At 39.5% G+C, this 72,089-nt stretch overlaps 1 non-coding gene and 3 pseudogenes across 1 annotated transcript; all 4 read right to left on the bottom strand.

The window, feature by feature from the left end:
• Positions 1-16,054: 16,054 nt before the first annotated feature.
• On the bottom strand, positions 16,055-20,822 carry LOC145655827 (voltage-dependent L-type calcium channel subunit alpha-1D-like; annotated as a pseudogene).
• Positions 20,823-21,569: 747 nt separating this feature from the next.
• Positions 21,570-29,211, bottom strand: LOC145655826 (voltage-dependent L-type calcium channel subunit alpha-1D-like; annotated as a pseudogene).
• A 49-nt stretch (positions 29,212-29,260) lies between these two features.
• LOC145655825 (polyadenylate-binding protein 1A pseudogene) lies at positions 29,261-29,898 on the bottom strand (annotated as a pseudogene).
• A 12,794-nt stretch (positions 29,899-42,692) lies between these two features.
• Positions 42,693-42,766, bottom strand: trnai-aau (transfer RNA isoleucine (anticodon AAU)). Its single transcript has one exon. It is a non-coding gene; the product is annotated as a tRNA-Ile (tRNA).
• Between the last annotated feature and the right edge of the window lie 29,323 nt (positions 42,767-72,089).

Genomic DNA, 72,089 nt, shown 5'->3' with positions numbered 1-72,089 from the left:
CCATACATTGCTGCTGAAGTTCCATACAAAGGCAAATGCCACACAGAAGTGAACTCTGTTTGAACCACTCTAAACTGACATGGAGCTTTAATCAGCTTCTATTTAGTAACAGAACTCTCAACACTGTCTTATACCCAAGTGTTTCTCCTACATGTCTTTCCTGTGTAGTTAAAAGTGCCCATGGCAGACAAGCCCACCAGCACTGTGGGTTTCCAAAAGCTGCTGCTGAACCGCTGTCAGAAGGAGTTTGAGAAGGACAAGGTCAACGATGATGTTTTGGGGAAGCTGCGGCACCAGCTGGAAGCGGCCACTTCAGTAAGCAGCACTCCTGTCTAGTTTACCCGACTCACCAACCCACAGATCAGGAGAAAAGGGACTGAAATCGGCAGCAGTGCTGGGAGGCGGCCAGGTCGTTATCGGGTCCAAACGCGCTGTTTCTTGCTTTTGTCTTTGTTCTGGTTACTCCTCGCAAGGCCAGCGAGCGGGAGAGGCTGGAGGAGGATCTGGAGGAGGCGAAGGACAAGGCCCACAGGAGGTCCATCGGTAACATCAAGTTCATCGGGGAGCTGTTCAAGCTGCACATGCTGTCAGAGGCCATCATGCACGACTGTGTGGTCAAGCTGTTCATGAACCACAGCGAGGAGAGCCTGGAGCGTCTGTGCCACCTCCTCACAGCCATCGGCAAAGACCTGGACTTGGAGAAGGCCAGGGTAAGCAGGCCGCGGGCCTGGTCTGGGTTGATTTAATATTCTCAGCAGATGCTCAGCACTTGCATCGGTTTATCTTTAATATGTCATGTAAAGGTTTACGGCGCATGTGTAGATGAGTGCTAGTGTGCAGTGCAGCGGCTGTGCGGATTTTGTCCAGATTTGGTCTGTGTTGCGTTTTTCACAACAAGTACTTTACACATCGAAACTGGATGAAGAAGTTTTGGATATTGTATATTGACTGTCAATTTTGTCTCTAGTAGGAATGGCAGTTGTGATGTTGACAGTTCAGTCACCAACTAGTGTGACAGTTATTTGTGTTCAAGTTTCCTGGTCTTTTTTATTGTATTTTTTTTTCTCCATGCACGTTTTTAACCAAAAAACAAGCATGTTGAAATGTTGTTTATAAAAGTTTATAAAAGCCTGCACTCTGACTACAGGGTAGCCAACTAATTAGGATCATCATCTATAGTGCGACTAGCATGCTGTGCTGATATCAGTGTATTATTAGGCCTTGGCAATGATTTTAAAAGTGTCCAAGTTCATGTTGTTTAGTGAAGTTGTTAGTGTGGTTGTTAGCTCTGCTCCTACTGCAGCTGACAAAATGAAAGGCTTTTATTCAGGACTGGTCAGCTGTTAGAAGGTTTTGCTCTCACAGCCTCCTCCACGTTTGCCACCTCCTGCTGCTGCACCCTGGATTCCCCAAAGCCAAGTGCAGCTGATGACAGCACAGCTACACCCACAGTGGCAGTGAACTGCTTTACAGCACTGACCAACGTGCAAGGCAGCAGGGTTTACATAAGAGTCATAAACGTCTTGTGACATGAGTTCAGCTGAGAGCACACCTGATCGAATCGAAAGGTGAAGAATATCTGAAATTTGTCGACGTTTCTCTTACACTCTCTCTCTCTCTCTCTCTCTCTCAGCCAAAAATGGATCATTACTTTAAATATATAGAAAAGACAGTGAAGGAGAGGAGGGGTTCCTCACGCATTCGGTTCCTGCTCCAGGACGTCATCGACCTGCGACTGGTTAGAGACTCTGCCTGTGTTTGTGTGTTTGTGTTTGCCATTCCAGCGCATGGTGATGCAAAAGTATGCATCTGCTGATTTTGCTTTTCTAGAATAACTGGGTGTCGCGGCGAGCTGACCACGGGCCCAAGACCATCGAGCAGATTCATAAGGAGGCCAAACTTGAGGAGCAGGAGGAGCAGAGGAAGGTGCACCAGCAGCTGCTGTCCAAGCACAACAAGAGGCAAAGGTGTGGCCCTCAATTCCGTGACAGCCTTTTTCACCTGGCTGTGTGAGGCCGAGGACAAGTCCAAGGACAATCGACAGGAGGATGGACACATTTGCCAATGTGTGCTAAAAGACAATACAAGAATTCAAAAAAATAATAAAACTGTGTGACAAAGAAACAAAAGTTCTGACTCTAATGTATTTTTGCTTTTTCCTTTATGAACTGCAGACAAAATTATATTTAACATTTGCAGATGTTCAAAAGAAAAGACAGAGGTGAATATAGAAATAATATTATTTATTTTTTATTTTATTCTTCCTTGGCTTCTCCTGAATTCAGATAGGCTCTGCCCATTAGATTTCACTTTTTTGTTTGTTTGTTTTTTTATTTTTTTGCTAATTTCAAACCAGTCCTAGGATTTTCACACAATCTGAGTGAAATTGGTGTCAAAATATTTGCAAGAGTCTGAATCTCAATAATTATTTAAACAAAAACCTGACATAAAAAATACAGCTGTCCTCTTCCAGTCTAATATTAGTAGTACAAATTAGTAGTACAAAGGTCAGGCTTTAACTTTAACTTTAACTAGCTGTCACTCCTGAACGACATGTTCAGATTTCATGAAATTTAAAAGACTTATACCAGTATTGACTTTGAGGTAGCTTACCAAATGTAGCAGTTTTGTCAATATGGGGCATTATAATATGCAAATAACTTTCTCAATGACTGCTCTTCTGATCAAGATGAAATTTTGCATACTGCTTCTGTAAGCAAGCTGAAGGATTCCTAAGGATGACTCAAACATTGGCTAATGTTTTTCAGGTAATGGGCTAATCATAGAACTGGCTTCAGTGGACTTCTATAACGTTGATTCTTGTAGAAATAACTTTAAATTTAAATATCCTACTACTTTTTATGTTGCTGATGAACTGTAACACACTAGTCGTAGGACCTTTCTCCAATCTTCCCAAATTTGGTATCATAATGTTGATGAGACTAAAACATGTTGATATTTGTATGGTATATGGCACTTACATACCTATCAATCCTTCCAAGGTGTACTGATTCATTCAAAACAGCTGAAAAAAAATTAAGACTTCTTTGAGTAATTCTTATGAAACTTGACATGAGTATTGATTTATGGACTTTGAGCTAGCATGGGAATTATAGGACATTTTTGCCAACAGAGCCCCTCTGACATATGAAAAGGTATTAAAAAAAAAAAAAATGAGTCAATCCCATTGTGTACCAATTGTGCATGAGAAATGCAGTTTATACAGTGCAATACTTTGTGACTATTTCATAAAAAAAGTTCAATACGTTTCGTAAACCTTTTTTTAGCCTGATTTTTGATACCTAAATTAGTTGGGCAAATGCACCTTTCAAACAAGTCAGTGACCTTTTGATCTGGAGATACCTTTTAAATATAAAAAATGCAGATCTTCTTGTAAATAATGATCAAAAATATGTGTATTTAACTATCAATCCCCAAGAGCAGGATTTTTATTAATAGGCTAAAACTTAGCCATAGAGTGTTAGATTATCACCAAACTTCAATGGTGTATATGAACATACTGTGAATGCAAGTACATTTGGGGTGAACTGACCTTCTGGGGAAACTATATTTCTTAGTCATGTCGAATCAGAAAAATAATATTTATATAAAGCAATTCAGCAGAGAAAATTGAGAGATTGGTTTCAAAATACAACATTCCTGGAAACAAAACCTCAAAACCAACCACAAAGGCTGGTGAACTTTATATGGGATGTCATCAGCAACCAAGTTGTGCAGATGTGATAAAATGATTGGACCCCTTAATTGCCACCTGCAGCTATAATAAATGTAATTCTAATGTATGTCATGAATTCCCTAGATGAAGGAAGTTAGACATTTCAATAGCAACACACCTCCCTTGATGAAATGACTGGGTACAGAAATTAGTTGACCAGAAAGGCCAGAAAAATAGCACAACCACAGCCTTCAAACCTGACAACAAACCTGCTTAATGCTGACAGTTTTTTTTTTTTTCAAATACAAAATACAGACTCACTCTCAATAAATAACCATTTGATGAACTAATGCAGAATATAAATTAAGACAGTGACACAAGCTTTACTTTAGTTACTAAGCATTTAGGTTTGGGTGTTTTTAGTACTTGGTGGGATGGTTACGAGAAAATATTGGCATATTAGATAAGCAGAAAAATACTATGGATGGGTTCAACACATGATGTGCGTACTCGTTTGACTTTGGATCTATTGGATCCCGCCAATAACTGTTGAAAAGAAAAATGACCACCTGAATGCTAAAACATATAATGGAAATAAATGTCTTATGCAATACGAGAATTATGGAAATCGGGTCAGCTTTGGAATAGAGAGGAGCGTTAGGCACATACTAATAATATTAATACATTTTCAGAGACACACAATATCCATCCTGCCAAGGACAGGCAGTGATCAGTGAACCAGGCAGCCAGTAAGAGAAATAAAATCACCAAGAAAGTCAGGCTTTTTGCTGTTTGTTTTCAAAACAATGTCCTTGACAGAACACAAGATATGACTGAATGAGCAAAGTTACATTTACATAGAGCCTTTCAAAGAACATACAATGTTTGAACTAATAACAGACACCTGTTCATTTCAACACAATGGGAGAAATTACTCTGCTCACAGAGCTTAGTAACGCGTTAGATCAAAATTCGCTGCTGCTCTTTAAAACACTGAGCGTTTTTCTTAAAACACATAAAAGGTGCAAGATCACGCGTTGTCGTGTGAGCACCTCAGTCGTAAAAAGGGCTGAGTTGTCATGAATACGTTATGATCAGGAGTAGTCGGCCGTACTGCTGCGACATCCGGTCAAATCAACCGTCCTCTAAGAATCAGCGCAGTACTAGTTTTGGTAATAGCAGCATCTATGGACATAAACGGCGGCGAAACGGATGGTTTCTTTCTCGTCAACTTTATAGTCCATCACACCTGCTCCTATAGATCGGGATAAAATCTCCATACCAAAACCTCTGTGCATTGGCATGATGAAAATTTAGAGCACGCAAATCCTTCACTTCTGAAACAGCAGAAATTATGTAATTTTACGCAGATTTAAAAAAACCCTCAACGTTAAAGACTGCTGTTGACGGAGTTTTAATGTAAATATAGTAGGTTGGGGAAGTGTAACGATGAGCAGTGTGTGGAAAAGAGTGAGATTTATTAGGGGCAAATCCAAAGTCCAGGGTCAAATTATTAACATGGAAAGTCCGAGAATTCATGATAAACTAAAGTAAAGAAAAGTGCACGAAGACAAACCAGGGATGCAGGCTATAACATTGGGGCGAGGATAAACATTCAGGCTTATATTCACATGCACGGAAGCCTCGATTAACAAACAGCAGCTGGACTTACAATAAATAGCAGGGCTTAAAAACATGGTCAAATGAGCATTAAACCAGACACAAGTGCAAATTATGAGGGGTGCAGAAAACGAAACGAAGGAATGGAACCACAACAAGGGAGTAAATGAAAATAAAGACACTAGACAGGGAAACCGTGGAGACATGAACGCTAGGAGGGTGGTCAGTGGTGACAGGAAGCTTGTTTCAGTCATGGATGTCTTTGGCAAAATGAATGCAACTAAAATGCTTTCCTCATGTGTCCTAATAACCAAATAATAACCAAGTTCTTCTTTATTTCTAAATAATATGCCTTTCGGAAATTGTATAACTGCTTGTGTTATATTACTTTCTTTTATTCAGAAACACAGGAGACTCAGGTGAAAAGTGTGATGGAAATTATACACTTATTATTATATCCTAAAACTTGTCTCACCTAATCGTAGTCATCAGTTTATTAGATAAATGCATACCTATTTTTATGTTTGTGTTTCACATGTTCCATTCCTTTTCTCTTCTTTGAAAGAAAAATTCCTTAACTTAATCAAAGACTAGGATTAAAAAAATAAAATAAAATAAAATCATAGACAGGTCAGCTGAGCCCACTCCCTTGTCGTAATGTCCCCATATTGACAGTTAAATACCACATATTAAATACAATAGAGACTGGAGTGTCTTGTTTTTCTCTGAACATTCCACAGTGCATCTAGAATTTTAATAGTTGTTTATTTCTGCTCAGTTTTTCTGCTCTTATTTTAATTTGTTTTTGTCTTAAGGAGAAAAAAAAGGCGACAAACGAGACCTGTGACCCCAGGGGGAAATCGTGGATCAGATGCCTCACACCAAGTCACTGTGTAAACAACACCAGGTTCATGTTTTAGTGTGAGGAATGAGTGCAGGAGTGTTTTGAAAGAGCAAATACAAACACTAACAAGAAGAGAACAAAGAAAACAGGAAGGAGAAGCTCCTTTCCTTTTTGAGTTACTTACTGAGATCATTCTCATAGCAAGTTCATTACACCTTGTGTACTTGTTGTAGTGCAGTTTGCTGTTTCTATATTGGCTGAGAGAAGGAGCAGACCTGTTCCATTTACATTTAAACAACAGAATCTTGTCAGTGGAGGATGTACTTTCTCAAACCTTTTTAACTGGTATCTCGCCTCTGTGTCTCTCTGTGTTCGCAGGACAGGGACCACTGCACGCCTCGCACCAGAACACCTTTCCAGTGATGACTCCCCTTGTGTGGAATTAGTTCACAGCTGTTTAGTCTTATACTTATCCACAACTAGGATTAGTCCATTTACTATTTCTTAGAAGTGGGGATCAAGAACATTGGAAGACGTGAGTAGTTTTTTGGAGAAATACAGATCAATACATAAAAACAGGCAAATGACCTGGTTATACTCAAATACATCCATAAACATATCAAACAAAGTAATGCTTAGGTATGAATTTTCTTGACTTCGTGACCTATTATGAAGCTTAACTTGTTATGAACTGACACGTGATAATGTTCACACATTTAGCTGCAATTCTTTGTTTAACTTCAGAGGGTTAAATGGAGCTCACCCAGATGATGGTGTTGACTGCTTCAAGGATTTTCACTAGAAGTTATATAACTGCAAGTTATATTACCGATGTCTAAGTGTATGCAGCGCAGAATTCTTTATTCGTAATGTAATACATGTCCTATTTCATTCTACAAGATAAACAGGTTGGAAAATATTTGTGTAAAATAGATTATGATTATTTTTGGAACATAAAGCCATGCAAACATTGTAAGTGGACATCAAGGAAAAATATAAAATAAAAGAATAGTATAGCATACAGTTACAGGGTATGCCTGTTTTCATTGATTACTAGGGAAGCTCTTTGTCTCCCTCTTGTGGCCATTGTTGTCTGAGCCAACAACCATATCAGCATAAGTGACATGAAGTTACAGAAATTAATTAAAACTAAAACGTATTTTTATAAACACGATTTGACAGTGTGTTTTACATATTCTGGTTGAATATGACATTTATGTGTACAAGATTATAAAAAACACAATCATACATTTACCTGATACTTATATCCAAAGTGACTTACGAGTGAGTATAACTTGAGCAATTGAGGGTTAAGGGCCTTGCTCAGAGAACCAACAGTGGCAACTTGGCAGCAGTAGGGCTGGAACCAGTAAGCTTCTGACTACAAGTCAAGTATTTTAACCAATGGGCTACCACTGATCACTGCTGCTGCTGCTGACCATAAATGTTAGAATTTACAATGTTGGATACTAAACTATTTAAAAAACATTTTGAAACATTTATTTATTTCATTTCCCCTAACCTTTGACAGCACGGCTAGTCCAGACCTCTGTATATGCATCTTCTTACCCCTTCTCTCTGCACAAAGAAAATAAAAGACATTAAGAAGAGACTAATTGCCCAAAGGATAAAAAAATTAAATGACATTTATAATGATAAAAGGAAAAAGTAAATAGATAACAGTAGATGTGTTAATATAAAATCAAAAGTCATCTAAACAGAACTCAATGCAATAAGTGTGTTTTGAGATGTTTTTGTTTTGTTGTTTGTTTGGGGTTTTTTTCCTTTCAAGTGCTAATGCCATCATGGGTTGCTAGACCTTGAAGACATTTAAAGAATAATAAAATAATCTTCAAATGTTTTTATAGTTATGAAGTTATAAAGCCTATAAAGGCGTTTGACCCTGATTTTGCTGTAAAAAACAGATGTGTTCACACTGCACAACTGCACTGCTTTATGTGATCTCCTGCTCACATCTGGCAGACACGCTTATCTATAGCAACTTACAGTTTCAACTATATTACAGAGCTAGGTCCATATAGCGGTAGGAGTTTGATTCAGTTCAGTTCAGCTCACTCAGGCTTTCATTTCTATTGTCTTGTCTTCAAGTTTTGTTTCATTGTCCCTAATAAGTCCAAATTGTGCTTGTCTACTCATGTCTCACTGTCCTCCTTTGCTTGATGTCACAACTTCATTGATACCTAAAGTGAATGTTGGAAATATCACATGTTCTTTGAGTAGGAATCAAATATCATTGCACTAATACACTGGACTGATAGTGGACTCTGATGAGGTACACCTACCCCTGATGTCGTGATGTTACTGAGCCTCATCCTGTCTCAGATGCCTTGGCTACTCCCATCATCCCCTGATGTCCCCTGTTGTAGCCCACACCACCTCCACCCCAACCAACTACTCTCTGTTGCCCTTAATGGACGTTCTCTTGCGACTTGGGTCTCGGACACATGCACACTATCGGGACAAGACTAGAACCTCCAGAAAGTTGGTCTAAACATTAAATGCTTATTTCATTTTTTAATTTATGTCTCTCTTTAAACAGCCAGAGGAGGATGGGGCCCCCTTTGAGTCTTGGTACCTCTCAAGGTTTCTTCCTCATGCTCTAGGGAGCTTTTCCTTGCCACTGTCACCCTTGGCTTGCTTACTGGGGGCTTGGACTTGGACATTTGAAAGCTGCTTTGTAACAACACCTGTTGTAAATAAAATAAAATAAAATAAAATTTTAAAAAGCACTTTATAAATAAATTTTGAGTATTTGATTTTTATATGTAATCTTAAAATTTATAAGATAACTAAAATTTGTTTTTTAATCATTACATTTTTTCACTTAAAACAAAAATAGAATTTGGAGAGTCCCAATAATCTAGAAAAATCAAATCTCATCATTACAGTGCCAACAACACATCAACATCACCAGACTTCAAAGCACTTGTCTAAGAGGAAGATTTGTATGCCTGTAATTCTGTTGTTGAAGAGCCTATAAAATCAAAATAGACTTTTAAATTTGAAATTTTAAACTCAAATAAATACAGCCTTATTTTACATGCCTAAACACACACACACACACACACACACACACACACACACACACACACACACAGTTACCTCACAGTGTAAATATTGTTGTTGGTGGAGAAAGTATCATAGATCCTCTTTGCTGACACATCAGTGATGTCATTGTGACTGAGGTTGAAATTAGATGGATTATAATTACCACATTGTTCAGGATTCCCAAACACACCTCCCTCTACTAAATCACCGTGTAGTAGTACAAACACCTGTAGATTTATATATCAATGAATTAAATTAATGAACGAATGAATGAATAAACGAATGACTGAATTAGCAAATGAATGAATAAGCAAAGCAATAAATAGTATATTTGTGTCAGTGGACCTGAGTCATTAATGGCCAGATAATTATGCATTTTGACATTTTAAACAAATTATCATTTCTTTCAGTTCTTGTACACATGACTTGTTATCTATCAGGCATGAAACTGTAAATCATAAAGAGTCTGTTATGCCTTATTTCTCTTTTTAATGAGAACATGTGTTTCTACAAGCAGTCTGGATATTCTGTAGACCACAGAGGTCCATCCTGTCAAGTACAGGAAGTGATCAGTGAACCAGGCAGCCAATGAGAGAGGTCGTCATTTCCAAATAAAATCACCAAGAAAATCAAGCTTTTTGCTGTTTGCTTTTGAAAAAAAAAAAAGTCATTGAAGGAACACAGGATATGACTGAATGAGCAAAGTTACATTTATATAGAGCCTTTCAAGGAACATACAATGCTTTACAATGAACACACACAGCTTCTATGTTCAGTCACATGCCAGATTTTGTGTTAAATTGTGAGAAAAAGAGTAAAATGTGTTATATCTATGTTAGTGTTCACTGTGGACTCAACAATCAAGACTCTCTACACATCCCTCCTCCTGCTTGTCCACTCACTCCAGGATGTGGGCTTTGTGCTGGTGTGGGAACAGCAGCTGCAGGCAGTGGTCAGTGAGCTGACAGTGGCTAAGGTCCAGTTCTGACAGCCCTTCAGAATGTTCCAGAAACAGCGCCAGTGACGTTACGGCAAAGTAGACGAGCTTCGACCAGCTCATGGGAGCACTACACATCCCCAACATTAAGCAGCAAAACCCCAGAGACCTTCTGCCTGTACTGGCCAGACCTGATACAAGGATAGGAATTTCAATTTATTCATATTGGATATAAGAATGATTAATGGCTGCTGAGCGAAGCACTTTCATTGAAAATTCATCCACCAATTTAAATTCTTTTTTTTCTTTTTTTTTTTTTTTTGTAACCAGAAACAGGGCACACCAGCCAGGAATACATTCCAGGTCTGTTTTAGAACACTGGCTGTGATTCATTACATTTTGGCAATTGTGAAAAGAAACTGGATGATACTTCTAAAAGTAATTGTGTTTGCAGTTTATTTGCACAGTTACATGAACAACACTGGTAGCATAGTCAACAGGCTTGATGGTTTTCCAGTGCACGACACTGTGATACCAGGGCTGGCCCAAGCCTGTGTGGGGCCCCATGCAGAAATCTGAGCTGCCCCTTCATAACATAGATAAAAAACAAATAGAAATAAATACAAGGCCTTAGCACGCACTCATTTTGCTTATACGCCGGGACAATTGTTCTGCTGTTATCCTACCTATTGAGCAGTCCTACCTAGATTTAATGCACTTATGTACATCACCCTTAGTCCAGGTTTCTGGTGTTTATTTTAGATGCATTTTTAGTTGTATATATTATAATTAGGCTACTGTGGACAATTGTATACCGTATAGCTACAGCACCTGTACTTCACACACATGAAGTAATCGGATCTAGAAAGTTGCCAACCCTATTAAAATATTAGGTTTATAGTATAATATTTGAATCAAACAGACAAAGCATTAATCACAATCATTTGCATGATGATTAAATCTTGAACCAAAAATGTATCAGAGAGCTGTAGTGTTTTTCACAGACACACACCCAATTAAACTGTGCTTGACCATTTCTTGCTCTCTATATCATTCTCTGCAGTTTACTGAGAAAGACCTGACACTGGGTAATGCCATTGTCTATTCGAAGGCCAAAACAACAACAATCTTGGTTATCAAAGATTCACTCCACCCTGACCACAGCCTCTTCTTTTAGAAGCTATGAAAAAACCACCATCGCAGCTTGTGAGCACAAATCTAGCCTCTTAAAAATACTCGCCTGGAATTAAACCTAGTAGAGTTCCACAACGAGGTGCAATTTGTAAAAGGACGTCTTTTTCTCTCAGAGTTAGAAATCTGCAGAAATAAATACATCAGTTAAATTTTTAAATATGTAGGTTAGAAATCCAAGTATAAAGAGCAGATATATTATCTGTGCTAATTAATGAATGTATTTAAAGTATACATTTAGTAGGCCTAAAAATAGAACTTGTATGTAAATCATATCTAAAAATTTTTATTTAGAGTAAATTACATGTGACATATTGAAGATTTTGATTTTTTTGGCCTGCTACCACCACACCGCCTCATCGGGAACTGTTACACTTTATTTTTTATTTATTTTTATTTATAACTTAAAAATAATCACCTGGAATGTAAACTTAGCCGAGGTCCACAACGAGGTGCAATTTGTAAAAGGACGTTTTTTTTCTCTCAGAGTTAGACATCTGGAGAAATAAATATATGAATTTATTACCCCCCATCAGTGGACCTTTAGAGCTTTATTATTAAAAATAAGACAGACAGATGAACAGAGAAACCCAAAATGTATATATAATATTTTTAAGTATTCGCCATCTGCACCATTACAGGAATGATGTGTGTGTGTGTGTGTGTGTGTGTGTGTGTGTGTGTGTGTGTGTGTGTGTGTGTGTGTGTGTGTGTGTGTGTGTGTATGTATGTATGTATGTATCTATGTATATGGTTATGTGTGAGTACATGTATGTTGGATTGTATATGTACACGTATTAGAGTGTGATATTTAGCGTTTATGGATTGGCTCTGTATGGATTTTATCAAAGGTGTCCACTCTAGATTATTGGTTCTGTTATTGATTAATTCTGAGAATTATTCTATTGATATATATACTATCAATAGATTTTTCTATTGGGTGACACTAATATTATTTTTTGTTTTCCAGTTCATGAGTATGTTTTTTTGTTTGTTGTTTTTTTTGCAAGAATATTTTTATTATATCAATATAATAATGTTATACATAGTATCCTGTCATATTGGTTGATGATATGTCTCCTAGGAGACATAAAGATGGTGTTGGATGGATATGGTTATTTAAAGCATGGGATATGTTGGTGATGCACTATATTGGACTGTTTGCACTTGTGTAGCATGTTGTCTGTTGCACTGTTGTTTTTATGTTGCACCATGGCCCTGGAGGAACGTTGTCTCGTTTTTGTTGTGTACTTGTATATATAGCTGAAATGACAATAAAACCACTTGAACTTGAACTCGAACTTGATGACGACTTGCCAAAATTGCTTGATAGGTGTGCTCTGCCACGTGACGTGAATGTAATCGTCAACTGTGATTTGAATAAAGTATGTACAGATTGCTGAGCTTGTGAAACCAATTTTAAACATCCAATGTGTAGTATAATGTACTCTGTATTATTTTGTACTGAATGCATTGTAGGTTAGTGTTGCAGTCATGTGGTAATTATTATTACACATTTTAATCCAAACTGCAGCGTCGGGGGCTAGTAATAAATGTTCCTCCTATTGTCTCGATGGGAGAGTAACTGTGAGATTTGATTTCACTATTATTTTGTATATCTTAGATAATAGGTTTTTTGTATTAAGAATGCTTGTTTATAAATTCTGATATGGATGTAGGTATCGGAATTGATTTTTGAACACATAGGTGATCTTAGCTGATGGTATTGTAGGAACTGGGGGCTTTCTATAGCATATTTTGGGGCTAGTTGTGGGCGTGACATGAAACAAGTCTTAGGATAAATATGTTTAAGGTTTGTAATGCCTTTTTCTATCCAAGATGTAAAGTTTAATATTTTTGTTCATGGTAAAGCCTGGATTGTTCCAAATTGGAGAATGAATAGTTCGTGTGAGTGTGGAGTTTGATATCTTGTGGAATTTCCACCAGACTGTTAGTGTCATGGCCACCTTCAAACTGTTGAAACATGGATATTTTTGAATATGAGTCTGGGCACATTTGAAACACCTGCCGCAAACATTACTGACATTATATCTTGTTTATGTGATTGGCTGTGCAAACAAGCTGGCCTGAGAGGTGTGTAGCGGGATATGACTCAGTGCATCTCTGGTGCAGCTTTTGATGAGTACAGTGTCATGAGTGTGTCTGTCCAGCAGCACAAAAAGGGGATACAGCTTCTTCTACTGGAGGTTTCCGATAAATATGTAGATATGTTAGTATGTAATAGAAAGACAGCTGTCCATCCTCATAGTCTAGGTACATGCCCACATTCCTGGGCAATTGTGTCAGGGGCAGAGGGGTCTCAGGCATGGTGCAGGTGTACGACTTCTGGTTGCTCCTCCAGAGCACCCAGAAACCCTCACAGTGGGTTTCTCAACTTGCTCAGACTCAAATCTCAATATCGGCATCCGAACCGTCTTAGAGAGGAACAAAAAACACAACTCATTTGATTAAATTGTTCCAGTATAAATATGGTTATCAAACATGCTTTTAAAAATACACTTCCATGGAGATGGTGCCCTACAGGGTAGTGTTGGAACAGTGTGTACAGGCTTAGTGTCATGTTGTGGCCCCGCCCCCTCCTCAAACATCTTGGTATGTGTGTGTTCGTCTGTGTTGCCACACCCTCTCGTGCCGTTCACCTGTTCTCTGTTATGTGTAATCGGCTTGGGTGTATATATGTCTCGTGTGTCATAGTACGTGTGTTGGTGTTTGAGATGTGCATAGTATTTGAGCTTTGTTGTATGTTTTGCATGTTTGTAAAAATAAAAGTGCGTTTCATCTTGCCTCGTCCCCGCATCCTGCTTATCCTCGCAACGTCACAAGTAGACCACTTTAGATGTAACTTAGAACCTCCAGTGACCTCTGTATGTGTTTCTTTAGTTGTATGAGCTCCACTGGAGGACTCTGAATAGTTGACAATGGAAGAGGGGTATATCAGATTCACCCCTTCTGCCTCGGTGTGACAGATTAACACACTGCATTAACGTTTAGAAATAAAAACATATGGTAAACACAGTCTAGAAAATATTACCTTGTAACAATTCATTCAGTATATGAACTGTTTTCTGTGTCCTTATGTCTATAAATTAAAAGTAATAAAACATTTAAATGATAAATAAATTACAATGAATGTATAAATGTTCACAAATAAGAAACTACATTGGTCTGCACTTTTCTCCACAGATTCAAGGAACTCATGAAAGTTGGAAGCTATAGAAACACATAATACAGAATTATAGACTGACTGATGTGTGAGCAGAAAGATCACTGTGATGTTCTCATATCTAAAGCACTCAAAGCATTGATGTTATGTAAATGAACTGTGATCTGATTGGTTTAAGGAAATAGATTCACCTACTTTGAAGTTCAAGTTTTTATCAAAAGGTTAGAACTGGTTGACTATACTTTGTCTGTCCTCCAACAGGAAATTTAAACATTTATATCCAAAGTATTACGCGATAGAAATCAATTCAAGACTACCCGTTATTGACCGCTAGAAGGGGGAAGATACGAAGAAATAAATGAGTCCAGCTCCTCCTGCCCGACTTTACGGTGAGACTCTGCTTTTACGTCATTAAAACGCTAAAGATAAAAGGCCGCCATATTTGTAGTTCCACAACGTGAAAAGGCGTCATTTTGTATGCCAAAGAATGAATAAACACCATGCCATGCCTTGAAGACGACGAAATTGCAATCTATTTAGCTAGCCATAAGAATAAGAATAGCTGCTTGATTTATATAATCACAAATATATTGTGTTATGCCTCTTTTCCCAGTTAACACTCTTTTTATTACCTCAAACTTATGCTTATTTTGCATCTCTTCTAGGTATTTTAGCAGTATTCTAGTTCAGTGGTATCTTTGTCTCTAACCTACTGTACTTGCTAGGATACAATAGATGACAAAGTATTTTTGTAAGTCACTCTGGATAAAAGCATCTGCTAAATGCCAAAAATGTAAATGTAAATGTAAATGTAAATGGAGGGTTGTATTAATACAGAATCCTGTTGTTGTGAAGCATAGTGTCATAGCATTTAAATTGATACTGTATGTATATCAACTTGGCAGCTCAGCTCAGCCAATCAGATTTTAAGGCCAGATCTCTCTATGGCTTTTTATACTTCCAGCCAGCTGCTTCAGCAGTGCGCAGTGCTGTTGCACAAAGTCCAGGGAAGCGTCTCCGTTGCAGAGGATGTCTGCTCAGTCAGCTGTAGCAGGCAGTCTTCACGCAGGAGCACTCAGAGGCCTGGATCAGCTTCTTTGAGACCGACATCCCGAACCATGGAAAACTGTCCTATGAATACGGTTATCGATTTCAGCAAGAGTGCTGAACATGTGGAGACTCACTCAACCAGCCAAAGAAAGCACAGTGGACTAGCTAAAAAAGTGCAGAATCTGGTTACTGAAAATGAGCGTGATTCCTGGACAGCTATTTCCCAAACCCAGAGATTCCCGATATGGCAATCAAGAAATTCAGCAATGACTACACCAAGAAGCCTTATGATGACGCCTGTTGAGGAAATCTGTTTGAATCTGGACACCCTATTTGCCACTCCACGAAGTTCCAAGTGTTCATTTTCAACTAGAAACAGCCCTACTTCTTTACTGATGTGTTTTGACCTACCTGGTGTGCCCATTTATGAGCTGGACCACACTTTGACTGTCCGGGACAAAGCTAGAAGTTGCTCGCCTGATCTTAAAATGGACACAAATCCACAAAGCCGCAAGTGTGCATCTGCGCCTTCGGCTGGACGCGGAGCTGCTCTCTTGCCCTCTGCTTTGGACTTTCTGCCACACGATGTTCCTCCTTCTGAGCCAGCCCAATCTCGGACCTTCCTGGATGAAGCTAACAGTACAGTAACAGAACAGTAACAGATGAAGCTCTTACTTGACCTGGATGAACTGAGTGTGAGGACGCCTGAGCCGTTCGACCTGGAAGAGCAGGACAGCTGTCGTGGCAGTGTAGCCTCCTGGCCTGCACATCCGTGGTCTGAAGACAGCCCTTGTGCAATGCTGAAAACCAGCCTTAACCTTGACTGAACATTTCAGTTAGCCTGATATCGCAATAATATCCCAATATCTTATGGTATTTCAATAAAAAGCATGAATAAAAATCACAGCAAGCCGTATAGTTACTGTAGGACATATACATACACAGGGGCAGCTGTTATAAATGGGCTAGTGGGGCTAAATCCTAATCATAATCATCAATACCATATTCTTACCATTCAAACCTTCTTATATGTAGTTAAGAAATGCATTGAAGCAGATTATTTTGGACTTCTGTGGACCCAAGAACAATAGCATCACTTAAAGGTCATAATAAAAATACAAATTGGCTAAGATGGACTGATTTGATCTAGCCACAAGCTGCAGATTCACACAGCCTATCTAGCAAGCACATTCTGACATATTACATACACTGAAATCAGTGAAATACTCCACTAATTAGATCTTCTTGGGCTAATTTTTTTAGGCCCACAATGTCAAGCTCCACCTTCTTGATATCTACATTTCAGTACTGTTTGAAAAGGACTGGCTATAAAAAGCAAATCACTGACTATAAAAATGTAGAAATGTAAGAAAACACATGGAGGGCTCATTAAGAGTGAGTACATTCATAACACGTGGTCAGTGTTTGTAGTCGTTTTTGTTTATCTAAATGTATCCTAGTCTGTTTATGCCTGGGAACAACCGCAAAGCATTAGTTATCTAGCTTTCATTGCTTAAAGCCAGAATGTTTATATTTTTCTTTGGTTGCCTGTTTGTTTTGTTTAGTTGATGATGTTAAAAACATCTCTGCCACATATTTGCCATATAAAAGATAAGAGAAATATATGTTTCAAATATGATGTGAGCATTCTACGACATTAAAAGTCGCATCCGTTTTTCTTTGTTTCAATAGGCCTTTATTCTAACAGTCATATATGCTAGCATAAATAAATAAAATGCTGAATTGCATAGATCATTGAGTTAAGGCTGCTGTCCTTCCTCTGAGTGTTGTGGAGCCTTTTGGAAGTGCCTCATTATTGCTGAAGAAACCCTTATCTCTACAATATAGCACATTTCCAAGCAGGAAATAAAATGTAGGAATATCAAATGTGCAATCATGAGGTTTATAATTTTTGGTTCCTATATAGATGCAAATGATTCTGAAGCCAAGCAGACGAAACGGTGCTTGTCCAGTTTCTCTGTTCACTCTGATTTCCAGACCTAAGAGGTTCAGTGTGAGAAAGGTAGATGTGTTCAACACTGCACTGAAACCTCAATGGTGGACATTTCCATCAGATACTCTTATATCAGCTTGTATTGAAACAAGCTGGTGATATGGAGCTGAAATGATAGCTCTTCATCATGAAAACAGAGGGACTGGGCTTGACAACATGACATGATTTATAGGGGGCGTCAGGGTGGGCATTGACCATATGCCTGTCACATTTGGTCCTTTATATTGATTGGTTGTCCTTCCTGCAGCAGTGGTCTTTGGGCCACCTCCCATCTCAACCCCCTCACAGGCTGATGCTTTTATCCAAAGCAACTTACAATTACAACCGAGTACAACTTGAGAAACTGAGGGTTAAGGGCCTTGCTCAGGGGTCCAACAGCTTGGCAGTGGTGGCACTTGAACCAGCAACCTTCTGATTATAAGTCAATTACCTTAACCCCTGAGCTCGGACAGTTCAAGAGGAAGGTCAGCTAGTTCACTATGTGACATTAAATCACTTCAGTGGTGTATAATTATGCTGGAGTGACTTCTCATCATGTTTATTGGCAGAGACATTGAATTTGACATTTTTGGAGTAGGTATTATAGTTAATGGACTGGAGTAAGTTCCATTACGTAAAATTGTATTTTGAATGAATGAATTGAACAAATGCAGTTTGTCGCATTTTTTACACTGAGGAAGTAATAAACTACTTCTGATTTCACACAAATACTTAGTTTTACCTGGATTATATTTTTTATGGGTGTAAAGCAAACTGTTTTGTATTTGGCATTCAACTCATTCAAACAAGTCTTCTGTTTTGTTTAGCTGTGTAACGTTGAGCGGTAAGGAGGCAGACACGTGCGGAGAAGAGCGAGATTTAATAGGGGCAAATACAAAATCAGTCGTTTAGGCAGTCCAGGGTCAAAGAGCCAACACAGAGAGCGAGGCGATACATGATTAAACAAAACAAACACACAAAGGCACGAAAGCAAACAGGGAAGCAGGCTATAACTAAGGCTAGGGAAAACTCAGAGCTAGGAAACACGGAGCACAAACCAACACAACCATACGAATAAACATGCAAACATTCAATGAACTAAACACATAGACCAATCAGTCAAAATTCAATAATTCAAATGAACAGCAAAATCTAAGGGAACAAGGCAGGGTTTAAATATATTCAACTTCACAAAACTAGAAACGAAGGACAGGTGTAAGCAATCAAACAAGGTGAGGACAAAATCAAACTATGGAACGGAACAGAGCTAAACACAAGACAGGGAAAACACGGAACACCGAAGATGAAAGGGACTGATCGTGACAAGTTGTTTATTTTAAGAGACTTTTCTTATTCTTTTTGTATATTTCCAATTGCTCTTTAATAAAGCAAAGTATTACTTATCTGAAAAATCAGTTAGTTGATGCCATAATCGAGAGAATACTCGATTACTAAAATATCCTATAGCTGCAGGCCTAGTGTGCATATATAAAATATGGCATTGAAATAAATGGAACCAATGCTAAAGTATGGCTCTGAAACAGAGAAGGTCTCTTCTGTGATAAGCTCTGGAAATAAACTGATGCATACCGACATTTGTAATGTAATGTAAACCTGACATTACAAATGTAAACCTGGAATTACCGTTACAGTATCTGAACCATAACTGCTGCTGATGCAACAAAATGGTCCAAAATTAATTATGGAAATAACAGAGCGCCCTTTAACTTCATCACCACAATGGCTGACACATGGCAGTTTCATAGAGGAAGCCTCTTTCTGTCCTCTGCATTCTTATGAATGACACTAATATAGTACACACAAATATTTGCCAAGCAAAAAGACACTTAGAATGATACTATCAGCAAATCAAAGATGGCCCAGAAGCTCCAGGTGACCATGAGTTGATACTGTACCTTGCTGCTGGCAGGAGTCCACAGACAGCAATGAATGCATCTGTGTTTTGTCTGCTGCAGGTAAGTAGGTCAAGAATGGCTCACCTAGTGTGTGTGTGTGTGTGTGTGTGTGTGTGTGTCTGTGTCTGTGTCTGTCTGAGTGCATGAGCGTGTGCAGTACCTTGCAGGCCACACGGTGGGGACAGAGCATCCCAAAGCCCAGAGGAAGCTGGATAGTCCTAAGCAGGGCCACCACGTCCAAGTGCTTTGTGAAACCCTGTGAAGAATGCTGGAGTGAGAAAAGTGGACGATGAAGAGAGACGGCAAAGCGAGACATGGAGGTGGAGCTTACTTATGTAGGTGGGGCTTACTTATGGAGGTGTATCTTACTTATGGAGGTGGGGCTTACTTATGGAGGTGGGCCTTACATGGCTTCGGGATCATACTCTGACCAGATCCTTTTGAACTCATCCAAGTGATGCAATCCCAGAATCGACCAATCATGTGTCAAGTAGTCAAAATTGTCCACGATGACAGCAACAATGAGATTGATAATCTGGGAAAGGTGATAAATGGACACAGCAAATAAAGAGGAATGTAAGCATCTGAATTAAATTCACATGAAAGTAAAAGAATTGTGCATTACCAAGAAAGCACAGAGCATGAAGAAGCTGATGAAATAGATGATGGCAAAGTTGCTGCCGCAGGTGAATTCCTTGCCGGGCTCGTAGTCCGACTCTGGATCACAGCGTTTCCCTGGCAATCTGGCCAACATAATCTCCTGCCAAGCCTCGCCCGTGGCACACCTATGTACGCACACACACACAAACATGAGCACACACGCACACAGGTGGGGATGAGACTCATCCAACCTGAGTGCAGTTTTGTCTACGCTCCCGCGGGCTGTGAGGTCCACAATGACTCCACTGCTGTGCCTCCTGCTGGCTCCTCTGCTCCAATGTCTGCTAGGGAGAAAGACAGTCAGGCAAGCACCATGTCCCTGAGATGCCTGCACAGCAGTGGGTTCATATTCGGTGCTCTTCAAATGACGTGTATTTGTATGTTCACACTCATCAGAATCTGTATTCCCTCCCCCACCCACCTGCATGCCAATCACAGCATAGATGAAGAAGATCATGGCGATGAGCAGCGCTACATAAGGGAGGGCCTTTGGGACAAACAGAAGAAAACAGAAGAAAAAAATCTCATTTGAATTCTCAGCTTTTGTGTGTTCAGGTAGAGAGAAGAAACTGAGGGGTTTTTTGTTGTTGTTGCAGTGACCATTGACCTAAAGAGATTTCACAAAGGTCCAGAGGCGTGTGCGGATGCCCTCCCCCTTGCTGAGCATCTTAACCAGTCTCATCACACGAAACAGACAGAAGAAAGCGATATACACCCGAGAACTGTCTTCAGAGCTCTGTGGAAAAGGAAGTAAGAGAGGCAGAGGCTATATAAAGAATTTCTATGAGTAAGATTATCTGATTGCTGTGCCTAATGTCTAGTAGATCTCCAAGTTTATAAACTTGCAATAATATCACCTTCTGGACAGTCTTAAAAATTCAATTGCAGTGATGATTATGACAAGTATATAGTTGTAAATAATTTTTGCTGATTACTGATTATAAATAATGATTCTAATGAAATAATAATCTAAAATACTAATGAGAATATTTCTGAGAAATCATACGATACTGTATGGCAGGTATGCCACTGCCATAGTTTCCCCACCCTGACATCATGGTTGCCGTGGTGCTAGTGCCATGTGGATTTGTTGTTCTTTTTTGTTTCCACCCTGTAATATGCTTTGTTCTAACTGTTCTTAACACCTGTTTTGAGTTTTCCCCTAAGTAACCTGTCCTGCTGTGGTGCTTGTTCCTCTACTTCTAGTCATGTTTTCTGGTTTTATGTCTCAGTCTCAATGTTACAGCCAATACATTTTCTATACTTCTATATTGATAGTAACAGTATGAAAGCAGACTGGACACTCACAATGAACTCTGTAACCACAATTTCCACCACACTCCCCACCACAATGAGAGCATTGAAGAAATTCCAGGCATCCATGAAATAATGCTGGGGACAAGACAAATGGCCAAATAACTAGCTTCAGTTACAGCATGACATAGCATGAATAGTGGAGGAGTGTGATGATGACAAAACCCACGAAGATGTTCCTCATGAAGAAGGCAATGATGATGATATAGACGATGAAGAAGATGGATATCTCCACGCGGTAGTTGTAGAATGAGCCATGGTTCTCCCCGTTGGCATCGATGGCCTTGTAAAGGAGTCTGAGGGAAATCATGAAACAGAAGAGAACAAGTGTAACCCAGGGGAGGAAATATGTGCTTAGTTGACCTTTGCCCTTTGACATGGGATCACATCATTGTGGAGACTTACGTGGGTCAAGCCTCAAAGGTGGAGACAGTGAAGAGGGCCATCATGCCCATCAGCACGTTATCAAAGTTAAACTCGCTGTTGAGCCAGAAGTGCTGGCGCATGATCGGGTGAGTCACATCACCATCTTTATATACCACAAATGTGCCTCTGCATTACATGCAAACACACGCACACACACACACACACACACACACACACACACACACACACACACACACACACACACACACTATGAGAACAACACAGAATCAATGAATCATTGCCATTTGATAACACACAGACACCTTCCCTAAGTAGTGCTTACTTGCACTGCTTCAGTGTGTGTTTTGCCTCATCTGTGCGGCAATAAAATTTGCCCTGCGATACAAAATGTAACATTTACTCTCAACAGCACCCACAAGAGCACCTACTTTGTCAAAAGTGAGACAAGTCATAAGTGCAATTCATGTATTGCTGGTGTCATTACGAAGTAAGGGAGGTGCAGGGGGTGGTACGTGTGCACGGGGAGCAGAGAGCACCTTAAAGAGCTGGACGCCAACGCAGGCGAACATGAACTGAAGCAGAGCGGTGGCAATCATGATGTTCCCGATGGTCCTGATAGCCACGAACACACACTGCACCATGTTCTGGTCAGACGGGCAGAGAGGCAGTTATCAGGGATGGCAGGAGAGAGGCGTGTGGCACGCATGGGCACAGGCACAACGGGCAGTACCTTGAGTCCCTTTGCTCTGTTGATGGCTCGGACAGGCCTGAACACTCGTAGCACTCTCAGGATCTAGTAAAATGTTGTGATCTATATTGTCAAATGCTGCACGCAGTTCAAGCATTATAAGCACAGAGACCTAACCAAGGTCAGAAGCCAACAACAGGTCATTAACTACTTTATTTAGTTCTGTTTCTGTACTGTGATTAAGCCTAAACCCTGACTGAAAAACTTCATGTATCTGGTACTGATTCAGATATGAGCTTAGCTGCTGAGCTACAGCTTTTTCTAGGATCTTGGAAATAAATGTAAGCTTTGAGATCAGCCTGTAGTTTGACAGCTGACATGGGTCGACGTTAGATTTATTGATAAGTGGTCTGATTACTGGTAATTTGAATGGTTTAGGGATGTAGCCAAGGTTCAAGGAGGAGTTTATTAAATTTAGAAAAGGTTCAATTACTTCAGGTAGGATTTCCTTAAGAAAGTGTGCAGGCAGTGAATCTAGTAAGCATGTGGAGGATTTTGAGCGCAAGATCAAAGATGTAATTTCTGTAATTTTCTAGGTGTAAAGGATTCTAGAGTCACAACTAATAAGGCGATTTTTTAAATTGCTGTGATTCATTACATTTTGGCACTCATAAAATGTAACTGGATCCAAGTTCTAAAAGAAATTGTGTTTGCAATTTATTTGTACAGTTACTTGAAAAACCCTGGTAGCGCAGTTAACAGGTTTGATGATTTTCCTGTGCACAAAACTGTGATGCCAGGGCTGTCCCAAGTCTTTATGAAGCCCTAAGCAAAAATCTGAGTCGCCATTGCAATAGCATAGGACATAGATGTCAAACTCAGGGCCGCAAGCCAAATCTCGCCCACAGTGTAATTATATTTGGCCTGCGAGAAAATACTATATGTCTACTAGAGCTGGCCCACCGGTAGACAGTGAATTCACCGCTAATACTACAAATCCCAGAATGCTCTGCTGGTGCATTGGCGTGTCAATCAGGACCCACAAACGCCCCCTCCTCTGTTGACATTCATTAGCAACCTCATGCCACCAGCTGCACAACTTGCAGCTTCAGGGTCAGGGCCATGTCATCACAGACATGTATGTTGCAGTGAGGGCTTTTAAAACAAAATTGTGCCTGTGGCCAATTTTATGGCCAAACCATAAAAATGCAGAGCTCTACTGCCATGTTCCCAAGTGCACAGTTTGCTGAAAAACTCAAGTTACTCAGTGCCGAGTGACCTGGCAATTTGCTGACTTTGATGCCCAGAAATGTAGGTTTTAACTGCTTAGTAATCCTTTTGCAGTTGATATGGAAAGCCCACCAACTAACCTCCAAATGGAGCTGCTTGAACTCCAGTATAGTGACACGCTGAAGTCAAAGTATGACGCTGTGGGCGCTGCACAGTTTCCACATTACATCCATGACACAATGCCCCAGCTGCTCCAATGCTCTCTATGTTAGGCAGCACATATCTGTGTGAGCAACTATTCTCCTTGATGAAGATGAGAAAAACATCACACAGGAGTCGTCTCACTGATGAACACCTTCACTCAATCCTGAGGATTTTCTCAGCTCAGAGCCTGACCCCAAACATTGATGAGCTAGCATCCAAGAAGAGATGTCAGGTATCTGGCTTGGACCAGTGTGCATCAGAGTAGATCAGAGAGTAGCAAACTGAGCTTGAATGAATGTTTTCTTTATGCACTTTTCCTCGCTACTCCAAAGCATGGACTTGAATGGGTGGATTTTCATTGAAGGAAATTATTATTATTATTATTATTATTATTATTATTATTATTATTGTTAGCCTGTGAAAAAAAAGGTTACCATTGAAATTTAACTCATAAGGCTACAAATAAAGAAAGAGGCATAAGATTTTTAAAAACATTTATTTAAAAAATGAATGCCACAGATGTCTTTGATTTGACATTTGATTTCACGTGTGTCTATAGTATTAAACTTTGCTTGTTCCAGATTCAATGTTTAAGCAAAACATTGTCCAAGTTTTTAATTTTTGCCCACTGTGTATTTGAGTTTGACTCCCCTGGCATAGGACAATAAATAAATAAATACAATGACAATGTTCCCCAACTCTGATGATTTTTTATTTATTTTTTTCAACAGGACAATGCTCCATGTCACACAGCCAGGTCAATCAAAGTGTGGATGAGGGACCACCAGACCCTTTCATAGCCAGCCCAATCTCCAGACCTGAGCCCCAATGAAAACCTTTGCAATGTAATCAAGAGGAAGATGGATGGTCACAAGCCATCAAACAAAGCCGAGCTCCTGGAATTTCTGTGCCAGGAGTGGCATAAAATTACCCAACAGCAATGTGAAAGACTGGTGGAAAGCATACCAAGATGCATGACAGCTGTGATTAAAAATCAGGGTTATTCCACCAAATATTGATTCTTGACTCATCCAAAGTAGAAATATTAGTACCGTGTTGTTTGTAAATGCTTGTTTTCTTTGCATTATTTGTGGTCTGAAATTTCTGTAACTGTTTTGTTATTTTGACCATTAGTCATTTTCATAAAGAACATGCTCTAAAATACAATATTTTTATCTGGAATTTGGAAGACATGTTGCCAGTAGTTTATGGGATAAAACAAAACTACTCAGCCTGGTCAAACTCATACACATCAATTGTAAAACTAGAGAAACTGATCATTTTGTAGTGGTCTCTCATTTTTTTCCAGAGCTGTAAATACATTTAAGTGCTCTGGGGAGCCAATTGGTGGCCACTTGGAGACCTAAGCAGGCGTTCATTTCGCTTATATGGCGGGACAAGTGTTCTGTTGTTATCCAACCTATCGCAGTCCTACAAAGAGTTAATGCACTTATGATTTCTGATGTTTATTTTAGATGCATTTTGGGTTGTACATGTAACCGGGTGATTATCGGTTGTGCCTACACAAAGCTGGTGGAACAAATAGGTCGTGGTACCTTTAAAACCACCAGGTGGTGCCATCGCGATAACAAGCGGGATTAACATGTTTATCAATAAACGAACAAGGAACATTTTGCTCCTGTGAGTTGCCTTTTTGTGAGTTTTAAGAAAAAGGTGAAAAAACCTTGGATTATTCCCTTACCAACACAGTAAAGATTTAAGATTTGTTTTAGCCGTCTAACAAAAGGGTTGTTGAATGATTTTGTGGGTGTGTGCGTGCATGAGTTGTAAGATAAAGGTTGGAGTTTTCCATCAGTGTTGCAGGTTCACCTTCCATGAACCTTTCTATCTGTTTAGGACCAACCGGAAGGCAGTTGTTTTGGGACTTTATTTTAGTTTAGTTTGTTGACGCTTCTGTAATAAGGGACATAGAAAATAATTGTATACGGTCAGTGGAAAAGTGAATATGTTCTTTTCTGTTTAGTTAGTTTGTGTAGCTACTGTGAGTGAGCGCAGATAAGTTCCAGTGTTTAGCCTACGTGTGTTGTGGAGTTTAGCACATGTTAACAAAGTAAGTACAGGCACAACAGGTCAGCGATCATTTTAGAAGATGCTTTCTAATTGTAATCCTTCACACTACAGTGTGGAAGCATAGTTTGTTTTTTTGTTTTTTTTTTAAATTTCCAAACAGCCACTGACATATTATGTGTACACTAGCTTGTGTGTACTACAGGAAGTTTAAAAAAGAGAAATACATATATTTTCAATTGATGTGCCTGGTTTCCTCTTACTCTCATGTATGTATAGGAAAGGAATGTCCCATTGGGTCTCAAATATTCACAGGCCATAAAACTTGCTACCAGGAGTGGAGTATTCCAAGTAGCTAAGAGGAACTAAAGGGTTTTTTTTTTATGTGCAAGTATAGAGTGAAGTACCTAATGCGGTAGTGCTGAAGAGCAGGTTGGCATTTAGTGGGAGACCGAGTGGTGTTCTGGTGTCTGGTTACAACTGTTTTGATACCACGTCAGAGCTACAGAGATCATCGTTGTGACGCAACAGGACAACGACAGGAACTTTAGGCCAGAGGGACTGTGCCAGCCAACTCATCATCAACTCCTATCCTTCACCAAGCTCGTAGTAGGGACTGTAAAGACTGAAGTTTGTACAGTATCACAGTCAGGTGAACAAGAATCACAGTTGCAAGAACAAATTAGGGAGTTGCATACTAAACATGAGGAAGCTATGGCTACGATAGATTTTATGTTTATGTTCCCATGGAGAAGCATATTCCCCCATTTTGTGGCGAGCTTGAGAAAGATGGTAGGCCTGTCGATGATTTCACTGAAGATGTCGACCAGATGATAGGAATCAGTCTGACCATGACCAGTATGATTTTATGTCCCTGCTAAGAGGTCTGGCTCTAGAAGAGGCATGTATGTGCAGCAGTGCTGACCTTGATAATGCTTGTGACTAGTTAACCTACCTCAGAGAAGCATTTTCAGACAATCACAGTGTACCCCAACTGTTGCATTGTTTTTACAGCTGTAAACAGCAGGAGGGTGAAGACATAAGAGAATTTTCACATGCCTTGGCGCAAGCCCTTAGCTTGCTACTGAAGTGGTGTCGTAGTTGATGAGAGATTGGCACTAAGGGATCAGTTCATAGAGGGAGTCAGATTCTTCTCTTAGGAGAGAGCTTTGCAGATATGTGCAAAACAACCCAGAATCCTCTGTGATGGAGGTGCGGGAGGAGGCTTATTTGTGGTTTCTAGAGGAGTCCTTAGTTAAAGCCAAAGCTGTAAAGTTGAGAGGTGGTAGTAGTACTAGTCGAGCACAGTGTGCAGCTCATAAAGTGCAAGAACTAATGTCAGTCACTCTGGAGGACGTCCTTAAAGTGATAGCAGAGCCGTGCCATAGTTGAATTAACTAAAGCAGCTAAAGACCTCACAGTACAGAAAAGTAGTACTGCTAGCAGACCGAATTCACAGCCAAAGTATCCGTTGGATGTGCAACCAGTCTGTTTCAAATGTGAGGTTCCAAGGCATATTGCAAAGAACTGCCCACAGAAGTGAAGCATAAGAAATGCAAACCCAGTGTTCTCTAGCTCCCAGGGAAACGAGACCCCCCAGTTGTTGTTCCCCCAGATTGCCTGACTCACCCCATTTACTCAGCTAGTACACAACCCTCCTGTGATCAATTATTGCAGTGTGTTATTGGAACATGTCCTCTAGTAGAGCTCAAGATTTGCAATGTTGTTACTCCTTACCTGTTGGAGAATAATAATCAAGTGAGTACTCTTACGGAGCAATTTTTCTGAATGCATTTATATGGGGAAGATGAGGATATGTTGCCCACTATAGGTTGTGTTAAATTGACAGCCACTAATGGGCTCAATACACCATACCCTGGGTATCTCGAGCTGGAGGTTGAGGCAATGGGCCTAAAAATTCTATTTGTAATCCTTTACACTACAGTGTTGGCGGCATTTGTATTCTGTATAGCTACAGCACCTCTACTTAACACTCATGTTGTAATCTGATCTAGAAAGTTGCCAGCCCTTTTAAAATATTAGGTTTATAGTATAATAGTTGAATTAAACAGACACAGCTTTAATCGCAATTATTTTCATGACGATTAATCTTAAACCAAAAAATGAGCTCACTGAGAGCTGTAGTTCTTTTTACAGACACACCCAGTAAAACTGCTTGATCAATTCTTGATAGCCACTGACCTATAGGATCAATAGACTAGTACAACCAAATAACCTTTAATGTGTTGCTTTACTGCAATGCATTTTAGAATTGAGATGTTAGTGTGTTCTGTTCTTGAAAAGGTTACAAAAGCAGCTGGATAAAGCTTTGATTGACATGCTAGTCATGGACTAGAATCTAATATGGTTATAATAAATTAATTCAGGACAAGTGCAGCATAATACATTTTTTAAATTAACATTAGTATAAAAATGTGGGTTCTTTGTTTTATTCTTAGACATATGATGGTGCCTCAATAATGCTTAACATTAACCTGCAATAAAGAACAGGACCAGCTATTCTCTTGTACTAATTCTGAAGTTTGCATCTTTATTTTATATTTGAATGTTTAACAGCTGACTGGGGATTTAGGAACAACACCCTCCCAGGGCAAGGCCTTCACCAAAGGCATGACCATGGCCAGTGACTTGGGCAGGTCGGCGGTGTTCTACACGACGCTTGGGGCAGACACTTGGGACTGAGCGGTCTGCATGTGGACGAGTCTAAGTCCTGCACAGTCACGCAGGTGATGACGTTTGCCTATTGGCTCACGCCGCAGCTGGAAGGTGGGGCTAAGGAAGGGGAGGAAGGATTAAACCACAAGATGAGCAACAGCAGGGAAACTGTTAGGAAGGATTTCATAATGGATTTAAAAAGACTTGAGTTGCAGTGGAGCAGCAGGTGGAACAGCAGGGGTGTGAGAGGTCACGGCAAGGGCACCTGGTGGGCGGGACCTAGGCATCGGTGTCGTCCTCGTCCTCTTGAGTCGCTGGGGATGGTGATGTTGCTGACAGCCAGGCCGGGCGTGAGATGATGATCGGCTGTGACAGGTCGCCGATGCCTTGCATGGCGGAGGAAACAGGCCTGGGACAAAGGGGCACGTCAACACTCAACACACACCGCACACTCGAGTGAACACACAGCCTATCACCAAATTGTGATGCCAAAGAGCCATCCAGCACTTGTTAGAACAGTTGTACCCACTATGCAGACCGACATACTAGACCAGTAGGTCTCAGTTCCAGTTCTAGGGTTTCCTTGCGTTGTATTAGTGTGGGGTTTTAGCCTTAATGCTAACCATGTCGTCCATGTCCTCTCTAAGGTTCTTGATGTACGCACTGGGGAACTCCTTGGCCCTGGCTCCCATCTCAGCCTCACACTCCTTGCGAGACCTGAAGCAGCCAATGAACACTTTGCGGTCATTGAGCATCATGCCATTAAGTTTCTCAATGGCTCTCTCCGAAGCCTCGCCGCTCTCAAAGTGTACAAAGCCGTAGCCCTTAGAGCCGTTCTCATCACAAATCACCTTGCAGGAAAGGAATGGCAAAGTTGCAGAATGTGTCATAAAGGGCTCCGCAGTCAATAGACTTGTCCAGGTTTTTGAGGAAGATGTTGCCAATTCTGCTCTTCCTCAGAAAGGGGTCTTTCTGGGACCACATAATGCGCATAGGCCTGCCTTTGATGACGTTAAAGTTCATCATATCCAAAGCACGCTCAGCATGGCTGCTGAAGGTTCACATATGCATATCCAGGTGAGCAACTGGTCATCATGTCCCCACACACTCGGATGGAGACAATTAGACCAGCAGGGCTCAGTTTCTCGAATAGCATGGCCTCCGTAACGTCTGAATGAAGATCACCTACGTACAACAAGGCCATCGGAGCACTTGGAGCACTCGGATTCATCTTTGTGAGGGACGTCGTTGAACCTTTCTGGAAATCGTAGGTGAAAGTAGTAAATGAACAAAATAAAATATTAAACGACTTAACCAAATAATCTAAATACACAAATTATACAACAGTTTTCCAAAAAGCAACAACAATTCAACAGAGCCAGGGAAGTGTCGATTGACCAAAGCGATCAAAGGAACACTTTAGCTTTAGAATTCAGATGACAGATGACAACTTAGTTGTTACGTAAGAGTTATTTTATGTAAATGTTTATTTTTTAATATTATCCAAATGCCATTTATTTATTTATTTTTATCGTTAATGATTAATTATTCAATTATTTAAACTGATAGCCTTAATAACATGAATGAGAGGCTTGTTTCTCTACTAGCCTATTAACTGTACTAGACTTTAACAATGCCTTACATTTCAAAATATTACCCAGTTAAAGTATTTTCCAAAAATCGTCCATATGCTGGTCACACTGGATCATTTACCACATGGCTCAAAATAAATTCTTTTACATTGATAAGCACAGCAACATTCATGGCAACAAAAATCTATCACATTAAAGATAGTTAATGGGATTAAATCAGTTTGCCTTGAAGAAGGCATTTGTTCTTTGACGTTAAAAATACTCGCCTGGAATTAAACCTAGTAGAGTTCCACAACGAGGTGCAATTTGTAAAAGGACGTCTTTTTCTCTCAGAGTAAGAAATCTGCAGAAATAAATACATCAGTTAAATTTTTAAATATATAGGTTAAAAATCCAAGTATAAAGAGCAGATATATTATCTGTGCTAATTAATGAATGTATTTAAAGTATACATTTAGTAGGCCTAAAAATATAACTGGTATGTAAATCATATCTAAATATATTTATTTAGAGTAAATTACATGCGACATATTGAAGATTTTGATTTTTTTGGCCCGCTACCACCATACCGCCTCATCGGGAACTGTTACACTTTATTTTTTATTTTTTTTTATTTATATCTTAAAAATAATCACCTGGAATGTAAACCTAGCCGAGGTCCACAACGAGGTGCAATTTGTAAAAGGACGTTTTTTTTTTCTCTCAGAGTTAGAAATCTGGAGAAATAAATATTTTAATTTATTACCCCCCCATCAGAGGACCTTTAGAGCTTTATTATTAAAAATAAGACAGACAGATGAACAGACAAACGCAAAATGTATATATAATATTTTTAAGTATTCGCCATCTGCACCATTACAGGAATAGTGTGTGTGTGTGTGTGTGTGTGTGTGTGTGTGTGTGTGTGTGTGTGTGTGTGTGTGTGTGTGTGTGTGTGTGTGTGTGTGTGTGAGTGTGAATGTGAATGTATGTATATGGTTATGTGCGAGTACATGTATGTTGGATTGTATATGTACACGTATTAGAGTGTGATATTTAGCGTTTATGGATTGGCTCTGTATGGATTTTATCAAAGGTGTCCAGTCTAGATTATTGGTTCTGTTATTGATTAATTCTGAGAATTATTCTATTGATATATAGTCTATTAATAGATTTTTCTATTGGGTGACACTAACATTATTTTTTGTTTTCCAGTTCATGAGTATGTTTTTTTGTTTGTTGTTTTTTTGCAATAATATTTTTATTATATCAATATAATAATGTTATACATAGTATCCTGTCCTATTGGTTGATGATCTGTCTCCTAGGAGACATAAAGATGGTGTTGGATGGATATGGTTATTTAAAGCATGGGATATGTTGGTGATGACAACTTGCCAAAATTGCTTGATAGATGTGCTCTGCCGAGTGGTATGAATGTAATCGTCAGATGTGTTTTGAGTAAAGTATGTACAGATTGCTGAGCTTGTGAAACCAATTTTAAACATCCAATGTGTAGTATAATGTACTCTGTATTATTTTGTACTGAATGCATTGTAGGTTAGTGTTCCTGTCATGTGGTAATGATTATTACACATTTTAATCCAAACTGCGGCATCGGGGGCTGGTAATAAATCTTCCTCCCATTGTCTCGATGGGAGAGTAACTGTGATATTTGATTTCACTATTATTTTGTATATCTTGGATAATAGGTTTTTTGTATTAGGAATGTTTATAAATTCTGATATGGATGTAGGTATCGGAATTGATTTTTGAACACATAGGTGATCTTAGCTGATGGTATTGTAGGAATTGGGGGCTTTCTATACCATATTTTGGGGCTAGTTGTGGGCATGACATGAAAGAAGTCTTATGATAAATATGTTTAAGGTGTGTAATGCCTTTTTCTATCCAAGATGTAAAGTTTAATATTTTTGTTCATGGTAAATTCTGGATTTTTCCAAATGGGAGAATGACTAGTTTGTGTGAGTGTGGAGTTTGATATCTTGTGGAATTTCCACCAGACTGTTAGTGTCATGGCCACCTTCAAACTGTTGAAACATGGATATTTTTGAATATGAGTCTGGGCACATTTGAAACACCTGCCGCAAACATTACTGACATTATATCTTGTTTATGTGATTGGCTGTGTTTCTCTAGCCACAAGTACTTTTTGATTTATTTATTTTTTAATTTGGTAATTTTATATATAACAGCAACAAATGACATCTTAAGTTTTATGACAAAATGTGCAAACAAGCTGGCCTGAGAGGTGTGTAGCGGGATATGACTCAGTGCATCTCTGGTGCTGCTTTTGATGAGTACAGTGTCATGAGTGTGTCTGTCCAGCAGTGCAAAGAGGAGATACAGCTTCTTCTCCCAGAGGTTTCCGATAAATATGTAGATATGTTAGTATGTAATAGAAAGACAGCTGCCCATCCTCATAGTCTAGGTACATGCCCACATTCCTGGGCAATTGTGTCAGGGGCAGAGGGGTCTCAGGCTTGGTGCAGGTGTACAACTTCTGGATGCTCCTCCAGAGCACCCAGAAACCCTCACAGTGGGTTTCTCAACTTGCTCAGACTCAAATCTGAATATCGGCGTCCGAAAGGTCTTAGAGAGGAACAAAAAACACAACTCATTTGATTAAATTGTTCCAGTATAAATATGGTTATCAAACATGCTTTTAAAAATACACTTCCATGGAGATGGTGCCCTACAGGGTAGTGTTGGAACAGTGTGTACAGGCTTAGTGTCATGTTGTGGCCCCGCCCCCTCCTCAAACATCTTGGTGTGTGTGTGTTCGTCTGTGTTGCCACACCCTCTCGTGTCGTTCACCTGTTCTCTGTTATGTGTAATCGGCTTGGGTGTATATATGTCTCGTGTGTCATAGTACGTGTGTTGGTGTTTGAGATGTGCATAGTGTTTGAGCTTTGTTGTATGTTTTGCATGTTTGCAAAAATAAAAGTGCGTTTCATCGTGCCTCGTCCCCGCATCCTGCTTATCCTCGCAACGTCACAACTAGACCACTTTAGATGTAACTTAGAACCTCCAGTGACCTCTGTATGTGTTTCTTTAGTTGTATGAGCTCCACTGGAGGACTCTGAATAGTTGACAATGGAAGAGGGGTATATCAGATTCACCCCTTCTGCCTCGGTGTGACAGATTAACACACTGCATTAACATTTAGAAATAAAAACATATGGTAAACACAGTCTAGAAAATATTACCATGTAACAATTCATTCAGTATATGAACTGTTTTCTGTGTCCTTATGTCTATAAATTAAAAGTAATAAAACATTTAAATGATAAATAAATTACATAAAATGTATAAATGTTCACAAATAAGAAACTACATTGGTCTGCAATTTTCTCCACAGATTCAAGGAACTCATGAAAGTTGGAAGCTATAGAAACATAATACAGAATTATAGACTGACTGATGTGTGAGCAGAAAGATCACTGTGATGTTCTCATATCTAAAGCACTCAAAGCATTGATGTTATGTAAATGAACTTTGATCTGATTGGTTTAAGGAAATAGATTCACCTACTTTGAAGTTCAAGTTTTTATCAAAAGGTTAGAACTGGTTGACTATACTTTGTCTGTTCTGCAACAGGAAATTTAAACATTTATATCCAAAGTATTACACGATAGAAATCAATTCAAGACTAACCGTTATTGACCGCTAGATGGCGGAAGATACGAAGAAATAAATGAGTCCAGATCCTCCTGCCCGACTTTACGGTGAGACTCTGCTTTTACGTCATTAAAACGCTAAAGAAAAAAGGCCGCCATATTTGTAGTTCCACAACGTGAAAAGGCGTCATTTTGTATGCCAACGAATGAATAAACACCATGCCATGCCTTGAAGACGACGAAATTGCAATCTATTTAGCTAGCCATAAGAATAAGAATAGCTGTTTGATTTACATACTCACAAATATATTGCATGTACATACATCTACATTTCAGTCGATCAAAATGTTTCACGTACTTAGAACCGCAACTTTATGTTACAGTGGTCATATCAGAGATATAATATAAAATATAAAACGCAATAGGTGTCGTGTTCTGTAATAGAACATTTTAACATTTATATCCATATTACACTGCAGAAATCAATTCAAGACTGTAGAGTCGTCGTACCAAATGACGTAAACTCAATATAAACCGCTGACTTAATTTAATGAACAGTATTAAGATAATGAGTGAGTACAGCGAGTCTCATCTTACTGATGCCTGTTCTAACTGAACATAGGCAGACTCCTGCATGCTGACTGGTCTAGTCACCAAACACCTGCAGCTATGGCAGCTCGTAGCAGGCAAACAGGACAGTCATTTATTCAAATGATTTACACTGACAACAGTTCTGGAATGTTACCCCTGCTGACATCAGAATTAATAAGATTCAAGTTCAGCAAATGTTAGCGCATTTGACAATGGGACAGAGACGGAGCAGGACGAAAATCCACCCTCTGCCGACTGAACAAGAGCAGCAGAGGATGAGCAATGACTGGCCCATTAGACCAATCTTGAAGCGTGTGGAATTCTGTATAGAAAGTGCGTTATAAGTATAAAGTGTTACAGTAAGTGTTTTGGCCCCTGACTGCCATTAGGACAAGCCAAGACAACCGCTCACTACGTTAGCTTATCTACTTGTTAAATCAGCCTGAAATTAAGATACAGATAAAAGTGTTGATTTTTATACTAACATTTTAACAACTTGAGCCAAAGTATTCAGAATGTAAATGTTTGGTCTAGCAGGTATGGCCCACAACTGATGCAGAGAGTGCATGACATGGCAGAGGGGATTCATGTTGGCAAAATGCCCTCCTACGAATTAGTCTCAAATACTGAAGCAAAAAAGAGGCCGAATTCACCTGATGGAAGTAAGTCTAAAAGGGCTTCTTGATGATGTTACCCTGGTGACTTGCATACTTTCCAGATGCTCAACAACCATTAAAAGTAGTGCATTGCTAAAAACTACTACTTGTTGTGCTGGAGGTGTTGAAAATATGGTTTCCTTGTCATTGTCAGTTTGATTTTATAAGGTTCTACCTGGGTATCGATAGGAGCTGAAACTGTGCATTTGTTGCCCCTCTGAGGAGATGAGCCAATGAGGAAGATGCCCGTGTTCAAATTTGGCTCTAGACCACGCTTTGAGCCGGTGCACTTTGTCAACGGTTGAAGTTGCAGCAGCATTGGCGGAGTGGGACGCAATGGTGAGAAGGAGAACGAGAAGGATCTCAGGAGTGAGAAGCTGAACAGCGGCAAGCAGCGAGAGGCTGGAGACAAAGCCTCTCCTCTCCCTTCTCTGACACAAACACAGTCACGTGTTATATACTCACATAATCCAAAATCCAGCATCTTTTATTTGCTGTTAGCTGGCAAAGAGTAATCAGTATAGTCAGATTCCTTTAATGTAAACACTTGGGAAAATTCCTGCCATGAGATCACTTTGGACACAGGGAAGATCTGATATTAAATATTATGACAGGGTGAGGTCATGACTGCTTAAAAAAGTTTATAATGAAGGTCATGAAAGGTCAGTTTTGACTAATTACAAAAAACAGCATGTAAACATTAGAATGGGAAATTCAAGTGGTCTGAGCGAAGCGAACTGCGAACGAGGCATAGACCAGACTAGCCAGGACCAATATTTTGAAAGGGATCAGAGGAGGATGACATCAAGAATAATTCTGATGATCAAGTGGCGCACGGTCAAGCAAATTGCAGCCAGATACAATGCTGTTGCTCCAACTAACATGTCTGAATGCACAGGTCATCGTCCCTTAGCACATTTGGATGACCTGTTCAGATGACCTGTTCGAGTGTCATTGCTGTCTGAGGCAAACAGAACGGCAAGGCTCCAGTGGGCAGAAGAGCAGAAAACTAAACAGTGGAACATCATCTTGTCAGATGTATCCAAAATTCTGTTGCACTATGATGATGGGAGGGTAAGAATTTGGCATAAGCAGCATGAAATAACGAGTCCTTCCTGTCAGGTGTCAGCAGTTCAAGCTGGTAGAGGTGGCATAAAGGTGTGAGGAATGTTTTCTTGGCACACCATGGGTCCTCTGAAATCAGTAGACATTTGAACAGAAGGGCTTACCTATGTACTGCGACCGAGTGCATCCCTTCATGCAGCTGCTTAAACTATGGCAGAAGGACACTTTCAACAAGACAAGAAACCCTGCCACAAGGGTTGTATAATCACGGATTTGTTCCAGTATTAAGACAGCAAATTTTCAATGTTTCCCTGACCTTCACAATCCCCAGATCTTAATCCTATAGAACATCCCTGGGTAAAGGTATAACAGGCAGTTTAGAACATGTCAGTCCCTCCATGTAATTTGAGAGAAAATATCCTATGAAGATTGGACCAATATTCCTGCAGGGTATTTTCAGCATATAGTGGAAACTATGCCAGAAAGAATTGCTGCAGTTCTGGAGGCCAAAGAAGGTCCAACATGCTATTAAATGGGTGTACTTAAGCCAGATACACTGTGTCCTATAATGGGATGTTGCTAGAATGTATGTGGATGTTGTTGGAATGGCCGCAGAGTTGCGGCAGCAGTACAGGTAGTCTGTAATCCTTTCCCCCATCCGAGTGAGTTTGCCCTATTACACGGGGTCGAGTTATGATGTGAATGTTTAATTACACAGGATGGATTGTGGGCGACGGAACCGAACAGCCTTCAGGATTCAAATAGAGAAAGGTGAAACTTCTCCAGCCTTTGAGTTAATCACAGGACTATCGCATAGCAATTAGGGATAACAGAACAGCTTTCGGGGGGTTTGGGTGGGGTGCCTTATCCGCCCCTTTAACAGAGTGGTCACAATTCAAATTTCCCTTCTTCCATTGTTTACAAGGCATTATACATGTGGTTTATTTATAGTGCACGGAGTAATATGCAGCGAGTCTGGTCTGTCTGCTTTGGAAGAGAAACATTTGGCCAAAAGAGCAAGACACAGCCAGGAGGATGATTGGTAAGAGCACATCATAATATGCACCTTAAAGCTGTGCTCTACAGCTAGGTCCTGTTCCATGACTGCATATATAAATTTACTACTGACATTGCCATTTATATCTGGCCATTTACAGTGCACTCTTGCTCAATGCAGCACTTGAAGCTGATTTTCCATTGTGTAGTTATTATGTTCAAGAGATGTTTGACCCGGTCAGGGTGACACACTTTAGTGAGGGCAGCAGTATCCTAGAGGACACTACAGACAGTGACGGAGACATCTCAGAGCGCGAGGTGAGAGGTTGAGTTTTTTGTTACTCTCTCTACGACATACTTTTCATGCCAGGTACTATTGTCCAGTTCAGCCCAATTTAATTTACTGCCTTGTATTATCATATATAAATTGCTGAACATCTTATCACTCAGTTTCAAACATCCCCTCAGCTGTTTTAAGCCATTTCGGTTATTCAGAAGTACTGCTAAATGGATGTGGTGGGAAAATGAGAGCACATCAAACACAGACAGCTTTATGCATTGAGTAGTAAAGAGTAAAAGTTTATTGAGTTTGTAAAGGGAAAGAAATGTGAGTTCCACCTTCCAACTATAACTTTTCTAGGATACGTGATCAGCCATGGTGAAATCACTACGGATGATAAGAAGATCAAAGCCATCTTCCAGTGGCCCATTACTATTATAATTAAAAAACTCCAGAGATTCTTGGGATTTGCAAACTTTTACCGATGCTTCATATGGAATTTTAGCAGCATTGCAGCTCCTCTCACAGCCCTCCTGAAAGGAGCAATGACCAAGTTACTTTGGAATCAGGAGGCTGATCAAGCATTCAGGAAACTGAAAGAAGCTTTTACCACGACTAGCATACGTCGACATCCTGATCCTTCCATTCCATTTGTCGTGGAAGCTGATGCTGCTAACATCGGGGTAGGAGCTGTACTTTCACAACGATACGACAAGTCCAAGTTACAATAGATGATTAAATAGACAAGTGTATATAAAATAGATGATGGAATAAACAAGCCATACAAGACACAGTCATCCCAATGGAATGTCTGTCGGGAAAACATTACCTACCTTGTGCTGTGACCATCTGTTGAAGTGGGCTCATTCTTCGCTGGTTCAGGGCTATGACAAGCGATATTTATAAGTATGTTTCTTCATGTTCAATTTGCAGTCAAAGCAAGATGCCTAAGACCCTACCCACAGGAAAGCTCATGCTTCTTCCCGTACCAGAAAGTCCTTGGTCTCACATCACCTTAGATTGCGTTACTGACCTCTCTGTCCTCACTGTAGTTGATGGATTCTCCAGGGGTGTGTGGTTCATTGTGTTTCCGAGTATGCCTACAGCCTGCCAAACTGTGGAAGCCTTGTTTAACCAGGTGTTCCGTATATTTGGCATCCCAGAGGACATAATATCATATTGGGGACATCAATTCACATCTCGAGTTTGGGCTTCCTATATTGAACACATCGGGGTAGCTATTAGTTTTACATCCACAGTCAAATGGCCAATTCCTACATTGTTTTTATATGAACAATCCATCAGACCGGTCCAAGTTCCTCTTATTGGCAGAAATGGCCCAAAATTCACTTACTAGTTCATCCACTGGCTTGACTCCTTTTTATTGTATTTTAGGTTATCAGCCTCAAATGTCCCATGGACTTCCATATCAGCTGGTTTCCCCGCTGTGGATGAGTGGATGCAGCGGAGCGAAAGGGTATGGGAGGAAACAGATCAGTGTATTGTATGAGTTCTCTGAACGTATAAGGAAATTGCGGACAGGCACAGAGGGGAGAACCCGATATACCAACCTGGTGACAGAGTGTGGCTCTCTACACAGGACTACCGCAAGCCGGGGTCATGTCGCAGGTTAGGTCCCAAGTATATCGGTCCATATGAAATTACCAAGCACATTAATGAAGTCACATATCAACTCAACTTACCTGCTCACTTTTGTGTTTTGAGGTCATTTCATGTGTCCCTTCTTAAGCCTGTTGTTCCTGTTGTGGCCTTTGGATGAGATCACCCCTGAGGTCACTCCTGTATTAAGTATGTTGGTTGCTGTCATTAGAGTGTATTGTTTCTGAAGGTTTTTTTGCATTATGCAATGCCTCTTCGCAGAGTGTGATTTTCAAGAACTTTAGTAAGCAGATGACTTATTTGCATCACCTTTTTTGGTAGGACAAAGCCCATCCATGAGCCAAAGGAAGCTGAGGTAGGCCCCATTCCATGAAAACACAGGGAGTGTGTGAACCAGGATACCAACACAAGCATACATGCAAGCTGACACCTACCCTCCCCTTGTCCAGTGGTTTGGCCAGTAGACAACTAATGAAAAACATTTCAAAAGCGTTTATACAGAAGCCAATGTTCAAATGGCTCTCTGTGCAGTGAGGAAACATATCATAAGGAAGTGCAAATTCCACTAAAGTTTAAGTAGGATCACTGAATTCAAAGTCTAGAGCACTATTACACTATGACTTCTAACAATAGCGTAAAAACAGTAATGTCATTCGTTTTTAGGAAAGGAATGTAAAAGTTTATGAAATATTCTTAAAAAGAGGACAGTTTGATGAGGAGCTTGGTCTTGCACAGCTACCAAAACCCAGGACTGAACTAGGAGTCTTTTGATATTCAATCTAACACTCACCCAGCTGAGCTATTTCAGCTAGTGACTAAATACTTTTGCCTGGTTTCGATCAAAATGTTACCAATGAATGTAGCTCATGTTCATGTCAGAGGAAACTGTCACCTTTATCCCTGGTGAGCTAGTGGCTAGGATTCTCTTTCAAACTTAATTTTTATGTGGAATAAAAAGAAATATGAATACCTCTCTTTATGACCTCCTAATGCTCATGGATACCAAGTCCAGTATGCATACAAACATCGTCAGTATACTAGGAATACAGAGTTTGAAAAATGTTTGTCAGAAGCATCTGAGCTTTATTGCTGGTGGGTGAGTGGCTAGGATTCAACACTTTCACCACTGCGACTTGGGCTTGATTCCTGGTCAGGGGACGCTCTTTTTGCTCACTTAAAAAAGAAGCTTGTATGTGAAAAAACAAACTTCCTTTGAGTCAGATTTTAACTGACAGACTAAGGATAACAGTTTTAAATTCTACAGTCCTCCACTCTACCAACTAAGCTATTGAAGGCAACAGACATGTAATCCCATAAGTCCAAACACCAGTATGTTGGCAAGAAACACGGCCAGTTATGGATGTTTGAATTGTTAAGTTCATTTGACACAAAGAAGAAACATTGCATTGTACGAGTTGGAGATGTTCAACAGATATCTCTTGATTACATTTGGATGCATACTGGACTTTGTGTACAATCAATAACTACTGGTACTAACTCAAAGTATGTTTCCCCCTTCAGTTTTATTTTATGCCAGAATAAAGACTTTCTGTCTTTAGAATTCTACATGACTCAAACTGAGATGCAGCAGATCACTTAGCTAGAACAAAGGGTCTTGTACTACAATAATGACTTTTGCTTTATTGCCCATAAGGTCCACCTCTTTTTTCTTTAACGCTCAGATCATCCCGTAGATGTTAGAATTATTCTAATGAAATTATAATTAACATTTTAAAAAATTCCTTAACATCACTCTTAAAATAACTTTTACCTTACAAATGATTTCTTTACCAGCAAATTTGAGTTGGTATGAATTCATCTATTAATTTTTCGTTATTATTTCATTAAATACATGCCCCCCCCCCGCCCCCTAAAAAAAGAATAACAGTCCAAATGAAAGGTCTAAATGAATCTTTGCAGTAACAACAGTCTTTTATGCTCTTCCAACCACCCCACCTCCCCCCAGTGGACACACCATGCTCCAGTACATGATTCTGGAGTGCTGTGCTATCTGTGCTCCCCACTAACTCTTCCTACCTGCTGGGGTTTCTCCTTCCTGGACCTGCCTTAAAATGCTTAAAATGACAGCACCTTGCCCTCCATTTACCTGCAACATTCTGCACTGTCACAAACAATATTTATGTGCAGATTAGCAGATGAACCTCACCTGGATGATCCACATTTCATTTCTTTGTACTGTTATAATAATGAGTTACTGTATTTCTACCCAGGTGTTCTATCCAGGTGAACTGTGCTCTGTTTCTATCTCCTATGATGTCTTTGTGTAGGAATGCTGTAGTGTATCTTTCATGCTTACAATTTGTCAGCCATCCTCTACCCAACTCATCTTTGCCCAGGTTTATCCAGGGTTAACCGAAGGAGGATGAGTTCCCTTTTGGATTGGATTATAAAGTGAATTTCATTGGTGAGTACTATATTTTTTGGTATAATCTAATCTTTACAAAGCAGTGACCAGAAAGGAAGAGCTGGATGAGGCTTTGGTCCCCATGATAGTTAGAGACACACAGCCATTTAGCATAGTTGAGGATAAAAGCTTCAGGGACTTGGTAGCAAAATTGGATTCAACTTATATTCTCCTAACTAGGAAGGTATGTGTGGTGACATGGATACATTATGAGAGTAGTATTAAAAATATATATAATTATTTTCTTCCTTCCCTTTAGACTGTAAAGGCCATGGTTGAGGCCAAATGTCAATAAGAGAAAGAGAAGGCCAAAGCTGAGGTCCAGAAAATTCCTGCAATGAGTTTGTCAGCAGATATGTGGACATCTCTTAATGTGGATGCCTTCTTGGCTGTGACCTGCCATTTTATAGATGACAACACATTTCTGAAGTCTACACTACTTGGTGTTGTGAAATTCCTGCAGGCGCATACGGCTGAAAATTTGGCCTGTGTGAAATCCTCTCTTATGGAAGAATGGGGAATAAAATAAAGTCACATGTCTGGTTACTGATGGCACATCTAATATGATTGCCTGTGGAAATAGCTGAAGCTGCCTCATGCGCTTCAAAAAAAAAGAAACTGAGGTTGAAACAAGGTGTTGGAGCGATTAGTAGAACTCAGGGAGCCTGTGGGGGCAGATTTGGCGGGTTTACAAACTGATATTCCTGCGCTGATCTCTGATGTATACAGTAATGTATGTGGGTGACGGTCTATACTATATTCTTTTCACAAGGCAACTGTGGAGCTGTCAGACCTCAGTGGCAGGCATAATCATATCCCAACACATTTCAGACTAAACGATTTGAACTCCCTGGCACTTCCAGACACCTAACTGGCTATAATTTGATGGGGAGGATGCAGGTTGTCTGCATGCCTCTGGAATGGCTTCTTTGACCTATTCACACAGCGATCGAGAGCCTTACACTAATGCCAGAGTCCCTCTGATTTCATACTTTTCTCTGCATTGTCCAAGATTTGTAAACAAGCACAAATCCAGGGGTAAAGTTTTGTAATCAAGAACACACTCTCATGTACTTGGAACATGTCTTAGCAGATTGTGATTTACAAGCAATGTTATAAGCAACACAAGTTCAAACAGGTGGTTTGTTGACAAGGGGTCATTCATCAAACAAAACCCACATGGCCCATATGGGGATCGAACCCATGACCTTGGCGTTATTAGCACCACGCTCTGACCAACTGAGCTAATCGGCCTTTCTCTGTTCATTTCGCAGTTTTTGGTGGAGCACTGAAGGGAACCTTTCCATGAAATTGTAGACTTGGTGTCAACGAGATTACGGCCACTTTTTCGACCGAGCATAGGTGAAAGTTGACACTTATTGTTCCCTCTGACAAATGGTTATTCTGCAGCCAACTTTTGAATTAAACTTCAAAAGCAAATGTGGAGAAGCTTTTGTTAAAGAGCAAATCAGTGCAGTTGTACACAGTGACGAAATCATCAATTGCAAAGTCCACTGAGCTTTATTGCTGCGAGTTACATAGTGCTGTCTATTACACCATGAAATCTGCCATAACAACAAAAATGTAATGTCTGATTCTGTGAGCCAAGGAATATAAACCTTTTAGGGACATATTTAAAATATCAGATTTTCTGCCTGAGCACAGAGTAGGCATTTTTTTCTAGCTTTAACCATACGTCCTCTTTCTTTGGAAATCTGTGTCATTGCTGCATGAATAAGCAAAAAGATTTTGAGCAATTTTTTGTCTGGGTCTAAGGGGCAATTTATTCAAACCAAAAGATGCTATTTTAGCTAGTTTGTCAAATGAACATGTCAAACCTACAGAGACAATGTGTCTAGCTACAGAGCTCTGCAAGGTTTAATTCTTGGAAGTATTTGAAGCCATAGAAAGTTATTCTGTAAGCATTGCTTAACTCAATAAAAAGAGACAGTTAGAGCCAATGGCTGCCAGATCTAACATAGCTCACATTTTATAGTGTTTGCATAGCATATCAGAATCTGCAAGAACTATTCCTGTCATTTCAGGAATAAGCTTTTTTGACTTCACAGCTAGATGAAATATTTAGGGTGGATGCAGGATTTGGTATGATCTCCTAGAGAATTGCCATTCCACTGTGTCTTCAGCTTTTGTCCGATCTGCAAACAAGTCCCACTCTAGGAGAACTAGGTCAAGTGGTAGAGTGCTCTTTTAGTATGTGAGTGTTAGTGGGATTGATGCTCACATTCTCAAGTCTAGAATTTGTAGTTTTTTTCTATGATGAAATCCTTTCTGATAGCAAATGTTTTCGGGACCTGCTAATACGCTTATGCCATGCACACATTACGTGACTTTTGAAGTTTTCAAATTGATGTATGGCTCACACTGCACAACTGTATGTCTTGGAATCTGGAAAGCTTAATTTGTGGTATCTCAGTGGCAGACATAATCAGTGATAAACCACTGATATGTCAACTGGTCTTAACACAGACAGATTTAACTTACTCTGTTGAGACTGTGTCTAACTTAAACCTTTCCTTCAAATAGAAGAGATCCTTGTTGCAGAGGTAATGTTTTTACCTTTATATGGTTTTCCCACTCATAGTCATGCAACACACAAATGCAAACCTCTCACAGACTGTCTCACACACATCCAGTTATTCATCTGAACACATGATGTTTCTGTCTCTGTACCGCTATTAGTTATGCAATGGTTCCTCAATACTAGCACTAACTGAACAGGGTTCTGTATAAATATGATCTTTATAACAGCTGCCATAACAGCAAAAATGTAATGTCTGATTCTGTGAGCCAAGGAATTATTATTGATATTGTGAATATTTAATAACCTCCAATGCCAGCAAATTAAATTTAACAATATTGTGAAAATTGTAAAAGATACTTTATTCATGTCCTCATTGCTAAAGATTGTATCGCTTTATCACAGCGATACGCTAGTTAGCTAGCTAACAGTTGAGGTCAGCGAGTGTCAAACTCGGGGCTATAAACCATTCCTTGTGGAACCATTTCATTGTTCAGCTTTCAACTTTGATCGTTTAGGTGCTGGTAGTTTGTTAGCTAGCTAACTGTTCAGCAATAGAAAACCTACTTTTGTATGATTTAGAGACCCAAATTCACAAACCTGTGGGTTTTCAAATGTATCGTTCTCTCTAAATAAGCAAAATGAGTTAAGCCATTACTACAGCTATCGGACTGTTTGAACTACAATATTCGACTGTTCATTTATTGTTAATTAGATTAAATTAACTTTCATAAACATTCTGTATTAATAGAATGTAGTTTGTAATGACTGATTAACTGTGTATATTCAACATGAAGCTATTCATATAACGTTTCAAGTTTGGTTTATTTGTAACATACATGTATTTGTCACTTTCATTTTTAGGCTGTAAAATGAAAGCTCCTTGCTCACAATCATTGCTATAGTTTGATCAAATTCAGTTATATATATAAACTCCCTATTCAATGGGAAGAAACCAGTTCATGTCATTGTGAATTGCTGGTTCTGTAATCAAAACACTGAGGTTCCATATGAGAACAGAAACTGCTGAGACTGTCCATTCTGTGTGCAGTACAATGGCTTCTAAGAGGTATTGCTGTATTTGAGACATGGTGAGGACATATTTTAGTGAAAGTCTTCCAATGATGCACCCTTACCTGAACCATTTTATGCTGTTGCTGCTGTTAAAAAATGCAGAATGGTGATTATAACGAACCGATCCTTGCACAATATATGGAGCACCTCAACCATGGGGTATCAGCTGGTGTCCCTGTGCTTGATGCATCCAAGACTCAACCAGACACTGAAGATCAAGCAGCTGGCTTCCTTCACTCCCAGAGAGGAAGTAGGTTTTCCATTTGAACTGTTGCCTTCTTAGTTAAGACGTATGCATTGTTGATTGCAGTGCCAGAGCTGTGAAACTGTGCAAGGTAATGCATGTCCAGTGCTGGACTTGGGCAAAGATTGTGAGTGGGTCTTCAAGGGCAAACAGGATCTGATGGCCCACATGTAGTTTGATATTATTCCTAAATAACTAAGTTTACATGGCTATTTGAAAGAAGCTGATCATGTAAGCAGCAAAGACAGAATATCATTCTCTGACTAAGGATTTAGTTGACTCATGTTTAACCCAACTAAACTGTGGTCCTGGCTGATTTTAGTTGGACTATTGAGCCACTGACTCATGCACAGAGTTTTCTGAGTATTTTGCAGTTTCTTACTGTACTGAGTTCTTACTGAGTATAACGTCAACTTTGATACATTTGTTTTCTTTTCACCGAACAAAGCCTTCAACTTTGACTGTGGTGACATGAAATCCAGATGTGCAGAGTGTTTTTTCAGTAATGCATCTTTTGCCCGTGCATTTTGATTGCAGTGTTAGGAGGTCATAACTGCTGATCAGAACTTTGGACAAGAGGGCTTATCCTCATGGCTCTCTGACTTTCATGTACAACAACAAACAATATTTTCTTATTTATTTTTTTCCAGTTGTAACAAACCGTTCTGCTGTTTTTTAACTTCTGTCAAATTTTTAATGGTTGTACAGGACAATTACGATGGAAATTGAGGTGTACAAGTGCCACCTTGAACAGACCTACGAGTTGTGCGGGCCTGTCAGACAGCTAAGCAGTATGACATCCAGCACCAGAACCGACAGCTGCGGGCCCTGCTTTTCAACCACCAGCTCAGATGCAGCCAAGATGCAGACAAAGAATTCATTAAGGTGAGTAATTATTGTCAATGGTTGTCTTAGAATGGTGCTAAAGTGCTTAAGATAGTTTTTGGCGATTCTCTAGCCAAGAATTCTCAAGATCACATCTAGCTGCATTCCTGTTGGGTGTGAATGACAGTTGCTCCTTCCCAGTTGATACAAAGTGACGATAGAAAAAAAGGCGTACACGGAACTGGTAGTGAACACTGTCCTTCAAGTGCATATAAGTGCATACAGTGTTTGAGCCTGCAATCCAGTTCATTACCCTGTCCAACAGGCTCCCAGGTTCCCCTCCACATCTTCCTTGTCAGAGATAAAAATTGATATAAAAAAATGGATACTTGAATACTTTTAGTTACTTTTTTGTTCCTGGGTACCATGCTTTTTAAAGCATTGATTATTTCAAACATTGATTTATCTAAGATAAGCAAAGACCTGTTCTCTCTTGCTGCATTTTGTGGGGTTTTTTTTTTGTTTTTTTTTGTTTTGTTTTCTTTCCAAATGAAGCTGTTGTTTTCATTTTTGGTGGGTTTCATACTATCCACACCAGCTTCCAGGTTTCTGTCCTTTTACATACCAAGCAATCAGCTTCCTTTCTCTTTGCTACAGAGCACCTCTTTTCTGTCCACACCTGCTTGGCTGGTAGCTCTCAGAAGCCTTGCCTTCCTCACCTGTGCTTTTCTGGTTGCGCTGGCCATATGTGGGTCTGGATGTGACTCTTTCCCACACAGTTCACATGAGTCTTGATTCGTCCTGCTGGTTCTTCATGTCTGTGAATGTGAAAAATCTAACTTTTTTGCTTGGCTTCAAGCAGTGATCCTTTGATTGTATCATTCATGATTCATTTAGGATTACAACCAAGTGGTTCAATATCCAGCTAGAGGTGTACTCAAGTGAGGTAATAAAATGAAATTATTAATGTAATAATATGATGGCAGGAATTGTAAAAGACCAAATTAGGCTTCAGAAGTAAGCAGGAAGTGAGAATGACCAAATATGGCCTCTGTGGCAAGTCCAGGATTGAGGCCAGGATACCACCTAAAGGTACAATTTAAAAAAAAAATGGTTTTGTAACTTGATGAAAATGTATAAATATTGAACCCACCTGAGACTGTTAGACATTCTGTGGTCAATACCTCGTCTGTATGCAACATTGAGCTCAGAATAAAGATGGCACCGGCTATTCCCTTCAATTAATTACTTTATTTTCTATTTAAAGTGTACTTGAGAAAAGGACTGGAATGTGGGAAAAATCTAGGAACCACACAAGAATGTCTGGAGATAAAAATTCATGGCTGCATAGCCATACCTTAATGTGAGAGATCCTCCATTTCAGAGTCTGCTGTGTGAGAGTCCTGTGCCTTTTTTCTCTAGCTTGGAATAGGACTGTTGCTTCTGCTTCTTAAAGTTTTCAATCAACAAGGACGGTGGCTCCACCTGCAATGAACCATGAGCTTGTTATATTGAACTGCACAAGACAGTAAATTAACTCTTGTATTCATTCTGTATGAAGTGCGCCTCACTTGAGATGTCAGCCAAAGTTTAGCAGTAAATATGGTTATCTGCAGTTAAGTGTGTTGCTATTGATAGACATCTTCAGCTAAAAATAAGTCTTCCTTGACCCTAATCCACCAAGCCCAGATACAACACAGACATGCATGTGCTGTAGTTGGCTTCAAAACATTCATTGAACTTGTCAGCAACATGGTCCAGATTCCTGCAGCATGTGACATGCGTCTGCACGCATCCTGCCCCCACAGTCTCTGCCTGGCTCCCCCCACCCTCCTCCACCCCCAGTTTGCTCTCTCATCCTGCCCACCAGCAGCTAATGTCCGCCGCCGCAGCGCAGCACCTCCCACTGTATGCTGCATGCTCCTCTGTGTGCCTGTGGTAAAACCTCGCCAAGTTTAGTGTTCTAGCCACTGCACTCCCCTCCCCAACTCACACATCAATCTCAGAGGCAGATGGATTCCTGTCTCCCAGCCGCATCCCAACTTTTTGACCTGTACACATACTTGGATAAATGTTCTCTGTGAATACAAAACAGCAAAATTTGTCTAGTGTACCGGAGACCGCTTGGAAGTTTTGTAGACAGATGAGGCCGGGCTGTGCTAGCTGAGAGAGACGATATTTGAGCTTGAATCTGACTAGCACATGCACAGAAGCATAGGGTATTATGAAGGCTCTGCATGATATCGTGACCCAAGGTTGAGCTTACAGTAGGTGGCCATATTGCCTCATATCAAGGGCAGTGTACGTTGGAAGACCATAGCAGAGACGTGTGACCGAACTATGTGCACCAGCGCATAACATGCCGCATTCCTTGTTTTCTCCCATTTTTGAGTGAAGCTAATTGATAGTGCCATCTGCCATCTCCTTTTAGAAAGGCAGTGCAGTGCCTTGGCTGTTGATGTGAGTTGTTTTGTCAAAGGAAAGAATTGAAAATGTGAGCGGTGATCTCCATGTAATACTTAGGCTTTAATGCCCTTTACCACTCATTCAGTGCTTGTCTGTGTTTATGTTTTCAGTGTTACAGTGTGATTTTATTTAGGTGAAATTTGTTTTCAGTCTATCTGCAGTAGTGCACTTAAAGGGCCAGGAAGGTTAGTGGAACACATTTGCTCTGCCTCTGACCTCACAATTCCACTGTAACAACAGTGTTCAATTCCATCATTTAAAAAAAAACAAAACTTGGTTTGGTTTAAATTTGTTTAAAGATTTGTTTAAATTGTGTGTGCCAGTGTATGTGAGCGTGTTACAGTCTCTCTGACCCTCCACACCCATTAGTGCGTTATTCCACTAGCTTCTCTCTCGTTCCTGCTTCAATATTCAAGGGAGGATTGAGATCCATTCAGGTAATTTTGCAGTCTTCAAAAAATGCATTGAAAGACATTCCAGTAGCTCAGTGGTGCACCTGCGCTCCACTCTGCTCCCCAGTTCGGAGGATGCCAGCACCTATGCTTAGTCTTTTATGTTTAGTCTTTTTTAGTCTGTTTCTCTATATTTCCTTTGGACTCCAGTGCTTTTTAATAATCTGTTTTGGACATGGTATGGCTGCTCCATTACCCAGGAGCCCATACAAAGGTTCATTTCTGCCTGCCTGCATAACTGCTGGAGGGAGGATTTTATGTCCAGAAAATGTTAAGATGGCAACAGCTCGGTGGGAGACAGTATGTGAGAATCACCTCTTAGGCTCATTTTACTGTTTCTCATGTAGAAGGAATTCCCTCACTATGTTCCCATTCTGAGCATCAAAGCCAACTGGGATGGGGGTTTGTCACATTCTGAATTCTAGCTCATGTCATATTTTGTCAGCATTGGCTTTGATAGACTCAGGTTATCGGTACAAATTTACATTCAAGATTAGTTGTCTTTTACATATATATCCCCTCTCCTGCAATCATGGCTAATTAGCTGCATCCGTCATTGTAATTGTTTAATTTTTCATGCTAGTTCATTCACCCTTGTATTAGTGCCATGCATGTGAAACAGACTCTTGAAAGGTTTTCTTTTTGTATCTTGCATGCCTAGCATAATAGGACATTCAAAATCCCTTAAATTTTAAACTTTTTTTTTTAATGTATATATCTCCTCAACATTCCCAGTACAACTGCTGTAGAGTCCACGACTCAACTCTTGACTAAAGTCTTCACTCCGAGCGTCTGAGTCGGCTGCTGCGGCATACGCCACGCTGCTCTGTGACCCTCACTCTCCACTCCTCTCCTCTCCCAGCTTTTCCAGATCCCTCAGATGCAGACAGCCCAGCCTGCCGTTCCAAGTAACAGCGCTTCCTTTCGACCCGTGTCCAGCCAGCCCATCATGATGTTCCTGACACCCATGCCCTTCACCTCATCCCAGACCGGCCAGTACTACGTACTCCAGTACTACGTGCCTCAGGTACCCAGAGCAGAGAAAAGCGCCTGTGCAAATATGTACACAGTGTAGCAAATGGGTTGAAAATCTGTCTATAAACAGGTTGGCCAGCAATAAATAAACTGCTCCTAAAATGTGTAGATAAAAATATGTTTTATCTTGGAAGCAGAAATGAGAAGTTCTAGTTTAGTTTTTTTTCAGTGTAAAAACTAAATGTTTTTGTATTTTTTGTTTGTTTACTGCTTTGAATATCTCTTTTAGGAGTGTCCTATATGAATGGCCATGTCTGGTGCTAGGCCCTTTACCTCTGCTGTTCTGTTTCATTCTCAGTATCACCACAGTGGCCTTCCTTACGTGGGACATCCCCAGCAGTACTCCGTCCAGCCCACAGGACCCAGTACATTCTACCCTGGGCTCTTTCCTGCAGACTGCCCACTAGCATATGGTGAGTTTGGACTTCGCTTTCTCTACCCCCACCTGGGAAACCTACATGCGTGCTCTCACTGATAAAGAGACCTTTCTTCTGGGTATTCCTGCTGGCTGAAACTGGTTTTTCTTTTGCTCTCTAACTGAAACCAGTGCTTTTTTTTGGTCACCACTAGTGGCAGGGCCTTCATACTATCCTGGCCAGATCATATACACCAAATCTCCATCCATAATAGTGCATACAGCTCAGCAGCCTCCACCCACTAAGAGGGTAAAGAAAACAGTGAGTATTCCCCATGCCTCAGATGTGAAATTAATTTAATTGTGGATTGACTAGATGCAAATAACTTGCTGTTCGCTAAGATCCGTATCCGAGACCCTAACCAGGATGGCAAGGATATCACAGAGGAGATCATGTCAGGAGTAGGCATTAGCCAGAACACAAGCCCACCAGTGGGACGTCCCTGCACTACCCCTACTGCTCCACAGGTAAGCCGTTCAGTCCCACAGCCCGAGCCCCTGATCGGCTGCAGGCCGCTGCTTCGCGTCATCCACTCCACAGGTCAAAGTTCTCTCTCATCTAGTCCTCCCTCATAATAAGCTCTGAGCTGATTGTTTGGTTGTTTGGCTGGCTTTCATTGTCTTGTCCTATTAAAAGCATACATTTAGCATATGCAATCTTTGTCAGTTACAGGAAAAAAAAATACTGTTGGTGGGTTTTTTGTTTGTTTGTTTTACATTCTCCTTACTATAGAATTAACAGTCGACTGTTCGGTGACTTTGCATGCTGAGTTGTAACACTGATTATTAGTATAATTGTGGCAAGAATCAAAATCAACACTAGCTAAAATGACTGAATGCATTGGAATTTATTATTCCAATAGCACAATTTGAATGGGTCTACGGTACCTTAGTGTGTCAGGTCCTGTTATTTCTGTTGAACATTTGATGTTTGGGGGCACATTTTTACATCATTAGGCCTGCAGGCTATGTGGTAACGGCTATGCGATAAAAATTGTATTTGTTTCCTTTCCAGTCCAATACAAATTATAAATTACAAATGTATCAAAATGTAATTAAAGTCATATTTCAATTAAATGTATTTAAATACTGTTCAACAATATTTCTACTCATATCTACAGGTGGAACCTAAAGATATGAATGTCAATGAGAGGGATAAGTGTATTGAGGACCTGGAAGCCGTGTTTGCTAAAGTGAGAAAGTCTGCAGTGGAGCAGAGCAATCCTAACGCTTGTTTTCCATAAATTCTCACAATGCTATGAACTATGCATTTCAAGTAGATGTAATTAAATATTGCTTAACACTGTTTCTCTTCATAGTTGGAGGTGAAACTGAATTCTATTATAAAGATGGAATATGGTTCCTGTGAACATGATATGGGCCAACTGATTGAGGAGATGGAATCCACAGTTGCTAGAGTGAGAAAGTCTGCAATGCAGCAGAGCAATCCTAACACTTGTTTTCCATAAATACTAACAATGCAATTAAATATGCATTTCAAGTAGATGTAATTAAATATTGCTCAACACGGTATTTGTGTCTGCAGGCGGCCAAACTGTTAGGATTAGAAGCCGTACTTGCTCGGGAGGATATGGCTGCATAACCTCTGATGACAGCAATAAAGAAATACTCTGACATTTTTCAGTCTAATCCCTGCCTATGTTGTCTGCAACACAGTCAATTATACCATGGATAGTAATTATATCTTATTTTTTTTTGTCTCACAAACATTCTGAATGTAACATTTCCTACAGCTTTAAAAATACAATCACCATACTTGGCACCCACACTATTTTTTCATGTCCACTTACATCTATGTAACTTAACAATCACAATTCATTTTTAGACAACCAATTTCCAACCTCTATATATATATCGCTCGGAATTCAACAGACACCTGACTCAAGTATTTTTATTTTAATTTCCTCCATGTTGTTTATAATAGGCCTACAGTAAGAAATCCTTTTAAAGGTGATCGCCATTTCTACCACTGTATACTGTTGAAGCATACAAGTTTTTATTCATTGAGAGATATGTCATTTATGGGGATTAGGTACAGCGTGTTTTGTTCAGGACATTCACGACGATATATGTTCTAAATGGGATTGTAAAATAACTAGCTAGCTAGCCATGTATTTAGACAGAACCTGAATTGTGTTACATGGGGATTTTTATCCTATGTTTTTAAGGCTGCATTATGTACAGCCTAGCATAAATAAATACGCAAGAATGCAGAGCACAAATAGTCCATAGTTTATTTTCCCTTCTATATAAGCCCGCAGGTTCATAGGTGACTAGCTTTTATAATGTCATGTGTAATTTGAGCATAATGGTGGAAACTTCAAAGAACAATATGGAAAAAAAAGGAGGGTTGTTTACATAATTGCCCTTGAAAAAGTTTATAAGAATTAAACTCTTGTGTACCCCTCAGACATTCTCCAGAGGGTCCCTCAAAAGCATGTTTATATTTAAGTTGCAATAAAGGACAGGACCAGCTATTCTCTTCAACTAATTCTGATATCAAGTGGAAACAAGTTGTCAGGTTCTGGTCCGCACCGAACCAGGAACGCAGACATAGACACGTACACACATATCCGCACAAATCACCTACCACGACCACTGCTCGGTTCACAATCACACACTTATCAACCATCACGATCACCTGCTTCTAATTAACTCTCTCCCTATTTAAACCCCTCATGTACCATCCTCCAGTGTTTCCCATTTAGCATACTGTGGACTAAAGCTGAGCCTGTCTTCATGAGCTTCCCCACATCTGTGTTTTTAAAACTTTTTGGCAGTGCTTTGTGTGACTAATATCCTGCCTTTTTATCCCTCACCCATGTCTTGCTCAGGTGTCAATATGTCACATAACTAAATTAGTGTTCTATTATTTTCTTAGTTTGTACAAGAAGTACAAATATGTAGCTATCTAACATTTATAATGTGTATTGTATCTTATTTTGTTAACATTAAAATGTAAAACCAAGTGAAAACATTTAAATGTAAAAACAGGTTTGACACTGCTTTGGATCTAGTGAAAATACTAGAAGCTGTCAAAACCATGACCTGAGCAGTTTGCATTTAACACATAGAGAGAGAGACAGAGACGATGTACGACAACAACCAAAGGTATTCAGATCTTAAGGGAATCCTTTCACTTAGTCTTCAATTATGCACTCCATAGATGTCATGAGGGACAGCCTCACAAGAAAGGAGGCCTGGTGCATGGCATGCAGTGGTGCCTATCATGCGAACACAGAGAGAGACAGAGACAAGGTAGCAGACAACAACCAAACGTGTTCAACTGCTGTCAGGTCTTTCTCAGTAAACTTCAGAGAATGAAGTACAGGGCAAGCACTTGAACATGCGCATGTTCTTCCCTGGATACAGACACTTTGCCTCAAAGACAGTTGCCTCACAGGTTTGTTCCAAAATGACTTCCCTTGTCCCTTATTCCCTTATGCAACAGGAATTGAAAAGAAAGGTGTGAGCAAGTATACCCTCCACTGACAAGCTCCTGTTGTTTAAGTGTGAATGGATTCTGTGACTTGAACAAGTCTGCTCCTTCTCTCATCCAATATAGAAATTGCTCACCGAACTACAATGAGTGAACAAGGTCTAATGAACTTGCTGTGAGAATGATCTCAGTAATTAACTCAAAAAGGATAGGCTCAGAAGTGATTTTTTTTTTTTTTAAGTAGGAAGGATTTTGATATTTCAAGCTTGCCAGCAGAACTAGCTAGCCTAACCTGGGATGACAGCCAATGCACAGCATCACAGCTGGGGGAAACGGATGTGAAATGTCAGTTTAATCGGCAAGGCTCAAGGCAACAGGGTCCTGTCCCTTGACTGAGGTTGATCTAGAGGTATTTCAAGAAACTTATCAAGCGCACTTTAGTGGCAAAGAACAATATTTTCACTTGAACAGGGACCACAGATTAAAAGTCTGATGCTCTACTGACTGAGCTATTCAGGAGAGAAGCAATATCAGAAACATTACAAGTGCAATGTACATGTATGCAAAGAAAATTGAGTTCATGTGTATCGCATTAAGATGTCAATCTGCCTATGGAACATAACACCTCTTACGAGGCTCGATTTTTGCTCTCAAGCTGCGATGGTTTTGTCATGTTGTCTAAGAGAAGAGGCTTTGGTCGGTGGAGTGAGTCTTTGATAACTAAGATTGTAACTAAGATTGAAACTGCTCACCGCACTACATCGAGTACACAAGGTGTAATGAACTTGCTATGAGAATGATCTCAGTAAGTAACTCAAAAAGGATAGGCTCATCATGATGCATTAGCTAACAATCGGCACTCATACACAAGTGTGAATGTTCAACATTCATTCAAGCATCTCGAGGTCACAGTCTGTAGTGTGTACAAAAGGAATCTAAAGAAAAGGTTTGAGCAAGTGCATCCTCCACTGATAAGAGATATAACTTTAGACTCCAATTGTAACATTAGAAAAAAGATGTACATACAGTCCATTTGTTTAAAATGTTCTTTGATGTGAAGCTCATATTATTTTGCCCCCACTTACGCAGAACTTGATTGTTGGAAGAATACAACAGGGGAACTTTCAGTTGTACTTCACATGACTGACACTGTGTAGACTTTAACTAATGTACAGTTGTGTAGCTTTAGAGTTGTGTACAATTGGAGCAAGTGACCTAAGCAACATGTATTGCATACACAGTTTGCCTTAACAAACCTATCACTTCATCATGGTCAGAATATTTGTTATAGATACATGTAATGCTTCAGCATTGCTACTAGTTCTAATACACTCAAACTAGTGCAACAGAGTGGGTGATGGTAATGGTACTGTTAGAAGCAAACCTATATGACTGGGGTTGGGCTTCCACACACTGTCCCTTTCTCCCAATTCACAGAGCGGAAACGACTCGTTTTCAGCCTGTTTTTTTTTTTTTTTACACAACCAATTTCCAACCTCTCTATATATATCGCTTGGAATTCAACAGGCACCTGTTGCTACTGCACCTTTAAGACGGATGTAAGATAAATGAGCTCCTTTATGATTGGCTGCCCTGTATTGTGCTTCATTCAAAAGGTACTCAGAGCTGAAATGCCTGAGAAAGGCAATTTAAGTGGGTGTGCTAAACCTCTATAGGCTGAATAGGCAGAGATAGGTCAATAAAGTGTTCTTGTGACATTAGAAATACAAATTTCAAAAGGGGCATTTTTGGCAGCTTAACTGACATAGTTAAGAATTTTAACATTTAAAATATATATATTAAAAGGAGAATGTTACTTATTTCACTCTGACTGTAAAACAGTGCATATTTTGTTAAATGGGATTTCCATCCCATGTTTTTAAGGCTGCCTTATGTATAAATAAATATGCAAGAATGCAGAGCATGAATAGGTCAGTCTTCCATTCTGTATCACATACCTACCCTTGATAACACCGTGGTAACTGGAAAAAAAACAACCCTTTTTACTCAGTTGTCACTACTTCCAATAGACTTCACGCTAATCTCATAGAAGTCCGCCCCTTTCCGTGTCCTCCGGAAACTGCACTTCCGTTGTGTTGTGACAGGATTTGTTCCTGAAGTTGTATGCGTTTTCTAAATTTGTACCGCATTTCTAAAGTGTGTTACCACTTTGATGAATATGCTTTGTGTATTTGCAGCACGATGGGTTTTCCAGGACACCGTAATTTATGCATGTTTAATTCCATCTTTTATTCACGTACTAAGCCCAACTCTATAGGCTAATATTTATGAAACCGAGATAACCATAGAAACGTCTTCATCTGTGCTTGATAGTTTCACGGAAAAACGGAACTGCTGCTTGTCAAGCTTGTTTCATCAGGTTTTATATCATCGTCATGACGTGTTTGAATTGATCCCAGGCATATGCAGTCCTCATCAAAATCCATGCATGTCCTAGGCTGTGAGTAAGGTATGTTCTCTCTCTGGTCACAGTTGGCAAATAAATTATGCATATAGATTGTGGGGAAAACACTTTAGCACGTGTTCTCCAAAGAAGTGTCTTAATATGAGCTATCTAGCTAGTTCCAATGTCAACTGTAATCATAACACTGGGTTTCTCTCTGTGCTCAGGTGTCTTATTCGCATGCCAGTAACATGTTAGCGATATTGCAGTAGTGTGAATTTTTATGTTGCCCGTGATGAAAGGTGACAGCGAATAAAAATCCAAACATTTTTTTTTGTTCAGGTCTTTTTAACGGTCATAACCGACACATATTTATCTAACAAAAAATCAGGTTCCTCTAAATGTGTGGAGGAACTGCTGTGTATATTTTTGTTTCCAGTGGCCTGAGTACCTAAAATATGTCACCATTTTAGGAAGCAGGAAAGCAGGGCTGCTTACAAACATGACATTAGTAAATTATTTTTGGGATATTTTCATTTATGATTTTCCCCTTTTTGTTGTTTGTTAGCTTTTTTACTTTCATTTTTTGTAGGGACTGTGATATATATTTTGTTATTTGAATGCATAATATAGCTTTGGGGCTCCCACAGACACTTGTGTATATACACATATTAGGGGAGATTTTTTCATTGGTTTGTATATGTTTTTGAAGGAATGCACATAGTTCTTATGTTTGAGCCACTTTAAAGATATTTTTTGACTTGTATCAGAAAGGAATGCAAGCATTTATTCATATCAACATTTTCCTTGCAGAGTCATTTCAAAGACGATGCAACAGAATAGTTTTGCTTTTCTATTCTGTACTTTGTTTATTGACAGGTAATTCCACCCTCAACTTTTTAGGGTGCCTCCCCATAATTGCTCAGCTCTTCTGTGTAATAAAAGCAGGATTGGTTTGTATATCACATTGGTGTAGGTCATTTTCACTTGTTATATAAAGAACATTCTAATGGCTTTGGGGGAGACAAACCAAATTAGTCCTTTATAATTGTAATTATATATTACTTTGCTTCATTAGAAGTTTGTGATTATTCCTGTTATTCATCAACTTAGATACCGTGATTTACTGGGGTAGGTCAAATTAAAAGATAATTGCCTGCTTATATTAGGTAAAGAAAGTTTTTTATGTCATAGTTTTCACTTACTATGATTGGGACAATACATCTTTTACATGAGGATGGATTTTATCAAAGCATGCTACATTTGTTACTGTTTTCACTTGAACAAGGAAAATCATACTCAAAACAGATATATAAGTGGACAGTCAGGGTGAAATAAGTAACATTCTCCTTTTAATGTTATATTTTAAAAAAATATTAAAGGTCTTAAGTATGTCAGTGTTTTCGTTAGTCTTTTGGCCAATGTTTTTTTTAAAAAGAGATAAGGAGATACCAGAACAAAATAGAAAAGCAAATAATAGAGGAAGATGGCATGGGATGGAGGGATGGAGGGATGATAAAAGACAGGGGTAGTAACGGATAATTTATTCTATTCTCTCAGCTATTCTCTTTAACTAATTCTGAAGTCTGCATCTTTATTTTCTATTTGAATGTTAACTTTACGACTAGCTGATTGGGGATTTAGGAACGACACTAGCGTTGATTTTGATTCTAGCCACAGTTCTAGTAATAAGCAGTGTTACAACTCTGCATGCAAAGTCACTGAACAGTTGACTGTTAATTCTGTAGTAAGCATAATGCAAAAAATACAACAACATATTTTGTTGTGATTGAAAAAATTACGTCCTAAATACATGCGTTGTAAATACATTGACATTAGTATTTTTAATTAATTTCTAACATTCAGAGACATTCAGAGGTATTTCTATTAAGCCCAGAGTCAGCTACGTCTCCACTCTCTAATTACTCAATGAACCTCAATGGTCTCCCAATCACATCTTCTCTAACAGTTAAAGATCTTGGAGTTATGGATCCCAGTCTCTCGTTCGAAGCTCACGTAAATAAATAATGTTTCTAGGACCCCCTTTCTCCACCTTAGAAACATTTCAAAAATTAGGAGCATGCTCTCCACACATAATGCAGAAAAGGTAGTCCATGCATTTATTGCTTCAATATTGGACTACTGTAATCCCTTACTATCTAGCTGTGCTATTAAGTGCCTAAAGTGCCTAGCGAGTTCAAAATGCAGCAGCCATAGTTCTTAATAGAGCTAGAAAATTTGATCACATCAATCATATCTTAGCTACTTTACTTTGGCTCCCAGTAAAATTTCGTATTGATTATAAACTACTTTTAATAATTCCAAATGTGCATTAGACTTTACAGTAACCTAAGACAACCCTTTTGCATGAAGGGAACTGGTAACTATGCTCACACTCCATAATGTGCAAAAGATATTTAAAGTGTTGGACAGTCGAAGCATTATGTGTGCGTGTGCGTGATGTTATTAACGTGACAGTAAAAGCTTACCATTTTTAAATGGGGGCTGATCGACTTTCCACTTATGCAAGACTTATGTCAAGAGTACATGTCAAAAATTAGAGACGAAATGAGGTGCTAAATGCCGCAATTAGGCATACAGCAGTCAAAGGCAATTTGGAAACACACTTAGAAAACAAAGATCATGATCTTTGATCATGATCAAACTTTCAAAAAGCTTATCAACGTGACGAGAATGTGAGGTTTAGGTTCATCTATAGTGTTACAGTATCAATGTGAAATATGGATATCGAGGTCAGCATCACGTAAGAATGTATGTGTGAAACATCTTTGTCGCCATAAATGTTGTGTTGTTACATAATTAAGCAGTCCATCCAGTTTCATTTACTTGATTTATTAGCAACCTGTGTCCACTGTCTAACTCAAGTATTTTTATTTTTATTTCCTCCATGTTGTTTATAATAGGCCTACAGTAAGAAATCCTTTTAACTGATTAATAATTAAAAAATATCTTTCTTGACTATAAGAATATAGCTTAACCACTAGAAAGATTAAACATCCAGTGAGTGTGTATCCTGGCATGTTAATGTAAAAGGCAGCTCCTACTGGATTTGGGGAAAGATTAGTAAAAGATTTCAAGTATCTGCAAAGCAGAAAACTGCCTATTCAACAGGCATAAATGATGTGCTACCGAAGTAGTTGTGTTATTTGCATAGTCTAATTAATATCATTAGATCAAGTTCTATATTACCTATATTGTTATATTACAATTTTGCTTTTGCTTTTTTGCTTCACAATTGTTACACATAATTGCTGCACCTGATACGAGTATAGGAATTTCAATTTATTCATACTGGATATAAGAATCATTAATGGCTGCTGAGTGAAGCACTTTCATTGAAAATTCATCCACCAATTTTTTTTTTAATTTTTTTTTATTTTTTTATATAACCAGAAACAGGGCACATCAGCCAGGAATACATTCCAGCTCTGTTTTAGAACACTGGCTGTGATTCATTACATTTTGGCAATTGTGAAAACAAACTGGATGATACTTCTAAAAGTAATTGTGTTTGCAGTTTATTTGCATTTAAATCTTATTTAAATCTTGAACCAAAAATGTATCAGAGAGCTCTAGTGTTTTTCACAGACACACACCCAATTAAACTGTGCTTGACCATTTCTTGCCCTCTATATCATTCTCTGCAGTTTACTGAGAAAGACCTGACACTGGGTAATGCCATTGTCTATTCGAAGGCCAAAACAACAACAATCTTGGTTATCAAAGATTCACTCCACCCTGACCACAGCCTCTTCTTTTAGAAGCTATGAAAAAACCACCATCGCAGCTTGTGAGCACAAATCTAGCCTCTTAAAAATACTCGCCTGGAATTAAACCTAGTAGAGTTCCACAACGAGGTGCAATTTGTAAAAGGACGTCTTTTTCTCTCAGAGTTAGAAATCTGCAGAAATAAATAGATCAGTTAAATTTTTAAATATGTAGGTTAGAAATCCAAGTATAAAGAGCAGATATATTATCTGTGCTAATTAATAAATGTATTTAAAGTATACATTTAGTAGGCCTAAAAATATAACTCGTATGTAAATCATATCTAAATATTTTTATTTAGAGTAAATTACATGCGACATTTTGAAGATTTTGATTTTTTGGCCTGCTACCACCACACCGCCTCATCGGGAACTGTTAGACTTTATTTTTTATTTATTTTTATTTATAACTTAAAAATAATCACCTGGAATGTAAACCTAGCCGAGGTCCACAACGAGGTGCAATTTGTAAAAGGACGTTTTTTTTCTCTCAGAGTTAGAAATCTGGAGAAATAAATATATGAATTTATTACCCCCCATCAGTGGACCTTTAGAGCTTTATTATTAAAAATAAGACAGACAGATGAACAGACAAACGCAAAATGTATATATAATATTTTTAAGTATTCGCCATCTGCACCATTACAGGAATAATGTGTGTGTGTGTGTGTGTGTGTGTTTGTGTGTTTGTGTGTGTGTGTGTGTGTGTGTGTGTGTGTGTGTGTGTGTGTATGTATGTATGTATATATCTATGTATATGGTTATGTGTTTGTACATGTATGTTGGATTGTATATGTACACGTATTAGAATGTGATATTTATCGTTTATGGATTGGCTCTGTATGGATTTTATCAAAGGTGTCCAGTCTAGATTATTGGTTCTGTTATTGATTAATTCTGAGAATTATTCTATTGATATATATACTCTATCAATAGATTTTTCTATTGGGTGACACTAATATTATTTTTTGTTTTCCAGTTCATGAGTATGTTTTTTTGTTTGTTGTTTTTTTGCAAGAATATTTTTATTATATCAATATAATAATGTTATACATAGTATCCTGTCATATTGGTTGATGATATGTCTCCTAGGAGACATAAAGATGGTGTTGGATGGATATGGTTATTTAAAGCATGGGATATGTTGGTGATGCACTATATTGGACTGTTTGCACTTGTGTAGCATGTTGTCTGTTGCACTGTTGTTTTTATGTTGCACCATGGCCCTGGAGGAACGTTGTCTCGTTTTTGTTGTGTACTTGTATATATACCTGAAATGACAATAAAACCACTTGAACTTGAACTCGAACTTGATGACGACTTGCCAAAATTGCTTGATAGGTGTGCTCTGCCACGTGGCGTGAATGTAATCGTCAACTGTGATTTGAGTAAAGTATGTACAGATTGCTGAGCTTGTGAAACCAATTTTAAACATCCAATGTGTAGTATAATGTACTCTGTATTATTTTGTACTGAATGCATTGTAGGTTAGTGTTGCTGTCATGTGGTAATTATTATTACACATTTTAATCCAAACTGCAGCGTCGGGGGCTAGTAATAAATGTTCCTCCTATTGTCTCGATGGGAGAGTAACTGTGAGATTTGATTTCACTATTATTTTGTATATCTTAGATAATAGGTTTTTTGTATTAAGAATGCTTGTTTATAAATTCTGATAAGGATGTAGGTATCGGAATTGATTTTTGAACACATAGGTGATCTTAGCTGATGGTATTGTAGGAACTGGGGGCTTTCTATAGCATATTTTGGGGCTAGTTGTGGGCGTGACATGAAACAAGTCTTAGGATAAATATGTTTAAGGTTTGTAATGCCTTTTTCTATCCAAGATGTAAAGTTTAATATTTTTGTTCATGGTAAAACCTGGATTGTTCCAAATGGGAGAATGAATAGTTCGTGTGAGTGTGGAGTTTGATATCTTGTGGAATTTCCACCAAACTGTTAGTGTCATGGCCACCTTCAAACTGTTGAAACATGGATATTTTTGAATATGAGTCTGGGCACATTTGAAACACCTGCCGCAAACATTACTGACATTATATCTTGTTTATGTGATTGGCTGTGCTTCTCTAGCCACAAGTACTTTTTGATTTATTTATTTTTTAATTTGGTAATTTTATATATAACAGCAACAAATGACATCTTAAGTTTTATGACAAAATGTGCAAACAAGCTGGTCTGAGAGGTGTGTAGCAGGATATGACTCAGTGCATCTCTGGTGCTGCTTTTGATGAGTACAGTGTCATAAGTGTGTCTGTCCAGCAGCGCAAAGAGGGGATACAGCTTCTTCTCCCAGAGGTTTCCGATAAATATGTAGATATGTTAGTATGTAATAGAAAGACAGCTGTCCATCCTCATAGTCTAGGTACATGCCCACATTCCTGGGCAATTGTGTCAGGGGCAGAGGGGTCTCAGGCATGGTGCAGGTGTACGACTTCTGGGTGCTCCTCCAGAGCACCCAGAAACCCTCACAGTGGGTTTCTCAACTTGCTCAGACTCAAATCTCAATATCGGCATCCGAACCGTCTTAGAGAGGAACAAAAAACACAACTCATTTGATTAAATTGTTCCAGTATAAATATGGTTATCAAACATGCTTTTAAAAATATACTTCCATGGAGATGGTGCCCTACAGGGTAGTGTTGGAACAGTGTGTACAGGCTTAGTGTCATGTTGTGGCCCCGCCCCCTCCTCAAACATCTTGGTGTGTGTGTGTTCGTCTGTGTTGCCACACCCTCTCGTGCCGTTCACCTGTTCTCTGTTATGTGTAATCGGCTTGGGTGTATATATGTCTCGTGTGTCATAGTACGTGTGTTGGTGTTTGAGATGTGCATAGTATTTGAGCTTTGTTGTATGTTTTGCATGTTTGCAAAAATAAAAGTGCGTTTCATCGTGCCTCGTCCCCGCATCCTGCTTATCCTCGCAACGTCACTACTAGACCACTTTAGATGTAACTTAGAACCTCCAGTGACCTCTGTATGTGTTTCTTTAGTTGTATGAGCTCCACTGGAGGACTCTGAATAGTTGACAATGGAAGAGGGGTATATCAGATTCACCCCTTCTGCCTCGGTATGACAGATTAACACACTGCATTAACGTTTAGAAATAAAAACATATGGTAAACACAGTCTAGAAAATATTACCTTGTAACAATTCATTCAGTATATGAACTGTTTTCTGTGTCCTTATGTCTATAAAGTAAAAGTGATAAAACATTTAAATGATAAATAAATTACAATAAATGTATAAATGTTCACAAATAAGAAACTACATTGGTCTGCACTTTTCTCCACAGATTCAAGGAACTCATGAAAGTTAGAAGCTATAGAAACACATAATACAGAATTATAGACTGACTGATGTGTGAGCAGAAAGATCACTGTGATGTTCTCATATCTAAAGCACTCAAAGCATTGATGTTATGTAAATGAACTGTGATCTGATTGGTTTAAGGAAATAGATTCACCTACTTTGAAGTTCAAGTTTTGATCAAAAGGTTAGAACTGGTTGACTATACTTTGTCTGTTCTGCAACAGGAAATTTAAACATTTATATCCAAAGTATTACGCGATATAAATCAAGTCAAGACTACCCGTTATTGACCGCTAGATGGCGGAAGATACGAAGAAATAAATGAGTCCAGATCCTCCTGCCCGACTGTACGGTGAGACTCTGCTTTTACGTCATTAAAACGCTAAAGAAAAAAGGCCGCCATATTTGTAGTTCCACAACGTGAAAAGGCGTCATTTTGTATGCCAACGAATGAATAAACACCATGCCATGCCTTGAAGACGACGAAATTGCAATCTATTTAGCTAGCCATAAGAATAAGAATAGCTGTTTGATTTACATTCTCACAAATATATTGCATGTACATACATCTACATTTCAGTCGATCAAAATGTTTCACGTACTTAGAACCGCAACTTTATGCTACAGTGGTCATATCAGAGATATAATATAAAATATAAAACGCAATAGGTGTCGTGTTCTGTAATAGAACATTTTAACATTTATATCCATATTACACTGCAGAAATCAATTCAAGACTGTAGAGTCGTCGTACCAAATGACGTAAACTCAATATAAACCGCTGACTTAATTTAATGAACAGTATTAAGATAATGAGTGAGTACAGCGAGTATTGTCTTACTGATGCCTGTTCTAACTGAACATAGGCAGACTCCTGCGGGACCTAGGCATCGGCTGCCAGATCGAACATAGCTCACATTTTATAGTGTTTGCATAGCATATCAGAATTTGGTATGATCTCCTAGAGAATTGCCATTCCACTGTGTCTTCAGCTTTTGTCCGATCTGCAAACAAGTCCCACTCTAGGAGAACTAGCTCAAGTGGTAGAGTGCTCTTTTAGTATGTGAGTGTTACTGGGATTGATGCTCACATTCTCAAGTCTAGAATTTGTAGTTTTTTTCTATGATGAAATCATTTCTGATAGCAAATGTTTTTGGGACCTGCTGATATGCTTATGCCATGCACACATTACGTGACTTTCAAATTTTCAAATTGATGTATGGCTCACACTGCACAACTCTATGTCTTGGAATCTGGAGTCCTTAATTTGTGGTATCTCAGTGGCAGGCATAATCAGTGATAAACCACTGATATGTCAACTGGTCTTAACACAGACAGATTTAACTTACTCTGTGGAGACTGTGTCTAACTTAAACCTTTCCTTCAAATAGAAGAGATCCTTGTTGCAGAGGTAATGTTTTTACCTTTATATGGTTTTTCCACTCATAGTCATGCAACACACACAAATGCAAACCTCTCACAGACTGTCTCACACACATCCAGTTATTCATCTGAACACATGATGTTTCTGTCTCTGTACCGCTATTAGTTATGCAATGGTTCGTCAATACTAGCACTAACTGAACAGCGTTCTGTATAAATATGATCTTTATAACAGCTGCCATAACAGCAAAAATGTAATGTCTGATTCTGTGAGCCAAGGAATTATTATTGATATTGTGAATATTTAATAACCTCCAATGCCAGCAAATTAAATTTTCACAATATTGTGAAAATTGTAAAGGATACTTTATTCATGTCCTCATTGTTAAAAATTGTATCGCTTTATCACAGCGATAAGCTGGTTAGCTAGCTAATAGTTGAGGTCAGCGAGTGTCTAACTCGGGGCTATAAACCCTTCCTTGTGGAACCATTTCATTGTTCATCTTTCAACTTTGATCGTTTAGGTGCTGGTAGTTTGTTAGCTAGCTAACTGTTCAGCAATAGAAAACCTACTTTTGTATGATTTAGAGACCCAAATTCACAAACCTGTGGGTTTTCAAATTTATCGTTCTCTCTAAATAAGCAAAATGAGGTAAGCCATTACTACAGCTATCGGACTGTTTGAACTACAATATTCGACTGTTCATTTATTGTTAGTTAGATTAAATTAACTTTCATAAATATTCTTAATTAATAGAATGTAGTTTTTAATGACTGATTAACTGTATATTTAACAGGAAGCTATTTATATAAAGTTTCAAGTTTGGTTTATTTGTCACATACATTTATTTGTCACTTTCATTTTTAGGCTGTAAAATGAAAGATCCTTGCTCACAATCATTGCTACAGTTTGATCAAATTCAGTTATATATATAAACTCCCTATTCAATAGGAAGAAACCAGTTCATGTCATTGTGAATTGCTTTTTCTGTAATCAAAACACTGAGGTTCCATATGGGAACAGAAACTGCTGGGACTGTCCATTCTGTGTGCAGTACAATGGCTTCTAAGAGGTATTGCTGTATTTGAGACATGGTGAGGACATATTTTAGTGAAAGTCTTCCAATGATGCACCCTTAACTGAACCATTTTATGCTGTTGCTGCTGTTAAAAAATGCGGAATGGTGATTATAACGAACCGATCCTTGCACAATATATGGAGCACCTCAACCATGGGGTATCAGCTGGTGTCCCTGTGCTTGATGCATCCAAGACTCAACCAGACACTGAAGATCAAGCAGCTGGCTTCCTTCACTCCCAGAGAGGAAGTAGGTTTTCCATTTGAACTGTTGCCTTCTTAGTTAAGACGTATGCATTGTTGATTGCAGTGCCAGAGCTGTGAAACTGTGCAAGGTAATGCATGTCCAGTGCTGGAATTAAGATAATAGCTCTAAATAGTCTCTGACTTGGGCAGAGATTGTGAGTGGGTCTTCAAGGGCAAACAGGATCTGATGGCCCACATGTAGTTTGATGTTATTCCTAAATAACTAAGTTGACTAAGTTTACATGGCTATTTGAAAGAAGCTGATCATGTAAGCAGCAAAGACAGAATATCATTCTCTGACTAAGGATTTAGTTGACTCATGTTTAGCCCAACTAAACTGTGGTCCTGGCTGATTTTAGTTGGACTATTGAGCCACTGACTCATGCACAGAGTTCTCTGAGTATTTTGCAGTTTCTTAGTCTACTGAGTTCTTACTGAGTATAACGCCAACTTTGATGCATTTGTTTTCTTTTTTCTTGCAGTGTTAGGAGGTCATAACTGCTGATCAGAACTTTGGACAAGAGGGCTTATCCTCATAGCTGACTGACTTTCATGTACAACAAACAATCTTTTCTTATTTATTTTTTTCCAGTTGTAACAAACCGTTCTGCTGTTTTTTAACTTCTGTCAAATTTTTAATGGTTGTATAGGACAATTACGATGGAAATTGAGGTGTACAAGCACCACCTTGAACAGACCTACGAGTTGTGCGTGCCTGTCAGACCGCTGAGCAGTATGACATCCAGCACCAGAACTGACAGCTGCGGGCCCTGCTTTTCAACCACCAGCTCAGATGCAGCCAAGATGCGGACAAAGCATTCATTAAGGTGAGTAATTATTGTCAATGGTTGTCTTAGAATGGTGCTAAAGTGCTTAAGATACTTTTTGGCGATTCCATAGCCAAGAATTCTCAAGGTCACAACTAGCTGCATTCCTGTTGGGTGTGAATGACAGTTGCTCCTTCCCGGTTGATACAAAGTCACGATAGAAAAAAAGGCGTACACAGAACTGCAGTGAACACTGTCCTTCAAGTGCATACAGTGTTTGAGCCTGCAATCCAGTTCATTACCCTGTCCAACAGGCTCCCAGGTTCCCCTCCACATCTTCCTTGTCAGAGATGAAAATTGATATAAAAAAAATGGGGAACAGTTGAAATGACTGAGCCAATACACTGCACATTTCACCTTGAATACTTTTGGTTACTTTTTTGTTCCTGGCTACCTTGCTTTTTTAAGCATTGATTATATCAAACACTGATTTATCTAAGATGAGCAAAGACCTGTTCTCTCTTGCTGCATTTTGTTGGGTTTTTTGGTTTTTTTTCCAAATGAAGCTGTTGTTTTCATTTTTGGTGGGTTTCATACTATCCACACCAGCTTCCAGGTTTCTGTCCTTTTACATACCAAGCAATCAGCTTCCTTTCTCTTTGCTACAGAGCACCTCTTTTCTGTCCACACCTGCTTGGCTGGTAGCTCTCAGAAGCCTTATCTTCCTCACCTGTGCTTTTCTGGTTGCGGTGGCCATATGTGGGTCTGGATGTGACTCTGGAGACACATCCTCTCTCCACAACAGCCCGCACACTCTCAGCGGGGGAATCATCCCATCCAAAGAAGCCCACCAAAGTGACACTGAAGCCAAAGCAAAGAGCATCACCAAAACTATGCAAATGTGGAATGACCTGGTGGGTCTTCTGCCAGAGAGAGGCAATAGAGAATATCAAGCTGATCTGGTAGTCTGGAAGCAACCACCAGATGGCTGTTGCTTCTGTTGGCCTTTTGACTTCCATCAACATCTACTCAGGCAGTAAAAAGAAATGGTGTACTGGGAGGTAGTAAATCTTGCTAATCAGTACTTGTTTTTGGCCTGTGAAAATACAAACAAACAATACACATATTCAAACACTTCTGAACTACAATTGCTTATCAGGATTTACACAGGCTTATGTTCTTAATACCTCTTTGCTTACAACTTCATCAAAGCGGTTTTGTTCTACAGTATGTGCAAAGTCTACTTTCCCACACAGTTCACATCAGTCTTGGTTCGTCCTGCTGGTTCTTCATGTCTGTGAATGTGAAAAATCAAACTTTTTTGCTTGGCTTCAAGCAGTGATCCTTTGATTGCATCATTCATGATTCATTTAGGATTACAACCAAGTGGTTCAAAATCCAGCCAGAGGTGTACTCAAGTGAGGTAATAAAATGAAATTATTAATGTAATAATATGATGGCAGGAATTGTAAAAGACCAAATTAGGCTTCAGAAGTAAGCAGGAAGTGATAATGACCAAATATGGCCTCTGTGGCAAGTCCGGGATTGAGGCCAGGATACCACCTAAAGATACAATTTTAATAAAAAATGGTTTTGTAACTTGATGAAAATGTATAAAGATTGAACCCACCTGAGACTGTTAGACATTCTGTGGACAATACCTCGTCTGTATGCAACATTGAGCTCAGAATAAAGATGGCACCGGCTATTCCCTTCAATTAATTACTTTATTTTCTATTTAAAGTGTACTTGAGAAAAGGACTGGAATGTGGGAAAAATCTAGGAACCACACAAGAATGTCTGGAGATAAAAATTCAAGGCTGCATAGCCATACCTTAATGTGAGAGATCTTCCATTTCAGAGTCTGCTGTGTGAGAGTCCTGTGCCTTTTTTCTCTAGCTTGGAATAGGACTGTTGCTTCTGCTTCTTAAGGTTTTCAATCAACAAGGACGGTGGCTCCACCTGCAATGAACCATGAGCTTGTTATATTGAACTGCACAAGACAGTAAATTAACTCTTGTATTCATTCTGTATGAAGTGCGCCTCACTTGAGATGTCAGCCAAAGTTTAGCAGTAAATATGGTTATCTGCAGTTAAGTGTGTTGCTATTGATAGACATCTTCAGCTAAAAATAAGTCTTCCTTGACCCTAATCCACCAAGCCCAGATTCAACACAGACATGCATGTGCTGTAGTTGGCTTCAAAACATTCAATGAACTTGTCAGCAACATGGTCCAGATTCCTGCAGCATGTGACATGCGTCTGCACGCATCCTGCCCCCACAGTCTCTGCCTGGCTCCCCCCACCCTCCTCCACCCCCAGTTTGCTCTCTCATCCTGCCCACCAGCAGCTAATGTCCACCGCCGCAGCGCAGCACCTCCCACTGTATGCTGCATGCTCCTCTGTGTGCCTGTGGTAAAACCTCGCCAAGTTTAGTGTTCTAGCCACTGCACTCCCCTCCCCAACTCACACATCAATCTCAGAGGCAGATGGATTCCTGTCTCCCAGCCGCATCCCAACTTTTTGATCTGTACACATACTTGGATAAATGTTCTCTGTGAATACAAAACAGCAACATTTGTCTAGTGTACCGGAGACCTCTTGTAAGTTTTGTAGACAGATGAGGTCAGGCTGTGCTAGCTGAGAGAGACGATATTTGAGCTTGAATCTGACTAGCACATGCACAGAAGCATAGGGTATTATGAAGGCTCTGCATGATATCGTGACCCAAGGTTGAGCTTACAGTAGGTTGCCATATTGCCTCATATCAAGGGCAGTGTACGTTGGAAGACCATAGCAGAGACGTGTGACCGAACTATGTGCACGAGCGCATAACATGCCGCATTCCTTGTTTTCTCCCATTTTTGAGTGAAGCTAATTGATAGTGCCATCTGCCATCTCCTTTTAGAAAGCCAGTGCAGTGCCTTGGCTGTTGATGTGAGTTGTTTTGTCAAAGGAAAGAATTGAAAATGTGAGCGGTGATCTCCATGTAATACTTAGGCTTTAATGCCCTTTACCACTCATTCAGTGCTTGTCTGTGTTTATGTTTTCAGTGTTACAGTGTGATTTTATTTAGGTGAAATTTGTTTTCAGTCTATCTGCAGTAGTGCACTTAAAGGGCCAGGAAGGTTAGTGGAACACATTTGCTCTGCCTCTGACCTCACAATTCCACTGTAACAACAGTGTTCAATTCCATCATTTAAAAAAAAACAAAACTTGGTTTGGTTTAAATTTGTTTAAAGATTTGTTTAAATTGTGTGTGCCAGTGTATCTGAGCGTGTTACAGTCTCTCTGACCCTCTACACCCATTAGTGCGTTCTTCCACTAGCTTCTCTCTCGTTCCTGCTTCAATATTCAAGGGAGGATTGAGATCCATTCAGGTAATTTTGCAGTCTTCAAAAAATGCATTGAAAGACATTCCAGTAGCTCAGTGGTGCACCTGCGCTCCACTCTGCTCCCCAGTTCGGAGGATGCCAGCACCTATGTTTAGTCTTTTATGTTTAGTCTTTTTTAGTCTGTTTCTTTTTATTTCCTTTGGACTCCAGTGCTTTTTAATAATCTGTTTTGGACATGGTATGGCTGCTCCATTACCCAGGAGCCCATACAAAGGTTCATTTCTGCCTGCCTGCATAACTGCTGGAGGGAGGATTTTATGTCCAGAAAATGTTAAGATGGCAACAGCTCGGTGGGAGACAGTATGTGAGAATCACGTCTTAGGCTCATTTTACTGTTTCTCATGTAGAAGGAATTCCCTCACTGTGTTCCCATTCTGAGCATCAAAGCCAACTGGGATGGGGGTTTTGTCACATTCTGAATTCTAGCTCATGTCATATTTTGTCAGCATTGGCTTTGATAGACTCAGGTTATCGGTACAAATTTACATTCAAGATTAGTTGTTTTTTACATATATATCCCCTCTCCTGCAATCATGGCTAATTAGCTGCATCCGTCATTGTAATTGTTTAATTTTTCATGCTAATTCATTCACCCTTGTATTAGTGCCATGCATGTGAAACAGACTCTTGAAAGGTTTTCTTTTTGTATCTTGCATGCCTAGCATAATAGGACATTCAAAATCCCTTAAATTTTAAACTTTTTTTTTTTATGTATATATCTCCTCAACATTCCCAGTACAACTGCTGTAGAGTCCATGACTCAACTCTTGACTAAAGTCTTCACTCCGAGCGTCTTGAGTCGGCTGCTGCGGCATACGCCACGCTGCTCTGTGACCCTCACTCTCCACTCCTCTCCTCTCCCAGCTTTTCCAGATCCCTCAGATGCAGACAGCCCAGCCTGCCATTCCAATTAACAGCGCTTCCTTTCGACCCGTGTCCGGCCAGCCCATCATGATGTTCCTGACACCCATGCCCTTCACCTCATCCCAGACCGCACAGTACTACGTACTCCAGTACTATGTGCCTCAGGTACCCAGAGCAGAGAAAAACGCCTGTGCAAATATGTACACAGTGTAGCAAATGGGTTGAAAATCTGTCTATAAACAGGTTGGCCAGCAATAAATAAACTGCTCCTAAAATGTGTAGATAAAAATATGTTTTATCTTGGAAGCAGAAATGAGAAGTTCTAGTTTAGTTTTTTTTCAGTGTAAAAACTAAATGTTTTTGTATTTTTTGTTTGTTTACTGCTTTGAATATCTCTTTTAGGAGTGTCCTATATGAATGGCCATGTCTGGTGCTAGGCCCTTTACCTCTGCTGTTCTGTTTCATTCTCAGTATCACCACAGTGGCCTTCCTTACGTGGGACATCCCCAGCAGTACTCCGTCCAGCCCACAGGACCCAGTACATTCTACCCTGGGCTCTTTCCTGCAGACTGCCCACTAGCATATGGTGAGTTTGGACTTCGCTTTCTCTACCCCCCACCTGGGAAACCTACATGCGTGCTCTCACTGATAAAGAGACCTTTCTTCTGGGTATTCCTGCTGGCTGAAACTGGTTTTTCTTTTGCTTTCTAACTGAAACCAGTGCTTTTTTTTGGTCACCACTAGTGGCAGGGCCTTCATACTATCCTGGCCAGATCATATACACCAAATCTCCATCCATAATAGTGCATACA

Source organism: Electrophorus electricus, unplaced genomic scaffold, assembly GCF_041902795.1.
Source record: "Electrophorus electricus isolate QZ-2024a unplaced genomic scaffold, ASM4190279v1 Scaffold36, whole genome shotgun sequence".
NCBI classification, from domain to species: Eukaryota; Metazoa; Chordata; class Actinopteri; order Gymnotiformes; family Gymnotidae; genus Electrophorus; species Electrophorus electricus.
The sequence above is the reverse complement of the archived record's forward strand: the minus strand, read 5'-3'. Positions and strand labels throughout refer to the sequence as shown.